Here is a 71,813-nt window from a genome sequence, read left to right as displayed (position 1 = left end):
TTGGGCCCTTATTCATGGCCTCCTTAAGTTGTTGAAAAGAGTCTTGTTGCTCCACATCCCATTGGAAAGAAACTCCTTTTCTTGTCAATAAGTTCATGCACTATCTCTATGAAATCATCACAAAAGTGATGATAATACTTGCTCTTTCCTAGAATTTTGCAAACACCAGTGACACTCTCAGGACTTGGCAATGCCATGATTGCTTGAACCTTGTCAGGATCCATTTGCAAGCCTTATTTAGACACAATAGCCCCAACAAGACTACTTTTGTTTGAGCCAAATGACACTTGCTAGGATTTAGACGCCATTTTGCTTCATCAATCCTAGCTAAGGCCATCTTTAACTTCTCCATGTGATCTATGCACCTAGAATAAATGTAAAAATCATCCAAAAACACCCTTATGAACTTTCCCAAGTAAGGCTCAAGCACTTGACTCATGAACCTTTGAAATGTAGTTGGTGCATTGGTCAACCCAAAAGGCATCACTCTGTAAGTAAAAACTCCCCAAGGTGTGATAAATGATGCTTTCTTTTGATCTTCCTCCCGAATATGAATTTGAAAGTACTCAGAATACCCATCACATACATAATACATCTCATTCCCTGCTACTTGGTCTAGTATTTCATCTTGGAATGGCAAAGGAAAATGATCCCTCTTAGTGCATGCATTGAAAGGACGAAAGTCCACACAAACCCGCCACTTATTTCCTTTCTTTGGTGTGACAACTACAAGAGATATCCATTTTGAATCATCAACACGAAAGATTAATCCCGCCTCAAGTAGTTGTGTTACCTCTTTCTTTGGTGCCTCAGCTTGGATCAACCCCAATCGCCTTAAGCATTGCACAACTGGCTTGTTTTCTGGCTTTAATTCAAAATTGACACGACCATATCTCTTATGCCATTTTGCAAATAGTGGCATCTATTGCAGTTGAGCTAACATGGCATGCTTATCTGGTACTGTAGCTAGCATTCTGTATAAGCATCCTTCCTTGACACCTTTTGCTACTAGCTAACATCTTTTGGATTTATCTCTGATAGTGCATTCATCACCGTCGAAGATGACTTTATAATTGTGTTCCGTCATTTGACCTACTAACAAAAGGTTCTTGCTGAGCTTCGGAACATAGAGCACATCTTTCACTAATCCTTTTATACCAGTGAAATTGTTCATAAGGATAACGCTTGTCCCTTGAACTGGATTTGGTGTATTGTCTGCTGTGTAGATGACATTTTTCTGACCTTCTAATGGTTTCATTTCTGTAAACCATTCTTGATGATTTGTCATGTGGGATGATGCACTGCTGTCGATGTACCAAGGATCCTATTCCACTTGGTTGACTTGATAACTGAAATCCTCTTTGGGATTGAAATCAATGTCTGAGTACACTATTGTATCAGTTTGATGCATTTCCTCGCTTGCAAGAAACATATTTTCATGTTCATTTACAAAATGACTATGACTAGAATGTCCATCACGATGATTTCCTCTGCCTCGGGAATTCCCTCGATTACTGCTGGATTGACCGCCTTGGTCATACTGCTTCTTGCGGCAATCTCTTTCATAGTGTCCAAACTTGTAACAGTAGTTGCACTAAATGTTTGACACATTGGTGGATGCATTCCCTCATCCTTGGAATCTTCCTCGATTGGAATGATTTCCTCTTTACTGATTCTAACGTTGTTGAGGATGATGTTGATGCTGACTTTGATTTTGTTGCTGATGATGACCACATTTCTGATATGATCTACCTTTGACTTTGCCTCTGCCTCTGCTTCTGTCTGAAGCTGTGAATGCCTGATCATTTGAATGACCTTTTCGAGCTTGAATAGCTCGAGTTTGAGTTCTTCACCAAGTAGAACTGACTGAAGTTCTTCCAGTGTCAGAATTTGCTGTTGGATGGCAATACTTTGGACTAGATTCTCGTATCCCTCTCCTAGTCCATGCAAAATGACTTGAACTATTTCTGTAGGGTTCATAGTCTCTCCTGTTGTTGCAAGTTGATGTTGTAGTCTTTTATGCGGAGTATATAAGCATGATCGGTTTCACTACTGTTGCAGAAATTCTGGTTGATCTGGTTTCTCAAGGTGAGAATCCTGAATGTGTTCTTGGACTCGTAGGGAGCTGCGAGCATATCCCATGCTTCTTTTGATGTCTTGACTGTGTTGAGCTGTCCTAGCATGACATCTTGCACATTCTGCTTGATCAGGTGATAGGCGTACTTGTCTTTCTTATCCCATTCTCCCTGAGCTCGGGCAATGGCAGGATCTGCTACTAGTGCGAAAACTGTTTGTGTAGATGTAGATCCCATTGCTGGTGCTGTGACAACAGATGGAGTAGAGCTACTGGTGGCTAGATTTTCCAATGGTCTAGGTATAGACCCATCGACATACTCCCATTTGTCCTAAAGTACAAGAATGGTCTCCATTCCGTATTTCCATGTACCATAATTGGAGTTGTCTAACTTAGCAGATGCCTCCAGATTGAGGTTGCTAGTCATAGACATGGTGTAAGAAATGTACTCAAAAGTGTCATGAAAATCTCTGTATGAATCAACTGCAAATATACTAACTATGCCAAGTGAAATCTCTGAACTGTCGGTGAAGATAGAACTGCTCGGTTTCACTACTATTGCAGAAATTCTGGTTGATCTGGTTTCTCAAGGTGAGAATCCTGAATGTGTTCTTGGACTCGTAGGGAGCTGCGAGCATATCCCATGCTTCTTTTGATGTCTTGACTGTGTTGAGCTGTCCTAGCATGACATCTTGCACATTCTGCTTGATCAGGTGATAGGCGTACTTGTCTTTCTTATCCCATTCTCCCTGAGCTCGGGCAATGGCAGGATCTGCTACTAGTGCGAAAACTGTTTGTGTAGATGTAGATCCAATTGCTGGTGCTGTGACAACAGATGGAGTAGAGCTACTGGTGGCTAGATTTTCCAATGGTCTAGGTATAGACCCATCGACATACTCCCATTTGTCCTAAAGTACAAGAATGGTCTCCATTCCGTATTTCCATGTACCATAATTGGAGTTGTCTAACTTAGCAGATGCCTCCAGATTGAGGTTGCTAGTCATAGACATGGTGTAAGAAATGTACTCAAAAGTGTCATGAAAATCTCTGTATGAATCAACTGCAAATATACTAACTATGCCAAGTGAAATCTCTGAACTGTCGGTGAAGATAGAACTGCAATATATAAAATCTGATCTGTATTTCAAGGCTTGTGGCAATGGTGTTGGGAATAGCCAAGAGGCTTCACAAGGCTGAAATGATGTGCACGATGCCGTGAGATAGCCGAATAGGCTTTACAATGGTGGCATGTGTGTGTGAAATCAAATGCTATCTGCCAACTGAAATAATCTACAATGCCTCTGAACTCTGAAGTCTACTCACTGAACTGATGAATGTAAAGTTTTAGGTAATGTAATGATGTGAAACTATATGTGAGCATATGGACTAACTTCAAGTAGGTACTAGTCGAGAATTTTGGGCATGGCTTAGATTGGCAAATTAGGGAAATTCAAAGCGTCCCCTCTATGGCGATCTAGTCTACTCTAATCTAGATCTATACCAACCGTCGATCAATGAAAGAACAGCAAATAATTCCTTTTCTTTTGTTCTTTTTAAGTGCTGGGTCAGATGCGTCAAATGTGCGTGAAGGAAGTGGTTTTGACGGTGAGGCTCAAATGTGAGTGTAACTTGCACCGAAATGTGCACATGATGTGATGAGCGCGTAGAGCACAAAAAAATGAGTGACTTTCCTTTTTGGAGCGCCCTCAAATTCTTCTTGGATCAAGAGATACAACTTGATCTAAGTGGAGGGACAAAAGGAGTGCAAATGTGCTCAATGATAATGTGTCACTGTGAGTCGCATGCAATGATGATGTGGCACTGTGCTTAAGAGGTGTGCCTGTGAAGCCTGTGCTGAGGTGGTAGAAGTGGTCACATGAAGTGCCTATGGAGCACTGTGAGTGCCTGGAGAGGTCAGTGCTGACTGGACAACTGAGGTGGCACTACTGAGGTGGCATAGATGATGATGTCAGCAAGGTGAAATGGCAATGATGTGGTTGATGAGCGAGGTGATGATGTGGTAGATAAGGTCTGCCATGTGGCACAAATGGGTAAGATTGCCATGTGGTATAAATTTGGCCACTGACCAAACCTAACCCAAGGAAACTTAATCGTACCAATGTATCCAAGGTTAGATTAACCTAACTGTAGTTAATTGTGATTTGTCACGTGTTGACTTCTAAGCCAATCTTGACCACTAACCACTTAACCCAGGATAAGGCCAACCCTACCTGCCACGTGGCTTTTCCACGTGTGAGAAGAGCTTGGCTATGGTTGCAGAGGTAGGCTCTCTGGAGAAGGGCGACGGAATCGATGAAACATAGAGTGTGGGCATCGATGATGGCTGTGTGTTGAAGGAGGCGGCGTTGTTTGCTGGCTTTGGAGTGTCAGGTGGCGAGAGAGCTAGAGCTTTGGAGCTTTGGAGATGTTCTGTGAATCGGCTCACCGTTCCACGTTCGCTATAGCTTTGACCACTTCGAGTGCGTCCAAGGAGCCACCCAAGTTTTTTTTTTTTCGGATCTTGCCAAAGTTTGTTGCTAGAACAGAGGGTGTCTAGTACTCTAGCTGAAGCTCATCGTTGGAGCTTTGGAGAACTTACTTATAGAGCCGCACAATGAGCCACGTTGTGGAAGAGCCAGTTTACATGCGGGTGATGTTATGCTAGTGCAGAGCAAAGTGGAGCGGCTACTATGGCGCTGTGTGCCAGGTGTGTTGAGTTGCAGGGGCTAGAAATTTGACAGGCTAAAGGCGTCGCTGAATGAGCCGTGCATGGGCCGTAGTATTCTTGTTGAGTCACCTCAGCCATTCGACTACCATCAACTCAACACAGCAGTAGTATTGTTGTTGAGTCACCGCAGAGGAAGGAGTTCGTTGCTGCTATCGGCGGACAGTCGTAAGGCTGGAGATGCTTGCTCGTTGGCACTATTGTTGTTGAAGGTTGGGCTAGCGAGGGAGCCCATATGCATAGTGGTCTCCAGCAGCCGTTTGGAGTGTCGAATGGAGCTCGTCTGTCACTTAGCTATGCATACTCGTTGGTCGAGAGAGCCGCAGAGACTTTGTCTTGGCTCGTCCTCAGGAGCTCTTGGTCAAGAGCCAAGCTTTGGAGTCGAGTCATTGTAGAGGTCATCTGTGAGTCCCATCTTTGGACTAGCCGAGTCAAGGGCTTTACTTGAAGGTCACAGGTCGTCTTTGTCGCAGATCGATGTGGATAGTTGAAGCTGTCTATTGGCATTGAAGAAGATCCAGTTGACAAACGTCATAGAAGCCTCTTTGCTTTAGTGTTGCACTCCCTATCTCTCTCACAAAACCTTTGAAGACACTCCCTATCGCAATGCAATAGATCCAAAGTCTCTCTTTCTTAAAGAAAATTTCACAAGAGCAATGGAAATGGATAGAAATTCTCCACTCAACGGAAGTGAAGATCACTCAAAAAGAACTCTCTCTCAATCTCTCTCACTCTCTCAAGGATCACAATGCCTCAGTGGAAGGCAAGGGAGCTCTGATACCATGACAAAATATGAAGAGGGGAGAGGAGAAGAGTGGAGTTGAGGAGAGAGGGCACAGTTAGAGAGCACACCACAAATGACTAACTATATACTAGATTTAGTTGAAAAAATAGAATATATACAAACCCATTTAGGGTTAGGGTTAGGGGTCTAACCCTTTCCTTTATAGCACTCTATAAGGTTAGTGCTATGCACATATGATCACATGATGGTGCTATGCACACATGATCACATGATGTTGAGTGTGAACTCTCAACACCATTTACACAAGAGAGAGAATTGCAAATCCTGAAGTAGTGACACTCAAACTTCCAATTGTTTTTTTCCCTCTTGCAAGGATCTAGAAAAAATCCAACACTTGGCAAGATTATAATTGCAAGAGAGACAAGAACCAACACTAATGACATCAACGAAAACGTCCAACAAAACACCTTTAGGGAAAAAACACTATGGAAAAACGAAACAAAATTATGGATGCATAAAGCAACCAAGAAATGACAATCTTTTGCTAAGGCATCAATGATTGAGGAGGAAAAGTCTTTGCATGAGATGTCAGCTGAATTTTGGAGATAAAGTGATCTAGGATGATATTATGGAAGATATTTATAGAGTCTAAAGTCTAGATTGTGTGTTGAGCTAAGAAGTTGGTTGCATAGAATTTGGTATGAGCTAAACAACCAAAATGGTGACGAACCCTACAATTGTTATGTAATATGACACCAATAACAAGACGAATTGTAGGGTTAAAGGTAACATTTTGTTGAATGTATCTATGAACTTGCCCTTGATTTGGTATTGCATTAGATATCTGTATATTCGTCACTTGCATGAGGCTTGACTTTCCTTTTTGTCTTTTGCCTACTGTTTTGCAATGAAAGAGCATGGCATTTTTACTTAATTTGGGACGCTCTACCCACCTGTTGCTTTTGCCCTAAAAATTCAAAATCACATGAAAACACCCTAGATTACCATGAGAACTATATGCATCCAAAGAAAATAACTCTCCAGAATCATTGAACACAACACAAACTCAATCAACGACACAGAGCAGCACAATAGTACTTACCTACGCCAACCAAGCAAAATTTGCCATGGATCTACTATATACACCTTAATCTTTGTTTCATTCCATGTCTCGGGAGGCCACAGTTGGCCTTCTTGTAGAAGGGTACATTACCCTCATCAAGAGCATATTGTATATCTTTGTACAGCTTGTTGGGGCTATCTTGCCCTATCTACTTCTAAAATTCATCACGAATGGACCAGTAATTTATGTTTTGCACTGCATTAAAAAAACAAAACGAAGGTAGAATGACTCCCAAGACAACCAAGAACTCCCAGGAGAACCAAGACCTCTTTCTCAACATAAGACCAACTAAAGAGAACTATAGGCTCTATCTGGCAAATGTCCATGCAGCCAATAGGACTAAAATGATGATTAGTAAACCAGGTGCCATAGCAACCTGATCCCCAACACTCCAAGCGTGAAAACAACATAATCATTTGAAAATAGCTTAGATATTTCCTTATTCGTTTCGAGGCTTTGATGATAGACTCTAGCTTGCCAAAGCTATTGCTGTCAAGAAGCTCACACCAAGGCTTTTGATGTGCCTAGACACTCCTACAAAGGGCCTTAGCACATGGATGGGGCTAGCATGGGTTTAGGATGGGAATATTTTTATCATCATTACTCCCATCCTACACCAAGTGGTCTAGGATGGATTTAGAATGGGAGTAGCCACCTTTTTACCCATCTTGGACCATGGCCTCTAGACCCTGGCAGCCAAAATGGGTTCCCCTTTTTTAGGGATTCAAAAACATGGAAGGATAACATGTGTCCTTGTCCCCACAAGGTCCCCACCTCTTAAACACATGAAATGATGCCATGTGTCCTCTTCCTCCTAAACCCATCCCTAGTTCTTTTTTTGTTAGCACATGGTGGGATGGGAATAGGATAGAAATATGCATGGGACCACTTGGGACCACCTTTTCCCATTCCCATCCTATTTCTTCCCATGTGCTCAGCCCCAAAGAGGACATGTGCACCATAGGGATGGGTACGATTCTAGACATATGTTAGAGGCTCTTGCCCAGCCATCGTCTCTCTCTCGCTCTTTTGTTTCAAGTTACAACAGAACACTTCCGATCTGGGTGTAGACATCTTTTAAGAATTCTCACATAGCATCTAGCAGAGTAGAGACTCATAAAGTGTCTACGGTAGAAAGTTGGAAACCATTCCAAAAAAAGTAGCCTGAACTCTCGCACAAACCCCAAAACACAAGATGCAATACCGACCCAACAGAGTAAAGAAGATCATATACCGAAAAGCTCTTTTTTGCATGACAACGCTTGCGATTTATATGACGACTAAAAAGCTCATATCTCCAACTGGCATCTTATTGCAGGATAATGATAGTCAAGCAAGGTCAAGCAAGGAAAGGCAAGAACGAGCTTGAAAATTAAACATTGGAAACTTGCACAACAATGTAGGAGATAATGGTTGAGAGAGATGCTTTTAAGAAGAGAAAATAGGAAAAGATAAAGGAAGCGGATGTGTGTTGATGATGAATCATTTACGATAACACCTAAGCGTAGAGTTGAAATTAGAGCTTGTTTTAAAAAGCAATCCTTAAATAATTAGTAGTTTTAGAGTACTCCACTGAGAACCACTTCCCTGGCTACCACATGTCCAAAAACCTGAATTCCAAGGAAAACTAAATTGTTGCTATAGCCCTCCCCTTTTAGAGGCAATGCTAACAATCACCATTAGATCTTTATGAAGATCAGCTTTACAATTCTAAAACGTGGTTAACAAGGACTCACAAAACGGAAACTTGGGTCTAGACAATCAAAAATTTTGGAAGGATCGTTAGTGTAGTACTCAATGAGCATAAAGATCATGGAGGACCAAAATATAAGGAAACCCATAAAGCGAGAGAGAGAGCACTCAAATCAATATATTCCAATGATCAAATATACTATTCCATAGCCTCAAGGGCTTATATCCAATCCTCAATCAACATCTATTGTTGTAATCTCCCTCTTCCAATCATATTATTTTCTACTTCATACCACTCACCATCACTCTAATGCTCCATGGCACCAAAATTCTCAACACCCCCCTTGGTTGCCAACACGGCTATTGCAAGGTGGTTGGATGCAAGATTACAAATTTCGTCTTCACTCTTCCTTTCTCTTCCTATGTGTTCAAGCAACTTTGGCCTTGTAGCTGTGAAATATACAATAGTCTTTCTTCTTTCCTTAGGTGATCCTTAGTTTGGCCTTGTAGGTGTGAAATATACAATAGTCTTTCTTCTTTCCTTATGTGATCCTTAGCACTTAAATATTTGCTGGCTTGTAGAAAATCTAGAATATAAATATGTTGTGCTCAAAGTAAAGAGCTTGATTTGTTGATCAGTTTTCTTTTTTACACTACTAAAAAATTCTTCACAAATCAAAAGTTATGCTCATTTGAATTTTGAGTCAAACTTTGTCAAAGGATGAGATGCAACGAAAAGTGCTTGATGTGTGCTGATTGCGCATGTTGAGATGTCACTATTGATGTGGCAGATGAACGTGTCTGCTAGCAAAATCACTCACGTCCCAGTTGCTTTCTTTTGTTTTAGGCGGCTTGCTGGTGCATTGAAGCTCTCTCTGTCAATGATGTAGTCGGTCTTGCGCTTGTTGCTGAAGGCTTCGCCCTGTTGCTAGGGGCTCTGCTTGGTCGACTCTTTGTATCCTTCACACTTGCAAGTGTATGTTATTCGCCAGAGCATCATTGGCGTTGCTTTGCAATTTGCTGTTGTGTTTGTTGTCTAGACCTTTGTGCCCTTGTTGCTTTGGTCGTCTGATTTGAGTCGGATATTGCTTCATTGAGCTAGTCCGACAACCAAGTCCCGAGTGCCTTATATTCTCGCGATTATGTTTGGCTTGGTCGGTGCTGCACTATGCTTGTGTCGATTAGAGTAGCTGATTGCTTTTCTGGTTGGTTTTTCTTAAAGTCAGGCATTTTTCTTCCTTTCGACACGGGTTGCTCCTTGTGACCTATCTGCTTACAAGAACATTCTTCCCCAGTCTGAGCTGGGCTTCTCAATGAAGCTTTTCAAATTTTCTTGTATACAAAATTTTCTAGCGCACGAAAGCACAGCCTCTTTCTTCAGGCTCAATTCTTCACGAGCTCACAAATCTCTTCACGAGCTCACAAGTCTCAGAAGTGTGAGAAACTTCCTCTCTCCACAATATGCCTTCTGAGGCCGTATGCTCAATATGAGCTTTCACCAGCAGCAGAATATTACAGCAACCAGAACTAAAAACAGTAACCATACCAATAATTTGCAGCGCATCATCTTTGCGATAGCAATCTTTCTTCCATTGCAGTCCTTCCTTCGCAGCAGCAAATTTCTTTGCAGAAACCTTTCTTCATCCCTAAGCAACAACTCTACTTTGTCGCAGCTTTTGTTCCGCAGTAGCAGCAGTACTGCACTCTCTTTCAAGCACTCCTCTCTTTGCACCTGCAATCTAGACATAGTGGATGCATAGTTACTGCGGAACGGCGTTCCACCTTCCTAGAACGCCGGAATGCCGGTCCAGAGCTGCACGCGTTTCCGGAACGGGCGAAATGGGAGCAGAACGTGCGAAACAATCGGAACGTTCCAGAACGTTTCGGAACGTGCCGGAACGTAGGCCATTAAGAGTGGAGGCACGGATCGTGTGCGAGCCCATTTGTTAGGGGTTAGAGGCAAAGGCATTTCTGTTTGCCCTACAGTGTCAGGAGCAGATATCATACGATTGCAGGCACTTGCAGATAGACTTGATGCAGTAGGGAGTCGGCCCTCTGTTCTTGATCCTCGAGGTACATCATCATCAGCTGCACCTACAGGCGCGGCATCTTCAGCAAGTGCATCTACCCCATTATTTGGGGCTGCTCCACAGCCATCCGTGCATGGAACAAATGCGCCCCAGACCCAAGCTTCACGAGGTCCAGTGCAGGCTAGTCTTGTGGCATCATGGCACCCTGGGAGGAGGGCACAAGTAGATGCAGCAGTGGCATGGTTTTTTTATGCTGCAGATGTTCCTTTGGTAAAGGCCCGCAACCTATACTTTGCAGATATGGTGAAGGAGATTGCTTCTTTCGAATCTGGCTATGCTCCACCCTCATCCAAGGCATTGCACACTACACTTCTAGCCACAGAGAGGACGGCCATAGAGGATGCCTTGGGACAGGATGTATGGCGTAGATGTGGCGTTACTATCATGGGTGATGGTTGGAGTGACGGTAGGAGCCGCTCCATTCAGGGTATCCTTGCATACTCGAGAGGATGTAGCTTTTTTATTAAAGCTATTGACAATTCAGAGGCGGGTAAAACTACAGAGAGATTGGCAAATATTTGGAGTGAAGCCATTGATTATGTGGGTCCCAATAATGTCATCCAATTTGTTTCTGATGGAGAGAACTCAAACAAGGCAACAGGGAGGATCATTGAGGATAGGTACCCACATATTTGCTTCACTCCTTGCATGTCACATGGGCTCAACAATCTCCTCAAAGATATTGGTAAGATGCAATGGGTGGAGCCTTTTATTGAAATGGGCAATCACATTGTTTCATTTATCACTCGCCACCACTACATTTTGACTGTATTTCGACAGACATCCCCAAAGGATCTCTTAAAGTATTCAAAAACACGCTTTGCATATAATTTCATTATGCTAAAGATATCCAGTGCATGGTGGTGGGAGGATTATGGGGCAGATACACCATTGCTGCAAAGATTGGCCATTCGAGTGCTTAGCCAAGGTGCTAGCTCCTCGCCTTGTGAGCGCTTATGGGGCAGTTTTGGGAACATTGCAAGCAAGAAGAGGAACAGGCTTGGTGTCCAAAAGGCAAATGACCTTGTATTTGTGAATGCGAACTTGCATTTGCTTAACAAGTTCAAGGCTGAGTACTCCAGAGCCATTTATTGGATTTTCCCTTGATCTTGATGACAATGATGGTGAGGATCAACTAGAGGGAGAGGATGATGTGGAGCAGCATGAGGATGAGTAGAGAGGGACAGCCTGGACAGGAGGATGAGATCCCACTTGCTGATGTCTAGTCTTTAACTCATCAGTTACCTTGGCCCTTGAGGCTAGTTTTGTACTTGTCATACTTGATACCTTTGTCATATGTACATTGTACTCAGCAGCCAGCTTTTTGTATTTTCAGCTATTATATATCCTCATGCAATGTACTTTCTTTTCAGTTTCAATTTGGAGTCTAGACTCTGGAGTCTTTAAATTTTTAATGTTTAAGACTTTAAAGTTTAATCTTGGATATTTTAAATGTTGTCATTTTATGTCATATTCTGACATGTCATATGACGTGGCGTTCCCTGACGTTCCCGATCTGCTCCCGTTCCCGTTCCCGCTCCTGTTCTAGCATGAGTGGATGACCTGCAGCTCTCATACCATGTCAAAATCTTGGGAAGGATCGCCACTGATCTTAGTCTAACACCGCACCATATAAGAAAAGCCATGAAGGGAGAGACACAACGTGCTTTGGCCAAGATTCACCTCACATGAACATTCTGCACATCTGAAAGTGCCGTGCCACACATGCACAGACATTAAATCATACGCACGCTTAAACTTGACCTGCAACAATTCTCTTCTATATCTTCTATAGCACCCCCAATTGTGTCCACTACAGAATATTCCATACTAATTGTGTGATTTGCTCCCTCAATCCTCTTTGCCTTCATTTCCCCCTCTTATAAGAGAACTTTGCTCTTTATACGTAACTGAATGACGCACTAAAAATAAAAACCCATGCCTCTACATTTTTTGTTCAATGTATGAAATCCCCATAACTTGCATCTAACTCTGCATCGCAAGTATTCATACAATAGCCACTGCAGTTCTTGACATTGGTAGCAGTAAATCTCAGACCAATGATAAAAACATGTCATTTGTTACAACATACCGTAAACGTATTAACACCAGATACTTCTTAGTATGTGTAGAAATCTTGTAATAATGAGTAAAGTCAGCAAGTTCTCTTGTTTCACAATGTAACCTGTGTAATCTGATCAATTTGACATCTATCAAAGGTGTCAATAATGACTCGAGGACCCTTATCCTCTTAAGCTACAAAATCTCAGAAGTTCATACAATGGCAGCTGCTGCTTTACCAGAAAGGAACCACAGTGAGATGTTCTCAATAAGTCATTGCTATACAAGTCCACTCCTTCAGCATGCACAGACGAGCTCCTCAAGACGGAAAAAGCAACCACATATGGTTGCCCTGAGGCCTTGTTTGAGGTTTCACAAGGTGCTTCAAACATCTATATCATGAACAAAAGAGGCTGAATGGACCAAAGAGGCTGAATCTGTGAATCCACTATATCAAGGACATAAAAATGTTGAATACAATCCTGCATCCACAACCAACTGGAGGAATACTCAAATTAGCCTACATCTGATGTGCACCAAGGTAAGGCAGCAGATCACAGTTCATGAGGACAAACCTTACATAAGCAGACCGTAGTGTTAAGCTTCATCTTGAAGGTGATGCTGAAGATCATTTTGGCTATCCAGTGGCATGTACTGTGCCATGATAGCCCTTATTTCTGAGTCCATGTATGACTGTCACAAAACAGTTCAAGCAAAAAGTCAAGACAATTAACTGTCACTGGATACATACCAGCTATGCCATAGCAACTGTAGATGTCCCCAGCATTTAGCGCACGCACCCACATGCACCCACACACACTTACCCGTAACCTGTACTTGTAAACAACATAGGCTCCAACACCAGCAGCAAATAACCCAATAAGAATTATCATAGCCACCAAAAAACTAACCCTGGAATTTGCAGATTTTTTACCTGCTCACACAGATTTAAAAATATCAATATTTAACAAAAAAATTGCATTTAGGAACTTGGATACACTTACAATATTACAACTGTCCAGCTTGCTATATCAAAATCCCTAAGAGAAGTCTGAGACAATAAGACCCACTTATGCAAGTATCATGCTCCCTGATGTATAAATGATCTCCTTGACACTTGCAGTCATAGCTGCCCCATGTATTTGAGCAGCTACACTCTGGGCACTGGCAAGCAAGCTTATCTTTGCATTCATCAATATCTGGCCATCACAAAGACAAAAAAAATGTGAAACTAATCAACATCTGCACTTCATAGTTTACTCCCTAACAACGAAAAAAATAATTCAACTATCTAAATGGCCCATCAGAGTCATGATAACTTTCCTGCCTTCCACATTTAAATTTTGGATCAAAAGATCACCAATCCAAAAGAGCCTACATCTTGCCAATCCATACATGGTGATTTGGATGGTGAAAGATCTTAAGGGCCAATGAATATGACAAAAGACGACCCAATGAATATGACTAGATACCCAAAGCTATGGGAATGAACTGCTCCTACTAGAAATTAGCTTGAGTCAGCCATGGAGATGAGCCCCAATAAGGTAAGAAAGGGCTTCACAAGATAGCCAAAAGTGTGGCCCAACATGTCCCCACAAGTGGATGGGTGCAAGGTAAAACCCAATCATGACTTACAACACCACACGAGTACAGTGACTTGGACCAGAACTGTATTAGTGTTCCAGATTGGATCCAGTTGTTGATGAACGATTCGGAGAAGTTCCTGGAGATACCTGAGGTGAGGGATAAGGACCAGATAAAGAAGACATCCTTGACTTGTTCCTGAGAAATTCTGCAAATGAGCTGATGGAGCGGTTCTTTGACACCAAATGAGGCAACTTCAGTGACTTGACACCTGCAAAGGCATGTGGGTATAGATGGATCAGTAGGGGGAGGGGATGAGGCTGCCATGTGGGCAGCAGATCAGACTCCTCCTTCCTGTTATTGTGTTGGAAAGGTCACCTCCCGGTCTATAAGCCCCCAAATGAGGAGAGTGCGGGGGAGGGAGACCTAGGGCATATGCCAAGAGAAGAGAGAATAAAGGACAAGGGTAGCTGGCTGCTAGGGAGGATCTGCAGGAGCATAAGGCGAAGCAGAGGGCAGAAGTAGGGACCCAAGCGAAGAGGCAATGAGCTGATCCTCACATCAGCATGGCGTATGGATCTGTACGGCGGCTGGAGCAAGGCCTGCATGGCTGGATCAGATCCAGGACAGAGGCCGACACATGGCAGGGTCTGTGGGCAGGTGTACGATCTGAACAGGGCCTCCAAATGGAGCAATTAGGGCAGACCACGGGCTGGCAGGAGGGCAGCGGTGCAGGCCATCCTAAGAGGCCATGTGGTGCAGCAAAGGGAGGGGCTGCAAGTGGGCAACACCCTGCCCTTTATAGATGTCACCACAATGTAAATATCCTAAGTCAAAGTACAGTTGATCATTCATTTGATCATAATTTATGTGTTAATTATGGTCAAAGAGTTCTTTTAATGGTCAAAGAATTGACTACGGTCAAAAGAAAGGGCTTCAGCCTCAAAAGCCAAGGGGTACTCAGTTTTCAAAGACTTATAAAGCTGAGTTTCGCAGAGATCGGTAATGCTTTAAGTGTGGGAAAGAGGGGCATGTGGCTGCCCAATGCCCAGAAAAGCCTTCAACTTCGAAGGGAAAAGAGGCAGAGAAGCCACGGGGACTGCAAAAGCCAATGGCAGGAGGAATTCCTGACATACTTGGTCATGTTTCAAACCCAGAAGAACGAGAATTGCTGCTATCATGGGGCAAAGTAGAGACCAGCAAGCACTAATTTTATTTGATCCAGAGGCTACTGATAATTTCATATCAGAGGACCTAGCCCTGAGGCTAGGAATAAAGACGGAGAAGTTGGGCAGGGCTTTGGATGCCGATCAGATGTTCTGTGGAAACCCTATGCCAATCACTCGCTTGATAGGGAAGCTCCGTCTTCATATACAGAGTTATGTGGATCATGAAGACATCTTCATTTCTCCACTGAAACATCGTGTAGTCTTGGGTATGCCTTGGTTTCATCGCAAGGCAGTGAAGTTGACTCTTCCTGAAAGAGTGCTGGAGTTTGTATAGAGGGGCAAAGAATATAGTGTGGTTGCTAGGAATAGAGAGGAAACTATTCCCATTGTATCAAATAGTTCTGTTGGAAAACAAATAAAGTCTGCAGTTTCGCTTACATGATTTTTGTAAAAGAGAGAGATGTGGAAATATTTGCTGAAACAAGTGAGGCACACCAGAATAAATTTGAGTTTATTGAAAATTTTAAAGATTGTTTTTCTAACGCTTTGCCAGGGGAGCTACCCCCTGAGAGACCTGAGGATCATGGCATAGAACTCATTCTTGGAAGCGAGCCACCCAATAGGCCCCCATATAGAGTTAGTGCAACTCAGCGAGAAGAGATTATGACTCAAGTGCAGGACTTGTTGTCCAAGGGGTTGATTCAGCTCAGTTCTTCTCCTTTTTGTTCCCCTGTACTGCTAGTACAAAAGAAAGATGGCTCATTCTGTATGTGCGTCGATTACCGCACACTTAACAAAATGACCATCAAGAATAGATTCCCTATTCCGCGGATTGATGATGTGCTGGATCAATTCAATGGAGCTTCAATTCAGCAAGATAGACTTAAAGACTGGCTACCACCAAGTGAGGATACAGCCTCAGGATGTGCACAAGACAGCGTTCCGCACTACTTTTGGGTTGTATGAATACCTGGTGATGCCTTTTGGATTGACCAATGCCCCAGCTACCTTCAATAGGATGATGGATCGTATCTTCCGACCCTACAGACAGTTCACTGGTACCTTCTTCGATGACATAATTGTCTTTTCTCAGTCCAAAGAAGAGCACAAGGAACATCTTGCTATGCTGTTTCAAGAGCTGAGAAATCATCAGCTCTATGCAAACAGCAAGAAAAGTGAAATTTTCCTGGAAGATATCCATTATCTGGGGCATATAATATCCAAGAATGGGAAAAAGATGGATTCAACAAAGATCCGTGCCATTTAGGAATGGCTAGAGCTGAAAAATGTGCATGAAGTTTGAAGTTTCCTAGGCCTGTGTTCTTACTACAGAAGGTTTATCAGGCATTTTGCGGATATAGCCGCTCCACTCCACGATCTTACTAAGAAAAATGCAGCTTTCAGATGGGGAATTCCTCAAAAGACAACCTTCACCACACTCAAGGAGAGGCTCACTACAAAGCCAATCTTACTCGTTCCAGATTTGTATCAACCATTTGATGTGGATTGCGATGCTTGTGGGGAATGTGTTGGGGCTGCATTGCATCAGAATGGTCATGTAGTGGCTTATGAGAGTAGGAGACTCTGGGATGCAGAAAGATATCTGGGAATCTATAAGAAAGAGTTATTGGCTGTAATTCATGCCATCCATACATGGAAGCACTATCTTTTGGGTGCAGATTTTACTGTTAAAACAATTCACCAAAGTCTGAGATACTTTTTGACTCAGACCAAGCTTTCCGAGAAGCATATGAAATGGGCAAACATGCTGTCAATGTATCATTTTCAGATTGTCCATACCCCAAGAATTCGGAACAGAGTGGCAGATGCCTCGTCCCGAAGACCCCAGGTCAATAACGTGACTATTGCCTATCATCAGGACCTGGAAGGCATGAGGGAACAATATGCTAATGATGCAGACTTTGGCGAGATTTTACAGCAAATGCAAGAGGGGCAGTCCACTAGTCACTATTCCCTCAAAGATGGGTATCTAATGAAAGATGACTGCCTATGCATCACCCACAAGATGAGGAAAAAGATTTTGGAGGAAAGCCATGCACCTCCCTATGCTGGACATAGAGGGATTACAGCAAAGACTCTAGTACTAGAGAGGTATTTCTTTTGGCCAGGGATGCGAAAAGACATACATCAGTTTGTTACCGAATGCCTTACGAGTCAAAAAGTGAAGTATGATAGATGGAGGGCACCTGGCCTACTTATGCCTATTCCCGTGCCTCAGGCACCATGGGAAAGTATTACAATGGACTTTATTTTTGATTTGCCAAGATCAAAGTCAAGGAATGATGGGATTTGGACTATCATTGATAGATTCAGCAAGCAAGCTCATTTCATTCCGGTTCGCAAAACCATAAAGGCAGATCATATGGCTAAGCTTTTCATGGCACAAATCTTTAAGCATCATGGTATGCCTAAGTCCATTGTTAGTGACCAAGATCCCAGAATGACCAGTATATTCTGGAGAGATTTATTTAATAACATGGGGACGAATTTCAATTTTTCTTCTTCTTTCCATCCCCAAACAGATGGTCAAAGTGAAGTAGCAAATTCCATAGCATTGGATATGCTGAAATGCTACGTGGGTGACCAAGGTTCAGACTGGGAAAAGTACCTACCATTGGTAGAGTTTGCTTACAATAATATAGTACACAGCTCTACAGGGAAAGCCCCCTTTGAGGTCATTTATGGGAAGGTGATTCTACCACCTATCCTGAGGACCAAGGATGAGATATTTGCAGCTGATCAGTTTGTGAGAGACCTCCAGACAGCTTACAGCCAAGTCTCGACAGCAATCGAAAGGTCTCAAGAGAAACATAAAAGAGCTACAGATAAGCATAGGAGACAGTTAAATCTCAAGGAAGGGGATTGGGTACTTTTGAAGTTTGAAAAAGCTAGGCTCCGCAAGTTTAAAGGCAAACAGAAAGTGTATGCAAAGTTATCTCCCAGATACTATGGCCCTTTCAAGGTTACAGAAAGAATAAATGAGGTTGCATATAGGTTATCATTGCCAAAGCATTGGAGGATTTACAATGCATTCCATGTGAGTCTTCTAAAGAAATTCTAGGGGCCAGAACCTATAGAGCCAGTATCAGAGGATCCACCAGAAGTGGATGAGCTGGAGGAGGTCCTTCAGCCAGAGCAAATTGTGTACCATACTATACGCAAAGGCTCTCAGGGCAAGGATTTTTACAGGTATCTTGTAAAATTCAAGAATTATACGGCATTAGATGCCAAGTGGATGGACGAAGACATGTTATCCGATCATCCACAGCTTTTGGATGTTTACAAGGAAGCTTTTCAGTTGAGGTCAACTGAATAGAAGCCGAGGGGATGTCACCACAATGTAAATATCCTAAGTCAAAGTACAGCTGACCATTTATTTGATCATAATTAAAGAGTTTTATATGTATTAATTATGGTCAAAGAATTCTTTTAATGGTCAAAGAATTGACTACGGTCAAAGATACTTGACTCTGGTCAAGTAAACCTAACTTCGGTCGGGGAGACTTGGTTTATTATCAAGAGGGTTAACTACGGTTAACTAGAGAACTACACAGCTGACTACAGTCATGACTACAGTCAGAGAGTGTTGACTTCGATCAACAAGACTTGGCATGCGCCAAGAGGGTTAACCACGGTTAACCAAGATGTGCCAACTTCGGTTGAAGAGTTGTGCCAACTTCGGTTGGAGAGACTTGACTATAATTAAGGCGCCTCGACCCTTGGTCAAAGCCCCTTAATTATGATCAAGAGCATTGACTTCGGTCAACGAGATAATTTATTTATTTATTTATTTGTTATGTGTGCACATGTATTCAGTGGGGACGCCCAACGTGACTAGAACTAGTCCACAATGTGTTGTTTGCATGCAAAGCGCTAACAATTAATGGGTGCCATGGTGGTGCGCTTTACTTAATTGTTGCAGGTACTAGGAAGAGTTATTCTCCTAAGTGCTACGGGAGCCTAATCGAAGTCTAGGAGGCGGTTCGCGTGACCAAGTGCTTCGAAGACTCCAGAGTTGCCCTTAGTGGCATGTAATTAGGAAAGTAGTGTAGAAATTGACAAGTGGCTTGTTGCCAAGAAGCGGAGCCTAAGAGCTCATGTAATTATTCATTCATCCACGTTTTGGATTTTCATGTATGAACAGCTCTATGCTGAACTATGTACTTCATCTTCTCTCAAGTAATAAAATCCTTCGGGGGGGTCCAGCCCAACTGTTGTCCTGGGCCCTAGTGTCTCTGTTGAGAGAGGGAGAGAGGGAAAGAAATGAGAGTGTCTCTGCTGTATTTTACGACTGAGGTTACAATAGAGGGAAAGCAGGCTGGTCGGCTGGCCAACCAGGTCGGTCAGCACAATGCCCAATAAGGGCAGCCCACAGCCCCATATATGGGAAGCTGTGAGGTTGGTCGGAGGGCCTGCTGGGTCGGCCAGCAGGGCATCAGGTCGGTGCACATAAGGGGGCTACCAGCCCCTATAAAAGGGCCTCCTTTGGGGGCATTCAATCATCCAGCAAGCCAGCAGTTTGGGGAGCAGCAGGAGCAGCAGAAGCCTCACCCTCATCTTAGAGGCAGAGGAGTCCCAGAGGTGCTGCAGAAAGCTCATCTGGGGCTGGAACCTAGGCTTTCTTCTAGGGCGCAGCAAGGTGCTGAGGTCTTTGGACAGAGAGTCTAACCAGCAGATAGTAGAAGATCCTTTTGGTAAGATCAAAGGACCACATCTTGGTGGGACTCTGGATCTATCCTTTGGATTGTGTCCATAGTTTTGGACGGAAATATATTCTTTTGGTGGATTCTATCTCTAGCATCTATGCACAATACATCTATATGTGAAGCACATGAAGTTAAGAAGTTTGTGATTTCACACACTGTCGGAGCTCTTAGGCTATTCTATCAGTATTCCGCGGTGTGTATCCTCTGTTGGTTGATTTCTAACATGGTATCAGAGCCCAAGTAGGAGGCTCACAAGTGTGGGAGCTTGAAGGCACGGACCTTGCTAAAGGACGACCTTGATTCAGAGGCTCTAGGGAATCGACTTCCACAACTGGAGAATTGTGTAAATGCAAGGAGGGTGACTCACATTCAGTCAAGTGTGTACAAAGTTCTTGTCTACAGATGGTTGAGTTTGCTTTTCGATCTTGATGTGTGGTTTAGCAGCAGAGATGTCGATTTCAAAAGCAAAAGCCTCTTCAGCCCCATCTCTCCTTCCTCCTTGTCCAATCGAGTTCCTTCTTTCACCATCCCTAACTTTGGAGAGTCCGGGAGACTGGGTGGGACTAACTATCGTATCTGGAAGGTGAGGATCCCGAGTCAGTGGCTCGAAAACTGTGGAAGCTGACAACGAGAGCGAAGGTGAAGCCAGAGGATATGATGGACAAAAAGGGGAGGATACTTATACTAGTAGATGGAGAGGAACTCGAAGCATGGGAGGATAGAGATGCCCATGCCGGCAAACTCAGCGATTCCTCACATCCAAATGATTGACATGTCAGTAGAGGATGAGGAGATTTGGTACATGACCTCTTGGCAAAGCTCAAGGTGGTGAGGGTACTTAGAAGGCTACCACAAAGTTTCAAGAGCTTCGTTACGACTACTGCTCAAGGGAGAAGCTCTACAATAAAGACAACAATGACAAGGCTTGCTAGCAAAGGATAGGGCAAGCCTAATGGTGGCAAGTGCAAGAAGGATGATTCTGGAGATGAAAAGGACACTTCCAAGAAGAGGAAGCACAAGACGAAATGCTTCTATTGAGACGAGCCAGGCCATTTTGCAAAGGATTGCAGAAAGAAGAAGACCGATCAAAAAAACAAGGAGTCCAACTGCAGATACAAAAGCCAAAGCTAATGTGGTAATCGAAGAACAATTCTTGGTGACATCTCCATGTGTTACTGAGGTCAAAAATGCCAACCTAGAAGTCACAGTGAAGATGTCCGACATTGAGATGTGGGCCAATGGGGAGTCCGAGACCTTTGTGAAGGTGAAGGACAGCATGGAGTGCTTGGACTCTTCCAAGTGCGTGGCTGTTGATACCGACACGTAAAAAGGACCCAAGCCCTGGGACTACTCATTCACTCATTGTGCCTCACAGCAGGCTGCCTTGGAGAGAAACAGGGAGGCCAGCAACCACTGTTAGTGAGCCTCATATTGCGAACTAGCCATGAGCAGCACAGGGGGACACGCTACAGGCAGCAGTCCAGCCTGCAGGTCATCTACAGGGTGAAGAGCAGTACACTGCAGAGTCAGGGGAATCAAGGATCAGGAGCAAATAGTGCTTATTGGCTGTCCCCCGGAGCAGCAAGGTGGTTTGTTTGCAGGATATCATTACACAGCCCACTCAAACTCTAGGAGAACAAATAGGCTAATGAAGATTGAAAGGTGCCAAAAGAGATAGATGACAGTTTTGGGTGGTCAGAGGTCCACAGCTAGGCAGAAACCTATCTGCTAGATGGTGACACACTGAGCACATTCTTTTGTATCAGGTTTTGTCCATTTGCTTGGACCATTCTATAATGCATGACCTACTGTTAAGGACCGAGGTTTTTAACCTGAATAAGCCTCCTCTGGCATGACTCCATCTTCATACTTCTTGCCGTCTCAATAATGACTCAAACACCAAGAATTCCTTGCCAACATAATCCCTACCTCTGCCAGTGCAGAGAGTCTCGAGTCAGTGCCTGCTTTCCCACTCTATCTGTACTAGCTACTTCTTCAACTTCCCAAAGGCATTGGACTTCTCCTTCAAGAAATATTAGCCACATCTTTCAACTATTGCCATTTATAAACATAAGAAAATACAGACAGCTCCCAAAGGATCCCGTGGACATGTGCCCAGACAAGTCAGAGTGAACTGGTTCCAAAGGTACAGTGCTCTGTTTCTAGCTTTGTGGAAAGGGCTCTCCATGTTGCTTGCTCTCAAGGCAAGCCGTGCAAAGAGAATAATGTGGGTGAAGCTTGGGAAGTCCAATCACCATATTCTTCTGATGTGTTTCTGTCAACGCGGCAAGGGAGGAGAGGGGGAGAGCTGTTCTGAAAGAGGTGAGGGGGAGGGCTATTTATAGGGGAGGTCTGGCACCTGATCTGAGACCTGCCAGGTTTGCTGGCCGACCAGACACCCAACCAGTAGGAGAGGCTAACTGAGGGGGAGAACTGTTCTGAAAGAGGTGAGAAGGAGGGCTATTTATAGGGGAGGTCTGGCACCTGATCTGAGACCTGCCAGGTCTGCTGGCTGACCAGACAGCCAACCAGTATGGTTGGCTGGCTGACCTGACTGGTCTCCAGCCCCCTTAGCAGGATCTTTTCCAGACCATGGAGGGCTGCTTCTGTGCTCCTGCACTTTCTGCTGCACCAATAAAAGGGCCAACAGCCCTTTCAAAACAATACAAAAGAGATTCCCTCCCCCCGAGGAGCCTGCGCATAATCAGGGCATAATACCACCTAAAACTACATCCCTGGGCAGGCCTAACATTCCCTAATGGGGCTCACAGGCAGGCGCTGCCCCTAATATTTCAACATTCAAATTTCATACCATCCCCTAGAAAGAGGTGACGTCAAACATCTGGTAGTTGTGCCAAGACGCGGCCCTTAAATCACCCAAACAACCTTGGTGTTCATGCTTTCAAACAGTCAGCCGTGTACCCAGAGCTACCAGACCAGTCTAGCTAGCCACTAGCAAAACAATTTTGTATTTACAGGTGGGAAAGCTAAGCTCCACAGGCATAGCATGGAAAACCAGCAACTGCATACTGTTGGAAAGGTCACCTCCCCATCTGTAAGCCCCCAAATGAGGAGAGAGTGGGGGAGGGAGACCTAGGGCAGGATGTGCCCAAGAGAGAAGAAAGAGAGGGGGCTGCCACATGGGCAGCACCTCACAGGATTGGTAGTGGGCAGGTGAAGGGCCTGCAACAGACCCTGATGATGGCGCAGTACAGGTGGGTCAGGAAAGCAGGAAGTATGGATCTGTACGGGCCGCTGCAGGGCAGTGTACGGAAGAGGTACGGCCAGGACAAGGCGCCGGCAAAGGGCAGCAGCAAGGCGCAGTATAGTGGGGGTCTTTGGGCAGGTCTATGGCTTGCAAGCAGGGCTGGCAGGTGGCAGGACAGCAGCAGCAAAGGGGCTGGACCCTGCATGGAACAAAGGGCCAGCAAAGGGCCCTTATATAGGGCTGGTTGGGCTGAGCCAGCCAGGTCGGTTGGGCCAGCCAACCTGGTCTGTCCAGTCGGCCCAGTCAGGGCAGACTGGTCGGTATTTTTGCCAGGCCTTAGGGCCTATAAAAGGAGAGGCTTGTGGCCTCATTTCACATCCAGCAACTGCAGCTTCTAGCAGAGCAGAAAGGAGCAGCAGAGCACAACCCTTGGGGCCTACATCCAGAAGCTGAAGGAGTACCAGTGTTGCTGCAGACTTAGCTCAGTGTGAGGCTGAGACCTTGGCTGTCTTCTAGGGCAGCAAGGAGCTGAGGTCAAAGGACGGAAAGTCTACAGAAGCTCCAGGTGGAGCACGCGGGCTCGAGTCTAGAGATAGCCAGCACATAGGAGAAGGACTGTGTGGTAAGATCAGAGGACCACATCATTGGTGGGACTCTGGATCTGTCTCTTTTGTAAGTTGTGGACGGAAATATATATTTTGGTAGTTTCTCTATCTGGTTGGTTTATTGTCTATTGATGGGTCTGCACATCTATTGAATGCACATAAGTAAAGAAGTTTGTGATTCCACACCCACACCGCACACTGTGTGAGCTCCTGGGCATTACTATAAGTCTTCCGCTGCGTGTACCCTCTGTTGGGTATTTTCTAACAAGGTATCAGAGCCCAAGTAGGAGGCTCACAGGTGTGGGAGCCTGAAGGCACGGACCTTGCTGAAGGACGACCCTGATTCAGAAGCTCTTGGGAATCGGCTTCCACGACTGGAGGATTGTGCCCTTTGCGAGAAGAAGGGTGACTCAGGTTCAGTCAAGTGCGTTCCGAAATCTGGTCTACTGAAATTGAGTTTGGTTGACTTTGCTGTGTGGTATAAACAGCAAAGATGTCGACCTCTACAGCCTCTTCAACCCCTGCTTTCCCTTCCTCCTCCCCCAGTTTTCTCTCTTTCACTATCCCTAACTTTGGAGAGTCTGGGAACTTGGACGGGACTAATTACCCGATCTGGAAAGTGAAGATCCGGAGTCATTTAGTGGCTCGGAAGTTGTGGAAGCTGACCACGGGAGTGGAGTCGAAGCCAGAGGACATGGTGGACAGGAATGGGGAGATACTCATGGCACTAGACAGAGAGGAGCTTGAAGCTTGGGAAGACAGAGATGCCCATGCCCTAGCAATAATCATAGGGACTACGGCAGACTCCGTTCTTCCACATATCCAACTGGCCGAGACGTCAATAGAGGCATGGGCCACCCTGAAGGATCTATACGAGACAGACAACACCTCCCGGATTGTGCTTCTTCAGCATCAACTTTACAATCTTGATATGGAAGAAGGAGATACGGTACATAGCCATTTGACGAAGGTCAAGGTGGTGAGGGATCAGCTCGCAGCAGTTGGTCAGAAGACAGACTCATGCCACTTGGCCATGATGGTACTGAGGAAACTGCCTCGGAGTTTCAAGAGCTTTGTTACGACTTTGACAGCAGGACAGAGGACCAAACCTCTGATGTTTGAGGAGTTGGGTCCATTATTGCTACAAGAGGAAGCTCGGAAGAAACTCTACAACGAGGACAAAGACGACAAGGCGATGCAGGCGAAGGATTCCGTTAGCAAAGGAAAGGGCAAGCCTAATGGTGGCAAGTCCAAGAAAGACGACTCTGACGACGAGGGGACTTTGAAGAGGAAGCATAAGAAGAAGTGTTTCTACTGTGATACGCCAGGACATTTTGCAAAGAACTGCAGAAAAAAAAAGGCGGATCTAAAAAACAAAAAGGAGTCTGACTCAGATTCAGAGGGAGAGGCCAAAGCAAATGTAGTAATCAAGGAGTTGTTCCTGATGACATCATCGAGTGTTACCGAGGTCGGATATGTTGATCCAGAAATCACAGTGAGGATGTCTGACATAGAGATGTGGGTCAATGAGAAGTCAAATGCCTTTGTGAAGGTGAAGGACAGCATGGAGCACTTGGTACCTTCCAGGTGTGTGGCTTTTGACACTGACACGAGGGTGGATTCCATGGAAGGCCCTGGGGTCTCATGGTCAGATGGATGCTGGAGTCCAGAAGGGGACAGTACAGGATTACACAGGCGCTTGCTGGGTGCCTCAATGGGAGTTTGCTTTCAAAGCGAACATTCAGGCAGTACAACAGTCTAGTATGTATTTCTGCATTTGAGCCTTTATAGCATGCTGTGGAGAGACTCTGCTCTTCATTTATCTCAGCTGATACGAGATTGGAAGGAATTTGCCTTCTTCGAAGGCAGAAGGGGAAGTATTGGTGCTTCTTCAAATCTCGGACGCAGATTGCTAGAAGGTGATGGACAAAGAGTACTGAAGCCAGAAGAGTACCTGCTTGAGAACTCAGCCAGAGTTCATGGTCCAGGTTATCTGGAAATATTCATTGGTTGCAGACCTTCCAAAGGAAGGACGGGTTGAAACAGACCCTCAGAGCATGGTGTCTCGAAGACTCCAGGTTGTTCACTCATTATGAGGGGGACGACTCGAAGATTGTGACAGCTGGATTGCTCGAAGGCGAGAACGTGACTGAAGGAGGTGGTACCAAGAGGTGCTACCAAATATGGACCTGTGTACCAAGATGGTGTGCGGAAGCCGAACCGGACCTGGTGGAGCAGGAGCCACTGGATTAAAAGCTAGGAAAAGATTTTGACACCGAAAGGTTCCAGAGAACTACGACCAGGGAATTACTGGAGCATCGTCATCAACGTGTTGGCATTGGGCCGAGATGTGTCGGTGAGAGGGGGTGTTGGAAAGGTCACCTCCCCATCTGTAAGCCCCCAAATGAGGAGAGTGTGGGGGTGGGAGACCTAGGGCAGGATGTGCCCAAGAGAGAAGAAAGAGAGGGGGCTGCCACATGGGCAGCACCTCACAGGATTGGTAGTGGGCAGGTGAAGGGCCTGCAACAGACCCTGATGATGGCACGGTACAGGTGGGTCAGGAAAGCAGGAAGTCCGGATCTGTACGGGCTGCTGCAGGGCAGTGTACGGAAGAGGTACGGCCAGGACAAGGCGCCAGCAAAGGGCAGCAGCAAGGCGCAATATAGTGGGGGTCTTTGGGCAGGTCTATGGCTTGCAAGCAGGGCTGGCAGGTGGCAGGACAGCAGCATCAATGGGGCTGGACCCTGCATGGAACAAAGGGCCAGCAAAGGGCCCTTATATAGGGCTGGTTGGGCTGAGCCAACCAGGTCGGTTGGGCCAGCCAACCTGGTCTGTCCAGTCGGCCCAGTCAGGGCAGACTGGTCGGTATTTTTGCCAGGCCTTAGGGCCTATAAAAGGAGAGGCTTGTGGCCTCATTTCACATCCAGCAACTGCAGCTTCTAGCAGAGCAGAAAGGAGCAGCAGAGCACAACCCTTGGGGCCTACATCCAGAAGCTGAAGGATTACCAGTGTTGCTGCAGACTTAGCTCAGTGTGAGGCTGAGACCTTGGCTGTCTTCTAGGGCAGCAAGGAGCTGAGGTCAAAGGACGGAAAGTCTACAGAAGCTCCACGTGGAGCACGCGGGCTCGAGTCTAGAGATAGCCAGCAGATAGGAGAAGGACCTTGTGGTAAGATCAAAGGACCACATCATTGGTGGGACTCTGGATCTATCTCTTTTGTATTGTGTCCATAGTTATATATTTTGGTGGTTTCTCTATCTGGTTGGTTTAATGTCTATTGATGGGTCTGCACATCTATTGAATGCACATAAGTAAAGAAGTTTGTGATTCCACACCCACACCGCACACTGTGTGAGCTCCTGGGCATTACTATAAGTCTTCCGCTGCGTGTACCCTCTGTTGGGTATTTTCTAACACATAGGCATGGCACAGTTCAGCTGTGCACCTCTGGCAGTGCGTTGTGGGGTGGGAGCTAATAATAGATGATCCTCAGTTTTGGACTGCTGATCCTGTGCCAAGATAAGGGAAGAAACCAATTCCGAATTTACATGCCCCTTAGTCAAATGCATGGGACCTATTAGACATCTGCTGATGGCCCTGAGGCACTTGGCAGGACAGGTTGTGCATGAAATAACCAAGAAAATACAGATCAGGCCCTTCGCATGTGATGACAATCCCACATTCCTCCTATTCTCAAATAGCTCAAGTGAATGCACTTCTCTGCAGCAAGGAAAGCTTCACTTGCAACACACTGCAAATCCCTTCTGTTCATAAGCAACCCCTCCAAGACTTCTCTGTCCATTCTCCTCTCCTTGTGTGTGCAATTTCTGAGTCTGTTAGTCTCATCCTACTAGCAAGGTATCTGTTGAAGGTCTTATGTCCTCCTCGAACAGCAGTTAAAATCTTGAATGAAAGCATGACGATGATATAGGATCCCGCAGCACATCTAAAATCATCCTTCAGGCTGCCTAACTAATCACCCATCCACCCTGCCTAGGATGCATGCCTTGGAGTTGATGCAGTAGCCTACAAAAGCAGTAACACCAGGCATCAGGGGTTCACGAGAACAAGCAGGCCTTAAATGAAGTAATCAGGATCAGTCTTCGCGAGTGTCAGAACACTTAGTAGACAACCAGAACTAGCTGACCAGTCTAGGATTCATAAGGTGACACAGGCTAGTCCACATTGTGAAGTCAGGAACAAAGCGACACTGCAGCCGGAAAAGTGTAGGAGCTGCTCAAATACTTATTTGTGGGGAGCTTAAAATACATAGTTCTTGGTTTTGAACTGCCAAGATGAAGGGGCAAATTGGTTCCTACGTCTAGTCATGGGCTACAGAACGATGGAACAGGGCAATCACATGTTCTAGTGAGCCATCCATGGATGTGTTTGGTATGTAGAAGTGTAGCATTGAAAGGCAATACAAAGCGTGCCACAACCAACTCATACTCCGACACCCTGCGGTTCAGTAACCTCCTTGCTTCCATTGATAAAGCTCTGTTTTGTCAACAAACCAATTACGCAGAGGTAATGTAAGAACAATCGCAAAATATGAGTAACAGAGGGAGACCTAGCCTTGAACTAGAAACTATTCAGAATTAAGGTCAAAACAATCACAGAATCTGAGGACACGAGAGAAATGTATCCCTGCGCGAGAAACTCTATCCTTGATTGTCCTTGAGAAAACAATCAATCGTAATTGCTATGTTTCCTTTTCCTGTTTTTTAAAGTATCAAGCTAGCACCTTGAAATAGAGAATAACCAAGTGCAGTACAGTCCCTTTTTTTTTTAGGAGTTTACTCTAGAATTGCCACAAACCCTTTGCCTTGTTCTCTCAATTATGGATGTGTAATGTCCAGGCAACGTGATAAGTCCAACTAACCACCTATGAAGGTAGGTACACATTTCATTGTTGCATCTCATCTTGAGATTACTATTGCATTTAATTTTCATTCTAGAATTAGTCACTTGCGTCCACCTAGTTGCAATTTTCAAGGAGTGAATACAAGGACGAATTTGCATGCTTGTTGATAATCAAGTTCGCACCAAGGAGCTTGGAAATAGGTTAATGCCTACCAATGATTTGCTTCACAATAATGAGTAAGTGATTGGCTGTTTCCCTAGTCTTACTTTAGCAAAGTTTATGTTTTTTGCAATAGAAGGGTACATGAACAGTTGCAGATGTGGGCATATTTGAAAAAATCCACAACTCCTTAGATAACCTTCCAAGATCAATCCCTCGTGATGTCGACATGAGGAAGCATGAAGGAGATGCTTATTATGACATAAAGAAATCAGTGACAGGGGGGGTGGAATATGTTCCTGTCATAATGTTTGTGACGGGATGAAATTTATTCAAGACTACCTTCACACAGGCACACTTGAATTATGCTAGGACTTCCAGAAGACATCCATGAGTCATGGCATGTCTTACGTACTTCGAGACAATTACTTTAAAAAAGTACCTTCACAACTATGGACACCATCACCCTTGAACCCTGATGGGCATTCGCATTTCGCCTGTGTATCCTGCACAACAAAAATCGGCAATCCGTGGTGTTAAACCTCAACTATAGAGTATCTGACAATTGAGAAGGATAGCTTGAGAAACATCAGGGCCTTACCAAGCAAGCAGAGTATGTCTTTCCATCTCTTGTGTCTTGCCAACAACCTCCATTCTGAATCTTACACCGCCCCTGCCCAACAGCTGCATGCACAAAAAACAATGCAACCTTTAGTTTATCAGCTCATCAACGGCAGCTCCACGTTTTGATGACTAGCTTCATGCTCCACTTTCACAAAAACCCTCTAAAAGATAAGCACATGCATCAGATTCAACCACCAAAGAAAACCTCACCGTGATTTGTATATTAGATCAATCAATGCTAGCTTTAAATTTCACACCTACCCGTCTGTGAGCCCCCATATGAGGAGAGCATTGGGGGGGTTTGAGAGACTGCCACATGGGCAGCATCATGGCTGCCAAGTGGGCAAGGATCAGACAGAGAAAAGAGGAATACCTGGAACATTCTGGGAGCATAGATCAGCACAGTGGGTGAGGCAACTGGTAGAGGCAATTCCAGGGGCAGATCTGGGGCTGAGTGGATCTCGAGAGGAAGGCAAGAAGACTGCAACAGAAGGCGCATCTGTACGGATCAGGTGGCAGGGATATCAGGCCCTGGATCTGGCCTGGCAGGAGGCGGTTCATGAGCAGTAACAAGGCGAGGTATCCCACGGCACAGGCACACACATGGCGAGGTTTTTGGTGGGGATCGTGGGCACGGCACGATGATGGCCTGCAACAGGCCCAGGAAGATGGCGGGGAGTGCAGCAGCCGCGTTGGCCAGTACAAGAACCAGTTGGGCTTTGGAGCCAGCCAACCAGGTCAGGGTTAGAGCAGACCTAGGGGCTGGTCCCCTTCATTGAAATGTAGGCCAAAATGACCGGTTTTGTGAGCCCCACAGGTTGATGAGGGGCAGAGATACAGTCGGCCAGGGGGGTCGGTACAAACCCCCTGCTGGTCAGTTATATTTTGAGGGGCATCCTTGCCCTATAAAAGAGAGGCCCCAAGGCCTCATATCACATCCAGCAGTGCAGCCTACACAAAACAGAAGGAGCAGCAGAAGACCTCTTCTTGGGCCTACATTCAGGAGGTGAAGGAGAATCAGAGGAGCTGCAGACTTAGCTCATCATTGGCTGAAGCTAGGCTGTCTTCCAAGGCAGTAAGGTCCTGAGATCTGGATAGAGAGTCTACATAAGCTCAGTGGAGCACGCGGGCTCAGAGATCTAGAGGTGCTAGGCATTTAGCAGGAGAACCTTTTGATATTGTATCTATATAAACTGTTGCTTCTATATTTGTCTGTGAGCACAGTCTATTTGCTAGTCTGCATATACACATGAATGTTGCAAAGTACACACACTTGATGAAGCATTGATTCCATAGTGAAACACGTCTGTGTGCAATTCTTGGGCTAAACTATCAGTCTTCCGCTGCTGCAGGATACCCTCTAGTGGGACTTTGGTTTTCTAACACTGGCCGATAGGCTGGCTTTGTATACTAAATTAGTTATTGGTAAAATAATATTCCTTTGTAAGACTAGAATATGTCCAATCAAACAAATTCAGATTTTTTGTTGTTCTAAAGACCAAAAATCTACACAGAAAATAAAAGAGAAAACAAAAGAGAAGAAAAAAGGCAAACAATAACTTTTATGAAAAACAAAAGGAAGACATACTTAGCAAGCAAAGCAACACTTATGTCGTCATCAGTGCCCAAGCATATGCAGCTATATTGGGTTTCTACAACCTGCAAAGTATCTTGGGCAAACCCAGTGCTTACTAAAATACGTCAAATAAACAAAAGAGAAAGAAAACAAGAAATATAGAAGAAAGGAAGAAGGTGACTTAGCAAAAATAAACAAGCAAGTCAAGAAACAAAAAGTTCCAAAAAACAGGAATAATATATATATATATATATATATATATCTCTGTGCATTTCTGCATTCTGCATTGGTGTGGATGCTCCTTCAGTAGCTCCACCCCCACAGCTTGTTTGTCCCAGGTTGCTCATAGTCTCATAGACCCATTGGTCTTCCGAAGACTTTAATAAACTCTCTCTCTCTCTCTCTCTCTCTCTCTCTCTCTCTCTCTCTCCTGCTCGCTACCCCTCCGCCTTGCCCTTCCACCCCTCCGCCCTGCTCCGCTCCTGCTCGCTGTCCCTCCACCCCGCCAGCCACTCAGCACACCCCATCAGCCCCTCAGCTCACCCCGCCACCCCCTCAGCCCACCCTGCCAGCCCTCAGCCACCTCCCCCAGCCCTCAGCTCACCCCACCAACCCTCAGTCACCTTCTTCAGCCCTCAGCTCACCCCACCACTCCCTAGCGCCACCCCATCAACCTAACGCCTAAGCCCCTAGCCTCCTAGCCGGCTGCGCAGGAGCCATACTGTGCGCCACAAAGCCTTACAGAGGCTGCTGGGTGCTGTGCCTCCACATCGACCTACTTGGTTGTCCAAGAATATCTGGCTGCCCCAAGAAACTGCAGAGAGAAAGAGGCATTAGAGGTATTCTACAGAGAGAAAGAGACTTGACAGTCAACCTTGGGAAAACTAAGGTTATGATTTTCAACCCCTCACGCGCAATGATTCGCCGACTTAGTTTCACTCATCGTGGCGAGCCAGTGGAGATAGTGCAGTCGTAGACATATTTGGGAGCAGTCTTCACAGGACCCATCTTCACAATGACCCATGCAACCCAAGCACGACTCACACGAGGGCATAGTGCTTTGGCTAGACTAGAGCGACAGTGCTTCCGGGCGCACTTCCAGGATCCATAGACGAAAGGCTGGCTTTTTGACACTGGTGCGACCGATTGCCATGTATGCAGCACCCTTCTGGAGATGTGATCTTCCGAGAACAGATTGGAGGAGCCTCGAGCGGCTACAGGTGACGATGGGGTCCAAGATGATATGATGTAAGCCCTCACTCCCACATGAGATAGTACAAGCAAAGTTCGCCATGACATCTCTCTCGGTTGATGCCATCTTTCAAACACTGACCATCCACAGAGTCAGGGACTTACCTCACTGGAGACTTCCAAGGTTGGCCCTAGAGTCATCCAGAGAGCTAGCAGAGAGCGCGGCAAACACATGGTATGCACGCATATCCACATGGCTTGCCAGGCACGGTATCCATATGGACAAGCTTCCCCCCTTTCAGTACAGCATGGATGTGCCTCTTGAGTCGATCTCACGAGATGAGGTCAACCATATCATACGTTAGACCTCCTCCAGCTTCATACATCCCGAACTTGGGGGGAGGACCAAGACCCAGTTCTACCGCGACCACTTCTTGAGAGTATCAGAGGAGGGATTCATCATCAAACCTTAGTATCTCGAGGATAGAGGAGTCTCCCATGCACTGAGGATTGCCATTGGTCAAGCGCAGGTCTCGTCCCATCAGCTGAGGATCGAAGCAAAGAGAGCAACTGGTAAACTCAGAGAGCAGCAGGTATGCACGTTATCACGACTGATCCATTTCCATGACCGAGTCTGTATCGGGCTTTATCTGATGGAGATGAGTCGGCACAAGGAGACACTACTGTGACAGATCAAAGAGCAAAAGGGGATGGCCAGACCACCACAAGACATAGAGGATGACCAGGCGGAGCAACGCGTCACACACTTCTATACATTTGAGTCAACCCCAGGACACACTGGAGTGGAGGAGGAGCTAGCCGACATGAGAGCAGTCTGGATTAGCAGCCGACACGGTACCACCGAGAGAGGGACGCAGAGACCACATGCGCAACAAAGAGTCCCAAGAGTACACTCTATTGAGGTCCCACCTATCATAGCTTTCCTTAAGGGGGACCGACAAAGACGAGAGGTCACTCTGGACATACTCGACAGACACAGATACGAGACACCCACCAGAGAGCCATCATTGTACCAAGCTTCGGTTTTTTATTCTATTCTGAGTCCCATTACCTGATACTAGATAGATTGCTCTGGTCCACTATGCAATTGCAGTTGTGGTTGACTATTTCTATTCATGATTATGATTTTGTTAGCATAGATTAGTACTCAGCAAGGGCCCTAGCGTGCCCTTTGCTTTGCTTCAGCCCATTGAGGCTTGTATGAGTTCGTTTTTCTGTGTACTTTGTCCCATAGGCCCGCGAGGCCTCCCGTGGACGTTAATACATCTTTCCTTCATTCTCTCTCTCTCTCTCTCATTTTTTAAAATATAAAAAGCTAAATGGACCCTTAGCACTTATGTATCAATTCCTTGAGGAAGTCTAAGACCTAAGAAAACACAAGAATCCCCTCTTGAAGTGCAGTTCAATTCCCAAGAGTCAGGAGGATAGATTCCTTCTCCAAAAGTACAAGCATCTTTGTACATAAAGCCTTAAAAGTCAAGAACATCTGGTACAAATAAACCATCTGGTGTTTGTTACAGTGAAAGAAAATCTTGGTGGTGACCTTTGGTCTGGCCAGAGGGGCTCTATGGCAGCACCCTCGACTCCCACAGCCGTTAAGGTTCTTCTTTCCCCAGCTGACAAGCAGCAAGTACAGCAGGCAGTCCAATCCCTCCAAGACAAGGCACTTGTGGGCCGAATTGTGGGCCTCACGCCTACACATAGACAGGTGCGAGAGTGGATCCAGGCGAGCTTGACATTAGAGGGCGACCACATCCAGGAGGTCACCATCTATGGACGAGGCGTTTTCCTCATCCAGTTGAGCTCCCCTAACACCGCCTCGACGCTTGTGGAGCAGAGCCCCATTCTCCTTGGCCCGCACCTTGTCTACCTCTTTCCTTGGTATCATGGGTTCACCGTGGAGGACATGGATACGACACACCATGTTCCACAGTTTCCGATTACACTCTGCTTCCTAGGGCTCCCCAAGGAGTATCGAGCCATCCTCCCTTCCATTGGCTGGGCATTTGGCACAGTGCTCGAGTCCCCGCCAGAGATGGCCGCCTCCGTTCTAGCAGATGATGGAGTCCCTAGGATCAGACTGGTGGTGGAGAGCCCGGAGTCCCTCCCAGAGCTGATCCTTCTCGAGACCCTAGAAGGGGACACACTTCGCCAAAAGGGTGGGGATCTCTGGGTTACCAGGCCAATGTCTTCGATGCAAACAGATGAGTCACCTCGCCAGAGATTGCCCCCATGGCCTCCCTCGTGCGCCTCCCCCCCCTCCTCCACAAAGTAGGTAGAGTCAGCAGGCCCGAGTTCAACGCCCTCTCAGGCAAGAGCAGCACGAGTCTCAGACCCCATGGGCTACCCCCTCAGAAGGGAACTGGACACAAGTTAAAAAGAAAAAGAAACCAGGCAAGCAAGCGCGCAAACGCCCCAGACAAAGGACCAACCGCAAGGAGAGGGACAAGGTTGACCGAGAGGCCTCGAAAGAGAAACAGCAGGAGCCACCTCCCCCAGTAGTAGAGGCCACTGTCCATCCACCCAATCCTCCAACTTCGAAAGTTCAACCTCCGCAGCCACCCTTGCAACAACAGAGAGCCCCAGGAGCTCCAGATGCGGCGATGGCGGAAGCCGCAAACGCTAGCCATGTAACACCAGCCCAAGAAATTTCATTCAATCAAGGGTGGGTCCCCCCCTCTCCTAAATTGGTCTCCAGTCGTTAAATAGTAGGGTTATACTCGGAATGATTGGATACAGATAATCCATTGACCTGTTTTATTAATGCCAGTCCCACATAAAATATCATGACCACCAACAATTCTTCTTGACTGCAATGACAATACAGCCATTGGCTTGCAGTGGTCATAGGATGGTCTTTCCTATTAGGGAATGCCTTGGGGTCATGAGTGAATGGTTTGATACAAACACATACCACATGGATGAACACTTTGGAACCTCTAAAAGCACTTCAAGAGATAAATAAGATTCTATAAGAAAATCATTTATTCTTAGAGGAGATATTGAGCATGAGAAGATTCAACGTCCTTAGTCACAATTTGAGTTCTATTACCCAACATCCAAGGATTAAACACTTGTTCCACATGTTGCAGCTAAAGCAACTTTCAAACTCAAAAAGCTCAGGCACATTCATCAAACACTCGACTAGCAGGAAGCAATTACCAAATGCTTGGGAACCCTATTTTTTATTGCAAAGTACCACAAACTCACCCACCCAATCAGACATTAAAATAGATGAATTTGCAACTCAAAAGGACAAACAATTGTGTGTGCTCAGATTTGTGATGACCAATCTGCGAGATGTCAGGCAGTTGCCAGCCTGGTGGCAGCCATGTGATAGTCTGGCTGGCTCACACAATCTTCGAGCCTTTGCTTTAAAATCTAATCTTCCAAGCCTCTCACATATGCATCGAATCCAAAGAGCAATTATATGTAACAACAAACCAGCCAGACACCATGAGATTATCGTACCTTTGCAAGAAGCGTAACCATCACCTTGAAATTGGACACCTTGGACCAACGGACATTCACAGACTCTGCCTCGGAAGGTGTCCTAATGCAAATAAAACAGAAAAAAGGCATGATAAGCATGATTTTGAATTAAATACACAACTACCAATAAAAGACCTTATCACATGTAAGGAAACCAATACTTTGCAAGCAGTGATATTTGCCACTTTATCCTGCCAACAACCACCATTGTTTGTCAGGCACTCATTTGTCTCCATATCTGCAATTGCAGCAGTGTTAAAGTCTAAAATATTTTCCCCGCAGCATGCTGTTCCTTTTATCAATCATCCAATCCTAGAATCTTTCAAACTTGCTCAAAACAGACTGTATTGAGTCACACCATCACTCAGGCAGACTGGTGGCTCAGTGGTTTCTTGAAATCCTGAACATATTGCCTTCAGCACAGCTCCTTTGTCCAGCTTTCCTGCATCATTCCAAGACCTGTCAGCATATTTGCAAGACAAAAAACAATTGACATAAGCACAGAACATGACTCCCAAGTTATACAAGGCATCTCCTGTTGTGTAGCTCTTTAATAGTTTCAGTAAGGGATGTCCCAAAATACTTGTCTTCCAGGACAAATGTGCAAAGCCCAAAGATAAAATTACCAGAGCGTTTCAACTTTCTTACAAGTACAGAATCTTCATACCACTAAAATGGAACCTAGCCAGAAGTTATGCGAATCCCAGACGCTACCTTCATTCAACTAAGATAATGCAATGGACAAAGAGCAATGGGGCTTCTCGAACTGACATCACCACAAAGTACACCAACAAAACAAAACTGTAATAACTTAAACTGTATCCCTCTGCTGGGAACACAGCATGCAGAAACTAATGTCCACTATGGAGAAGTGCCTTGTCCATGAGATATACAATAGATTCAGTCATGAACCAAGTTCACTATCACCCATAGCAACAACCAACATGAAAGAAGCGTTAAAAGCAGCACTATAGTTTCTTTGAAACTAAATTCATTGTATATCAGCTTGCTTTCATGAAAGTCACAAAGCTTCAAACAACATTCTACAAATAATGATGGAATCGTTGGGTGCCACATACCTCTATATTGTCTATTATTCACAATGACAGTGGGTAGAATAGTTACATCGCCCCGTGAGCCTTGTCCGACCTGTTTAAAATACATGAAGCTTTAATCAGATAAAGCACGTAAGTTAAAAAACGCCATAAAAGTCGCTAGAAATATACCTGCGCTTCCTGTTCACCCTTCAAGACGGGGTTATCGGCATCCACATCTGGGTTGCCCATGCAGTCTTGGATCTTCTGTACGTCCAAATCTACACATCCAATCGATTTATATCATATGATGCTTCCGAGTAAATTCCGTGAATCAGCATAGCTACATACGTCTACACATTCAATCGATTTATGTCGTATGATTCTTCCGAGTAAATTCCACGAATCAGCATAGCTACCAGAACTAATCAATGGACTGGCCTGAAATCGGCCACAGCAAAACACACCTAAAGACTCGATCACTTGTTCGGCACACTCCTGATTGTATTTATTATCCTTCATGGGGCACCTGATATGGAAATCGGTGACATAGTCCCACCAAACCCAAGACGTGTTTAATTGATTAGCCACTCGGTGCACGCAAAGCTGTCTCAGATTTTCTAAGACAACATCCTTCCCATCGTATCCCTGGCTGAAATCTTGCTCCGGATCTGGGGCGCAATATCTGCCCTTATTTATGCACTGAGATTTGCACTGTTTACTCGCAATGAACGCCTCCGGGCAATACCAGGTGATGTAGTGCGGAGTAAACAAAGTATAACCGCCCTTTTCCAGAAGCTGCGCAGCTCCCTTAAAGTATTTCACGAATTCCATCTGCGCATCACATTTGGAGCCACACTCATCGTTACTATTCGTCCAGATTTCATACTCTACTCTAGCGTCCGGATGCGGAAGAGCTTCTCGCCAGTCCAAATTAATGTTAACCATTTTAGCGTCATCGACGGCTTTCTTCAAACTATCACCAAACTCTTTTTGAATCAACGCAGAAGGGATTGTAATGTTGTTCAAGTACTGAAGTGCTCCTTCATCTTCCCCAGGCGAATCCATGGTGATTAACGATTCCACCCTGTCGTCGACCACCAGAACAGCTGCGGCTCCGGCTTTCTGAGCGTTCCAAACTTTCAAAGCGAAGTAGCAATCTGTTTGCAAGCGCCAACCTATGAGAACACGATCGCGGGCAGAAAAAGTTGCAAACGCCTAGCTTCGAATCTCAAAACAAAGAAACCCTACCCCCACGAACGACCATGACGAAAATGGGCATGCCGCCGGGGCTGGACCTAAACATGTCGGGTGAGCCAAAATCCTTGCATCCATTGGAATTATCTTTGGGGACGGAGACGGTGCCGGCGAGGGTACCACCGTACTGGGGGACACCAAAGTTACCGATAGCGCTATCGTAGGTGCCTTTGAGGGAATCAGGGGAGGTGACGGAGAGGCTATTTTTCTCGACAACAAAGCGAGCGGAGGAAAGAAAGGGGGAGAGGAGGAGGAGGAGGAGCAGGAGGGGGAGGGAATGCCATTGCTGGGGGAGGGCGAAGGCCATAGCCAGCCAGAGCTTGAGAATTCACAGAAAAGAAAAATAAGAAGATGAAGAAGACGATGAAGAAGTAGTAGTAGTATCCAAAGAGAATGCCACGTTGTCCAACTTGAGAAGCACTCAAACTCATTCTCTTCACTTAACCTCACCTCACCCTGGTTTCCTCCTGACTGAGAATTTTGACTACAATGCGTGCGTTTTGTTTGCGTGAGATCAGGTGAGCCTTGCCAACCGGATTGTCGTCTCTGGAGTAGCCCTGCTTCACCTTTGCATCTAGACATTTGACTCCCTGCTTCTCTTCTACATCCAGACATAAACCATCTTCTAAGGCCTATTTGTAAACTTTCTCACATTGTTCATACAATTGGCCCATCATCCAGTGTGTAATGCATCGTCGACGATACATTTGGCAAGGATGCATAGAGTGGGAGGTTCAACTTGGTACTCACTTTGAATAGGGCACATAATAAAGCAAAGTCAACGTCAATGGGTGACAAGGGTTGAAAACTCATTGTGTCCTCTTAAGTATGGTAAATTGTGGTGGGAGGTAAGCCATTTGAATAAGGCAAGCATCTATGGTAATTCTTTATAGCTATCAACAACAAGGCATATTTTTAAATTGTTCACATTTTTATCATGCCCAAACAAACGCACCTTTTCACGAGGCAATTCAATGAGGGTATGGATAGATGAGACTAAGGAAGAAGATGCCAGGGGGGGAAAGCATTTTCAAACAATTTGAAAGCCAAGTACATGTCCACTGGATTTCGACCTAAGATGGATTTTTGTTAAAGAATGATTGTCCCGGGAGTGAAGTCCTTCCATCGGAGTTTGGCCAAGGTATGATGTAGATATATACTTCTTCAAGTGTCCCAACATCTTCTATACCTATTTAAAACCCAATGGATATATTTACTAATGGAAGAATCAATGTCCCAACATCTTCTATACCTATTTAAAACCCAATGGATATATTTACTAATGGAAGTATCAATGACTTCTTGCGTCCAAGGGTTTTAGTTCCCATACTTTTGTAGTTAATTTTAGTTGATTTAGAGGGGGAAAGCTTCCATATATGGAATTAAGAAACATGTTGTAGTGGTACAACCACTACTTCCCATGCTTTCACTTTATGCAAGAGAAGAGAAGACAATGCTGAACATGATGGGATTATCCCCTTTAGAATATCCACGAGCCCTTGCTAGAGCTATATGGTATCCTTTGTGGCTAATATGCCCTAAGCATGAGCCTAATAGAGACCAACATGTATATCATGCTACCTAAGAAAAGATCATGATACATACACTCTCCAACTACCATCGCTTCAAAGTGTAGCAATATTGGATACCAACACTCTTCAATTACCGTGTCTTCAAAGTGTAGTGACAAAATTCACATAAGGTTGATAATTCAAAACAAGAAGCCTTATGTTGAAAATGTCTATTGAAATAGTATATGCACATATTCTATTATTTTACAATTGTGAAAGCTTTCAAGATGGAGTCCTTTTCAAAAACATCCCTGAAGGGAGGCAATTTTATTTTTTGTAAAAGCTTTTCAAGATGGTGTTTGTAAAAGCTTTTCAAAAGCATCACTGAAGTGAGGCAAATTTTATTTTTGTCCTTGAATATAGCAATTCAAATTGTCTTATGTTTGTTCTATTTTTGTCCCCACCCCCCAGACAAAGAAGGCCCTGATGTTGTCTTGTGAATTTCCCATTTGCGTTCATTGTATTCATTGTCCCAACCAATACTATCACTTGTCGATGGCACCTTTTAAATAATCTATGAAGAGGCTTGGTCTCAAATATGGTGCACCTTTTAAATATCTTGAAGAGGCTTGGTCTCAAACATGGTGGATGCCAACATGTTAACTTTTCAATGTTATTTGTGATTTGGCAAAAAGAGAGTGACTTGCTACTTGTGCAAGAAGCTTGGCAAGATCCACTTAAGATCAATACTTGATTGTGCTTAGCAAGTCAAAGTCTTGCGGATGAATTTCGGGGTCTACTAGAACATTGATTGAGATTATTTCCTTTGTCTCTTACACGGCACATCTTCTTTCTATGTGTATATGCATTCATTAAATAAGTTTATTTTAAACATTACATTAATTATAGTTCCTTATTATTGATCCAAATGGAATTTGCAAAGCCAAGGATTGAGCAATTGAGATCACTCCATCGAGATCTTCATCACCTATGTTTGACACATACATGAGTGGAAGCTTTTAAAGTGTTCACACCATGTCACATAGAGAAATTATGAACAATTTTCATAGACTACAAATTCTTTAGCATGCAAAAGGTTGGCAACCTAATTTATATCGAACAAGTGCACAAAGGTTTGCATTCAAAAAGAGATTTCATAATATTGTGAACCACATCAAAACCTTCTTTGACCAATGAGACGTGTGGCAGATAATAACCTATATACTTTATTACTGATAGGCTGATTGCACTTTTTGCCTCTTAAGCACCAAGCCTAGTCTTCCTCTTAACCACCAAGCCTAGCCTTCCTCTTCCAAAAATTCATTGTTAGCTAGAACTAAAAGCTTTTCACCATCATATACCAATCACTCTCTCAAATGTGTCTTAAAACTTAATTGTAGATAAGACAAACTTAATCGTAGATTCGCTTCTAATACATATACACATACACATGTTTCCATGCACACCCCCTTGCACAATGAGAAGTTGACTAGGATGCAAGACCAATGACCGAAGAATTTTGGAAACTTACTAACTCTCATTTACAAAGGACACCTTGAATCACATATAATCTACCATTTTAGCTTTTTATTTTCCATGTTGGCACTTATGCGCATCTTACGACTAGATCATAAAAATTGCCACCTTTTAGGTCTTCATGAATAAATTTTTTTCTCATGTGCCTTTTAGGCATTCGATACATCTCTCTCTCTCTCTCTCTCTCTCTCTCTCTCTCTCTCTCTTTGGATCTATTGTTGCGCTTTGGAACACCTACACACATCAACTAGTTATTGAATGCCCACAACATCTCCCTCCCTCCCTCCCCCCCCCTCTCTCTCTCTCTCTCTCCCTCCCTCTCCCGCTCCCTCCGTCCCTCCCCCCCTCCTCTCTCTCTCTCTCTCTCTCTCTGTCTCTCTCTCTCTCTCTCTCCACTCTTTGTAGTTGCTACATTTCTCTCCACTGTGCATTTTTTTTCAAGAGAAAGGGATATGTGTGCATGTGTGTGTCGGAGTGGTACACGCATGGGCGTGTGTGTGCATTTGTCCTATCAACTACCCTATTGAATCAATTCTCAATGTACTAGTAAACCAAATATAACCATATACCATTGCCCTTGACCCCGCATAAGTAAGAATAATCCACTACTATGCCGCCCCTTTGACAAAGTCTCAAAGTGGGAGTTAATTTACATACTCACATTCATGTTAGTAAATTGCAAAAGTACAACAATACTCATGACTAGTCTCCAATAGAAATTCCAATCCTATTTATCAATGTTGGAGATAATCCACCGTAGAGTACTCCTTGAAGTTGCCAAAAACGTATCTTCAAGCCTTAGATTTTTCAATGCGAACCCGATGGAGAGGTATGCTCACTCACCTAGCACCATCACAACCAAATGAAAGTTAAAACAATTCATTTAATCTACGGGAGTCCTAGGCTTCAATTCTAGCGCACAGTTGTTATCCGTGTCACTCAATCTAGATTAGCACAGTCAAATCTTGGCATTCTACTATTCAACAGTAATCCGAGGTTGGCAATTAAAGAGTTTAAAAAATGCTCATAAAATGTTAATGAAATCTAAGTAATAAGTAGGAATCTCAAGTAAATCATAAATTTGGGAGTTCTAACCAAGTCCAAGGGAATTCCCAAGGTTGAAAAATCCAAATACACCCTCCCTTTCCTTGATCTCCTATTGGCATTTTCTAGTTATCAATATCACAATTAAATTTATGCACATATCAAAGTGAGAGAAGATTCTTGAGAGGGTCAAAATTAAAGGACAACCTCCATGCTATATGTCCTTTTCATCATTCCGCACTTAAAATCATGCTATATTGTTGACTTCTCTTGATAAAATCCCAAATAAATTCCCATAAGGTAAAGAAATTCACTCTGAAAAGGAACCATGAAAAGGGCTTAAACTATGTATTATACATGACTTAAAACCCACTTTTAAGCATTTGCCATAAAGGTTTAACATAAGCCCTATAAGTCCAAGAGCCCAACAATCCTTGCTAACTGTTACAGGTCCAAGGTTTCAGGCTATTAAAATTTTTTGGAGACCCCCTAAAAGGCTGGTAAGACCTGCATTGAAACATCTAAGTACTAATCAGCCCCCAAGGAAAAGACATACAAATATGAAGTATAAAGTGTAATGTTGGCAATCAAAGTATAAAGTGTAAGCCAAGTCCATCCTAAGAGTAAAATATTACCCATGGAAAATTGCCTCAGTTAGGCACCTTCGCAGTGTCTAGTTGTCAAGTCATCAAGGAGAGGTTGGGCCTCTTCTAGAAAGATTATATGAGAGAATAAAATGAGTGAAGATGAAATTTTATAACGTTTGGAAGCAAGACAGGACACAGATCTCCATGATCTGTATTTTCACGAAGGCTCGTCACTTTGAGGCCATAAGTTAAAGAATACCAGTGGCCAAAATGTATCCTGGAATAGATTACATGCCCCCACATGAAAACTAATATGGGAAGAGAAATCACAAGCACTTGAAGGCTTCATTCTCTGCGGGTCCTTTCGCATTTCTTTGAGTAGGAATTGGTACTTTATAAAAACAAAATGAGATGGTGAAGACCGTGAAAAGTCCAGTTGTCCCCTCACTTGAACACAAACCATGAAAAGACTAGTTACTATCTGAGTTTTCATGAGGGGAAATATAGCTGAAGAATGTAGCTGAAGTGGTAATGACAAATGTAGCTGAAGTGGTAATGACCTAGTAGTTCATAGATGATCGTCATTCTACCATTGACAAGCAGACTAATAGCCCACAGATAATTGATAACATGCAACTGGTAGCTGGGTTGCAACTCCAAATAGGCTTGGTGAGAAGCGGGACACGAAGGGCAATGTTGGCACAGACAATCTAATCATGAACCGAGAGCCAGTAGTCGATGAAACATGGCAGCAAATGACGGGGGAGCATGCGTCTATGCTCATTTCAAACTGTGAAGGATCGACCCCATAACTATGAAGGCATGAGAAGTTTGTTGATCATCTCACTATAGATTTCGTGAGAGGGGTTTCTACAAAGTCTGGTGATAGAGGATCGTGGCTCAATGTGAAGGCAGCAAAGTAAAATACACAGTCGAGGTTCTAATATGAAGTTCTACCTCGTGGGTAATCGGAGGAATGCATCAAAACTTCCTATAATAAATAGGGCCTTGCTTGTCCCAGGCACTGCTAGTAAGGATAGACGATTCTCACCATAGGATGGACGGGCATGGCAGCTCCCATGCTTATGAATCACATAGAGTTTTAGGAGTATCTCTTATATAAGGGACTATTGAAGTGAAAGCTCACCAGCAGTATAGTATAAGGGCATTCTAGTGTTTCTATAGCATAGTTTTGCTGAGACTATTCTCATGTGACGAGTATATCTACATAGTCGTGAGCCTTGTAGGGTGGAGTTTCTAGGTCAAAGGTATCTATGTGCATAGTCACCCGAAGCAAAAGCATGATAACCATGCTTCTCTGTAGACAAGAAAAGCCCATGCTTCTTTGTAGACAAGACGATTAGTTTCGTTTCATGTGTTTAGAAACCTATGTCGCCAAGTGTGGGTGGGGGCTTCCTTATGCATCCCCTCAACATAAGATTGCATATGCACACCTTTAGTAGAGTGTTGTGTTGCTAGGATGCAGCATAGAGAAGCTAACTTCTCCCGCCTACTCATAGTACGATGTCGCTGTTGCAACCAGTGTCGCAATGATTAGCAGAGCTGTTTATAACGTCCTTGTTTCCTATCTCCTACTAAAGTTCAATTGTTGGCTTCGTTCATGAGCAATCATGTGTGTTACGTGCTTGTGAGGGTGAGCTACGACATAGATATGAGCTCCATGAGCTATACAGGAGCTGCATGGTGCACTTTTTTATCTCCGTCAGTTGTATAGGAGCCAAATGCCAAGATTGTAGACTATGGTGAAACATCCTAGAGTGGGGTGGGTCACTTTGCGAGCATTATTACTAGAAGAGGATCCCTGGAGCATGCTTTTCCATGGATGGTAGCCATGGGAAATCATTTTGTATGTGGTAAAATTTCCACCACACTTAGGTGCTTGTAAATGGGCTATAAGTTTGTATTTATGACTGCCAGCACTGGGATGGCCTTCTTCTACTTGCAGTCCTTTTGCCTCGATCATAGGAAAAGCTATTCACCCTCTCTCTCCTTTATTGGATGTGCTAGTTTCTCCTAGTTATTCATCCCCCTTTCTTAAAACTGCACATTACTCCTTCACCAAAGTCCATCACCTCTAATCTCCTCCTATAGTACACAATAATGTGGGCAGTTGTTGTACAAGTATCCTCTGCCATACATTTCCATATCTACCCACAATTGTTCCCTCTATATTTATTGAGAATCATTTTCATAATCTTAGGGAATCCCACTCTATATCTAGATATAAATATCCTCCAGTACTAGGGTGGGATTTAGAGGACATATCCTTTTTTAAAAATTGACTAAGTGGATGAATAAGTGGATGGACCTAGTGGATTACTAAGTGGATAGACCCAGGAGGGCTTTCAAAAATAATTCCATTAGTTTCTTTAAGTAATCCAAGGAGTAAATAGAAAATCTCCCAAGCTCCAAGTAGTGCTCCAAACCATTTCAAGGAATGTATACAAAGAGTCTATCACACTTCCGGTCTCAAACATTTCCTTTGTTGAGGCCAATAGTAAGGATGAGACCAGAGCACCAAGCATCTTTGCACTATCTGCCCCTTTTATAGGGTACCGGACTTCTCCAAAGATTGAAGTAGATGCTCTCGAATAGTGTCTTGGTAAATCTCTCCGTTAGAGCCAAGAGATACCATACTCCTTGCATTCAGTAGGTCTCTTTTTTGGCCAAAGTAATATGAAAAGCTTTAGTGTGATCACCTATTTCGATGGGCCATCTATATGTTAACAAGTCATAGCAAGCATCACTTTTATTGAAGAGGGGAGTCTACATACCTGCCACCATCCAACAAGAAAACGTGGTGAGAACCACAGCGTGAGCTTAGTTGGGAAGACAAGTGTCATAAACACCCCTCCCTTGTTATCGGGGTCACAATAAAAATTACCACTTAACTACACACTTATAAAGCTACAATGAATAAGAAGGGGGGGTTATTTGTATAGAAGCAAGATAGATTAGGTAAAAATAGATGAAAAATTATACAAAATTTTGAAAGAACAAAATGGGGGAAAGGGGAAAAGTTAACTGTGAATTTGTGCAAATAAATTTAATGTGGAGGGAGAATTTTAAAGCAAAGGCACAATGTTAAAGAATAATGGATTAAAGTGTCTTTGTAAGGGGAGAAAGGAATTTAAGAGGGAAAAAAGAACTAAATATAAGTAAAAAGGAGTATTATTCTAAGAAGAATGATTTTTAAGAATATCAAAGGAATTTAAAGAAAGAAATTAAGAAGTTTAAAGATGAAAATTTTAGAATTTTAAAGAAAGAAGTTAAAAGGACGAAAAGAATTTTAAAGAAAGAAGAAAGAATTTTTAAAAAGAAATTAAATTAAAAACTAAGGAGCAAAAGAAGGGGGGAAAAGGCATGTTAAATGTTCAACAAAGAGAGAAAAAAGTTGAGGGATTTCGAAGAGTTGAAAAATGTAAAGAAAAAGGGGGAGATATTAAACCTTTAGAATATGTAAAGGGGTATTTTAAGATTTTAAAAGGGGGTTTAAACCTTTGAAAATTTTAAAGAAGAAAAGGGGGGGGGGGGGGGGGCGCACGTGTAACAAATGTAGAGTACTTGTGAGTCAAAGGAGGGTAGCACGGAGGTCAGAGAATTGTGGGCAGCAGTATGTGGGGGGGGATTTTCCGAACGGCACAAGCATGGAGTAGTTGTGAATAGTAGGAAGGTGTAGATCGGCTTGAGGTAGAGGCGCAGACGGGGGAGAAGGGGAACACCCCAGGGAAGAGGTACTCACGGAGCTTGGGTCAGAGGCACTAACGAGATAGAGGTAAGACAAAGAGGGGGTGAGATGGAAGGGTAGTAGGGGGGTTTTAAATACAGTGGAGGAGGTCGAGAATGCTAGTCAGTTAGGTTATGAGGTAGTCGAATGGTCAAGGGGGAGGGGGATGAAAGGGTTTAAGAGGGGTAGTTAGGCAGAGAAGAGGGGTTTGGTTGGGCTAGGTAGTTAGGGGAAGAAGGTGGGTTAGAAAAAAATCAAAGTGAAATATGGAAAAATAGAATAAGGGAAATTAGACAAAAAAAAGAGGGGATTTAGAGAAAGAAATTGGGGGCAGTTGGGAGAAAGGGGGAGGGCGAGGGGAGGGCAGGAGGGGTTAGAGAAAATTAGGAAATTTTAGGGGAAAAAAGGGACATAATTTGGAGAGAAGGAGAAGAATAGATAAAAAAATTAAGGGGAATTAGCATAAAATTAGAGAAAAATAGCGGAGGAATACAAAAGTAATAAAATTAAAAGTAAAAAATTGGAGAACAAAATTAGTGGGAATTAGGAGAAATAGGGGAAAGAAAGGGAAGAAAGAGGGAAGAAATTAGGGAATAGTAGAAAAAAATATAGGGGGAAGGGGAAAAAATGTTAGGCGGGGGGATGGGAAAAAATTATGAAAACAAAGGGGGGAAGTTGGGAAAGGAAGGGGAATTTAGGAGAAAGAGAGGGGGGAGGGGTTAGAGAGAGTGGGGGAAAATTTTTAGACAGAGAGAGAGGGAGTGAGAGGGGGGGGAGAGGCAGTTTAAAAGGGTTATTTTCTAAGGGGTAAAAAGGAAAGAGATGTAATACACATGGAAAAAAGTGAAAAAAAGGTGTGTGTGTGTGTGTGTGTGTAAATAGGATACAACACACTAGGTGAGACAATAGGTCATCACCTAGCGTGATGACCTACTGTCTACCCGAAGATGATTAGAAGTATTGAGAAGTGCCAATTTAAGGAATGGAAGAGTTTTAAATGTAAAGTCAAGGAAGGAGAGGGAGCTGGTCAATTAAGAGGATTGTTTGGGATAGAAGAGTTTTATTTAATTTTAATTAAAAAGGTGAAAAACTAAAAGGTAAATGGATTAAAACAGTATAGCTCAAGTGAGCTATGAAGTGTCTCAAGAGGCAGTTTCATAAACACCCCTCCCTTGTTATCAGGGTCAAGATAAAAATTGCCACAAAGCTACAATGAATAAGAAGAGGGGGTTTTATTTGTAAAGAAGCAAGACAGATTGGGTGAAAATAGATGAAAATTTATATAAAAATTTGGAAAGAAAAAAAAGGGGGAAAGGGGGAAAGTTGTGCAAATAAATTTAATGTGGAGGGAGAATTTTAAAGCAAAGGAACAATGATAAAGAACAATGGATTAAAGTGTCTTTGTAAGGGGAGAAAGGAATATAAGTAAAGCAGAGTATTGCTCTAAGAAGAATGCTTTTTAAGAATATCAAAGGAATTTAAAGAAAGACTTTTAAGAATATCAAAGAATTTAAGAAGTTTAAAGAAGGAAATTTTAGAATTTTAAAGAAAGAAGTTAAAAGGAAGAAAAGAATTTTAAAGAAAGAAGAAAGAATTTGAAAAAAGAAATTAAATTAAAAACTAAGGAAAAAAAGAAGGGGGGTAAAAGGCATGTTAAATGTTTAACAAAGAGATAAAAAAGTCGAGGGATTTTGAAGAGTTGAAAAATATAAAGAAAAAGGGGAGAGATTAAAGCTCTAGAAAATGTAAAGGCAAGGGGTATTTTAAGATTTTAAAAGGGAAGTTTAAACCTTTGAAAAAATTAAAGAAGAAGAGGGAGGGGGGGGGGGGGGGGGCACATGTAATAAATGTAGAGTACCTGTGAGTCAAAGGAAAGTAGCATGGAGGTCAGAGAATTGTGGGCGGCAATTTGTGCCGGGGGGGGGGGGGGATTTTCCAACGGCGCAGGCATGGAGTCGTTGTGAATAGCAGGAAGGTGTAGATGGGCTCGAGGCAGAGGCACAGAAGGGGGAGAAGGGGAAACCGTGGGGCAAAGGAACTGATGACGGACCTGGATCAGAAGCGCTGCCCACAAAACCCTATTGGGGGCGTTGCCCGCAGACCCCCAGGATGCAATGGAGGGCATACCTCAGACTTGAGTTGCCTTGATCGACCAAGTATTTAAAGCCTATCCTCTCTTAATTAAATGTTTTGTGTGCTTGGGAACCTCTATTTCCCACTTGATAATCAAAACCATTCTTCCCACAACTACTAATGAAACCTATCATGAATCTTACTCCCTTAACCCTAGAAAATAGAGACACATTCTCTTGTTGCCTTTTTTCTTGAAGTTTTGAATTCACCAAAACCTCAATTGTTTCCTTCACCTTTGATCTTATGAAACCATCCATTACCTTTTAATCTTATGAAACCATCCTTCACCTTTGATCTTATAAAACCATCCATTACCTTTTGGAATTCTTCCAAGGCAACCCCTGGACTTCTCTCTTTTTAGCCGTGTGACTCCACAACTTACAAATGATGTTCTAGATTGCAAAGCTTATCCTTTAGCTCTAGTGTTTCCTTGGACAGCTGTAAGACTTGCTCCTACAAGAGCATAAACTAGTCTACCTTTAGAGCATTAGACACTACATTAACTAATGTAGGTAATGAAGGTTTTTGGCTTTTTGTTTGCACCCTTGGTGCTATTTTGGAAGTCTCCACTTTGGCTAGTTTCTTGATGTTACACTAAAGAAATGGGAAATGGAATGAAATGCAGACCTTAACAAAGACGCAAGCTCTACTTTGAGGTGGAATAAGGTAGGAGAATTAAACTTCACTTAAATTAGAAGCTTCCAACTCCACATCAAAACAACCAACACCAACCAATATCACAAATATGACTCATGCTAGAGCTATCTTTAGCAATCCTGCACTTTTGCAATTCAATTAATTGAGCTCTACAACTTTTAGACATTTCCACCATGGTTGTAAGGATAAAACTATGTAAAGTAATAGATTACTGGTAATAGCTAGGGCTAGGTCCCCTAGTTCATATAGACATGATGGAATGACAAATGTGAGCTTTGAAGTTTGTACAGACTCAAGCTATATTGTTATTAGTAGCACACACATGAATAGAGAGGCAAAAACACTGGATAAATCAAGCTAGATACTACCAGTAGCAATATGTACAAGAATCAAGTGGTCGAATTGTTGGTGGCATGGTGTTGCTTTGTGGTTGTTGAAAGACACCTATGTTAATCGAGTCCCAATTTTTGTAACCTATGCCCCAAGGTGGGTGATCGTGGTGAATCCAGCTAGGAGCAGGAAGGGTTGGAGAAGAGGAGGTGTCTCAAGGGTAGAGAGAGAGAGAGAGAGAGAGAGAGAGAGAGTTTATAAAGCTTCAAAAGATGGTTTATGAGACTGAAAGAACCTGATACAATGAGATGAAAGGGTGAAGCCTCTAAGCAGGCAACAACACCCATGATGAGTACAAAATTGCCATAATCATAAATAAAGCAATACACAAGAAATCTCTGAGCTCATGGAGGAGATGGGAGTTGGCAATTCTGTGATGATCATCTAGAAGCTGGTAAAGGGGTTAATCTAAGAGGGGGTCGATGATGCATGAAGCTATATAGCACTAGCAGCTCAAGGGCCCCTCAAGAGTAGAGAGAGAGAGAGAGAGAGAGAGAGAGAGAGAGAGGGGCAGAAGAAGAGGATCTATTAATGTCTGCAAAAGACCGCACGCAACTATTAGACAAAGTATACCAAAAAGTGACTTACTACATCTAGGTACCTAGAGAGTCGAGGGAGGGCACAAGGCTAGCTCCTCTCAAGTTATTATATGGCATAGTTAGAATCTAATACTATCATAGGATGGCCTTTGTAACATCAGTTTAAGACTGAGAGTCTTTGGGTTTGGATTTGAAGTCTCTGATCAGTGCTTGCCCATCTTGATAAACCGCCCATTTGCCTGCCTTCCATGCTTCCTATACTTTGGTAAGTTCATTGCTTCTTTGTTTGAGCTGGATCGGAGCTCCTTAGATATTCAAATCTTTGTACCGTCAGTCTATGCGTTTGTCAGAGGATCATATCTCTGCCTACCTTCCCTCTTAAATAGACATTTGCTTCTTAAAACATATGATTATGCCATCAATGTCTTTCTCCTCATCATCATGAAGGCAACCATTTTTTAATCCCCCAATATGCAAGATTGTCTTATTCCATGCTCTCACTTCTTGCTCTTTTACTTCCATATAGAGATATGCTCTATTGAGTTTGTTGTTGCAATAAACAACCACTTCCTGCTTGATTGAGCCCACTTGATTTGAATCAGCAACCATTTCTTGCTCGATTGAGCTCACTTGATTTGAAACCATATCCTTAACTGTGGAGACAAGTGTTGGTGCCGGTGGAGATGCATTGCATTTTGTATGACCTCTATAATAATTTCTTGCTTTCTGTTGCTCTCCATATCCTGCACTTTCCTCCCAAGAGCTGCAAGTTGAAGTTTGATCTCTCTGATTTCTTGTTGCAAATAATAGATTTACTCCTATAGGTGTGAGATGATCCTTCGTTTGAATGTCTTTGCATAGGGGGTGGGTGTTGATAGGGTTACAATGACTGAGTATAAGGGTTTGTGTATAGGTGGAGAGAGAGAGAGAGAGAGAGAGAGAGAGAGAGAGTACAAGTCGAGAGAGAGAGAGAGAGAGAGAGGGTCTATGAGAGTGAAGAAAACCAAATAAATAAAAGCTAAGGAGTGGAGATGCCAAAGTGGGCATCCACACCCAAGGTCTCGTAAGGGCGAGACTGCCATGGTGTGCTCTCTGGATCCGTCATCTTGGGGCATTGTCCCTATTCTTCCTCTCTCACCAAGCTAAATTTTCCAACCATCAGAGTGTTAGAACCTCTGTATGCTATCTAGGGAACCAAATTCATTGGTTAGTTGAGGATAGCGGATATGATCTTGACAATTAACAATAGCTCTAGTCAAGGTTGGCATCCTAAAGAAAGGAAGTTAGCATAGGATGTTATTGGTCCTCAATCGAGTAAGTCCATGTAGGCCATGGTCTCCTCCTCTATAGTCTTCAAACGTAGCACATTGTCTGGTGAGTGCCACCCATCACTATGGTTGTCAGTCTTCCAAAGTCAAACAATAAGGAGGAAATATTATTGTCATCATGTGTGTGTCAACATAAGGGCGAGACTATCATGATGTGCTCTCTGGATCTTGACTGTGCCTTGTCCCGTGTGGCCCCTGGTCTAGATCTCCCAGGTGGAAGAAGTTTGTGATCTTCTTTTGGATGGACTCCGACAAGTCCTCTAGTGGTGAATATGGACAATCCGCCCTTAAGCCACCAAATAAGGAGAACTTAAGGGCTTGATACCCCAAGATGTATAGGGGTAGTAGATGTATTAGTAGGGGGATGGGATGAGGCTACCATCCAACTAGAATAGAGAGAGTTTACTTGTGATGAGAGAGTGTAGCAAACAAAATCACCTTTTGGTAGCTTACCTTGGCGGCTATTTGTTGAAGGTGTTGGTACATGTTATTGGCATTTTTTTGTACTTAATATCTACCTCAATATATATTCTATTTTTGCTATACATATAGGTTCTCTTCCAAACTCTTTTCTTGTTGAGCATGTAGAAGAACAAAGGGAAGGTGGTTGCTCAAGGTCAATCCTCCAAATCTCAGGGGGGGGGTTCTTGTGCAGCATGGAGGATTGACCTTGAGCAAGCATCTTCCCTTTGTTCTTCTACATCCTCTTAGGCTGAAGAGCTTCGATGTCTATGTTGGTAGGCCTCAAGTAAAAGGGTTGCCATGCACCATTGATCAACATGGGCCAAGAAATCTAAGACTAGTCCAAATCTATTTCTAAATAGATAGTGGTGCCATCCATGTATGTCATTGTATGCAATGAAATGGGCTTGAATAGAGAAGATCAAAAGTTGGGCCGAATTCCACACTTCTAGCTCACCCATTCAAGTTCTTATAGTTACAAGGTTTCCAAGTGAAGTGTGTCACAGAGGTCCAAAAGGATAATGATCTACTTTTGGAAAGAAGACCATTGATGGCATGGGATTGGTTCCATGGAATCTCCCTTTCTATTATCAAGTGGTGTGGCCTGTTTCTCCTTCCTCTTCTCTCGGGATGAGAATGTGTGCAACATGATTGTTAAAAAACGTGGGAGGTCCTCATGGTCTCCTTCGAATAGGCTTGGCCGAAAACCAAGGCCAAAATGAACAAAGCAGCCACCAAAAATCTGTGTGTGTATGTCATAGGGGGCTAGGAACCACCTCAATCTCTAGTATCACAATTTTTCCAAGGCTTAGGTCCACTGCGATGCCTTCTTCTCTGCATGCAATCTACCCTCAAAACTATCTTGCAGATCTAAAGGCTTTAGCATTGTTAATTAACGTAAGCTGCACATTGCATGTCAATCATGTACATAGTAAAGGTTACACTGAAATCTGAAATAGAGAGGCATTTCTCCCAATCTGACATTCAAAAATAACTCTTACAACTCACTGACTGAAATGTAACAATCGCTAAAAGGAAACCTTACATGAATATCTTTTGTTATATACATGCATTGCTGCGGTGAATCAAGACCTAGATAACCTTGGACAAAATGACTTCTAAGAGCTTTTAAGTACATGATATAGCCATGGTCTGCAATCTGCATTTCATAAATCCGTCTCTTTCTGAGAACTTCATTAGCCTCACAACTTCGTCAAAGTGTAATTTTATGGACATAATGTAGAGTCCATTTCAACGATGTAAGAGACAGAAGAGCATCCCCCAAGCTAGAACTGCAGATCAGCGAGTTTGCTGCCCCCAATTTGCCATTTGTTCTCAATTGGAATTCTGAAAATACTCCAAATAAGAGTGGAGTTTGGACTATATTTCGACGAAGCTCAGACCCTTGACATTTCAGCGCATCTCACTTTCAGCTTGCGAACATAAGAAGCTTTAATCGAGCTTTAATCCCATAATGGGAGCTTGAGTCACATTTGCTTTACGTTTGCTTCTGGTGCTGCGAAAGAGAGAGCAAACGAGATATGCCTTCTGTCCACAATCGGTGATCAGCCTCATTTCTACACTCTAGTTCTGTAACTCCATGATCTGTCCTTATGCCAAAATATCGCCTTTCCTCTCCATTGTCAAGAATATCCCTCCCAGGCCAGGCAGGAATGTCATCATAAACATCCAAGACTATACCTGTTTACAGAACATAACTTTAGGCAGTAGAAAAGGTGTCTCCCATAACAGGCAGGAATGTGATTAAAAAGGATTTTTTCAATCAATGACTGTTAAAAAATCAAATGTGTGAAAACAAAGACTCTCTCTCTCTCTCTCTCTCTCTCTCTCTCTCTCACACACACACACACGCACGCACGTGCGCGCCTGCACACAAGCACAAGCACATTACAAAACATGGAAGGTGGGTCCTAGACCAGTCACTGAAAGCCATAGAGGGCTTCGGAACAAGCTCTAGTAGGGAAAGAGAGAAAGAGATGCCAGCTTGCTATTTTACCCCTTCACAATGCCTCATCTATAAAGCTATTTGGAGCATTTCTGCATTTCAGAAATGACATTCAAGATTCTTCTTGAGAGCATACAATTATTCTAGCTGGAGATTCGAGTGCTATGCAAGCTCACCCTTCTCATACCTTGGCCAGTATTTGGGCTGATACCATTCACACTCTGATGGCCAGTTGGGCGAGCATGCAAGGGTCCTCCAGGGCAGCCTCTTCCAGGAGAGTTATATTCCATTCGGAATGGAGGGGCTCCTCTTTTTTCTCAGAGACTACATCAGGGTTGAGGTGGCATTTTCAGCCTCAACCTTAGCAAAAACTCAACCTGAGCTGGGGGGAAACTTACTCTTCTAGAGTGTTTTTTCTCATGTCCAGCATGATGTATTTCCGCATTGAGCTTGCTCTCGCGGGTTTTTTTCATACTTAATAGAAGTCTCTTTCATGAAAAAAAAAAATGCCATGCAAGCTTAAAACAAGCACTCATGGGCCAGGACTCACAATAATACCAAGCAAAAGATCCAGATTGGATGAAAGAGAATAACAAAGATGATGAAGAAGTATTTGCTCATACCCTGTGACTCTTGGAACTTACATATGAGCATAACCATTAATCTTTTCAACCTGGAGAACCTCAGATACATAACCCCAAAAAGATCCGAATACCCCATAATCAACTCACACAAAAGCCATTATAAGAAAACTGATCGTTGGAGATGGGATCAAACCACAGGATGATATCACTCTCAATAGACGGCATACCAGACTCAATATAGGATGCCACCTTGTTGCAAAGAATCATACATGTGCAGATGTGTTAGAGAGTTTCGACAACATCTGATTGGAAAGTTACAGCCATGAAGAGATGAGCAAACAAATGACAGAAGTCATACACACGACAAGAATTAAGGGTAGATCCATAAGAAAACCATGCAATAGCTGGTACAATCTAGAAGGGCATGGAAATCAGCTGGCAGACGAAGAGAAGTCACTGAAAAAGAGATTATGAAAGAATGGGCCACGCAAGGTTCACCTTGTTAACTTAAGCCCAGCGCAAAGAAGCCATTAGCAAGTTATAAGGAGCTCAATATAACACCAAGAAGTTGATTAAAAAACTTCATGCAAAGAATATTAGTACGAGACATGGGAAGGCATGGCAAAATCTGTCAGAAAGAAATGTCAAGTTGTAGAAGGTAACACATCAATGTCAGTAAGAGGGATCAACAAATGAGAGAGCACCATGCCTACGAACGAGCATGCCGTGGACTGGTGGCAGGCCAACCACTTGGCAATCATGGACATGTTTCAGAGACAAAAACTGGCACCCCTCCCCCAACTCATTTCAGCAGTTCTATATTTATGATCACCAACATGCTTCACAGACATAGATTGACACCTCCCCAACTCATTCCAAGGATTTTACATTCTCTGATCCTCAACATACATAGGGAGATGCACTTAGATGCAGATCGAATGAACACACCTATCATCATTGGGTACCCAAATAACCTTATATATACCCAAATAATCTTATCTATACTTTTGACTTGAGGTTTGCCAAATGTAAGTCCATCCTCTTTTCTTGCACTACAAACTTTTGCAACCTGCAGCTGACTAGCAAGAAAATAAATTCAAAATCATTATTGAAAAAATGATCACTGACCCTCCCTTTACCAGTAGAACAAAAGCTTAACCTTGATCATGTGGCAATCTATTCTTGTGCCGTTTCAACAAGCCATGAACAATCCTCCCTGTGCCCTTCTCGCATCTATCATATAACTTAAAGAGAAGTGCATCTCACAATATTGTTACTTTTAAAACAGCCTCCAACAACGTGCATTGGAGGAAACAAACTTGGCAGACCACATAACTCATCTACATTGATGTACAGCTAGCAGACGTCCATATGTCCTTATTACAATTTCTGTTATACACATTCTTTAATTTGAAAATTTAGCATATAGTTTCAGCCCTACAATAGTGATGTCAACATAATCTATACAACACATGGAATCCAGCTCTACGAACAAGCAATGCAGAGCATCAACCTCATTTTTACACACCTTTGCTTAAGACCAAGCTTTTCCATCAAATCATTCTTTGGCCAAACCCCACAAGTTGTTACAACAATAAATAGGTGGAATTACTCTAAATGATCCTGGGACAAGAAAACAGTCAAAGAGATGCTGATAGAAAGGGACATAGTCTGCCATTGAATTAATCTCATTCAAAACCTATCAGCAAAAAAACATGTGCATACATTTTCGGCAATGCAAGCATAGTGAAGATGGCCAGTACACATGTTACAAAAGCTTAATTATTACTAATAATACAGACAACCACATGCAACAGGATCTCAGAACTACATTGAGAACTTCCATACAAAATCAGTACATTCCACACTTACGTTTTTTGGTTTTAGTAATGGAGCCACCCATGTATTTGCTCTGTGACTTTACAATGACCTGGATAACATAAGAGAACAAATGGTGTTAATGAAACACGTAGGACTTCCAACAAAAGTTACTGAAGAAGAGTTACCTAAGGAATATAGCTACCTGAGAATGCTTGTTGAGATAAACAAAGAGTGTCCTCCAATGCAATTCCCCTGTTCGATTGTCAAAAAAATGTCCATTTATTTAGCACCCGTTCGTCCTGCAACCTCTGCAGTATCAAAACTGTCAGATTCTTACCCTTCCTTGTACGCTTGAGAAATTCACATCCTTTCCTTAGAGAATCCTGATTGCAGCATTCTGCTTCACTGTCCTCTGATGCCAATTCTCCACTGAATCTTATCACAGTATTGCCACCTTTCTCATAAGGTATGACGGTGGCATGACTACGAGCATCCCTGAAGGTTCTAGCCTTTAGTGTGGCAGCCCCTCGCAAAGCTGTCATCACATTTACACAACTCAATCAATCAGGTGGTATTTGGGGGACGGAAAGCATGTTATTACTTTGTTTACTTTCTGCAAATGTTATTGCTTAAAATATGTCATTGCAATAGAACAAGAAGTGTAGCCACTAGAAAGGGGACTTGAACATTCAATTTGTGTCAAGTTTGCTGACCAGAAAAACCAGCGATAGCAGTTCTGGGGCAAATTGACAGTCAGAGCTTTGTGACTTTAAATGGCTGACTACTGAATTTAAAAGCATACCAGTGGCCGCAGCTGCAGTCAAAGTTGTGACATCACCAGATGTCTTCACACTGACAGCAGAGCTTACAACAGAGGACATTTGTTCACGATCAGCCCCCATGCTCTCTGCCACTTCTACACATTGAGCTGCCACAAGAGCCGCCGCAGAGGCAACTGCCATGCTTGTCTTCGTTTGACCATCGTCACTTGAAGTGGTAGCGGTTGCAGCTGCAATTGCAGCTATAGCTGCAGCAACACCAGCAACAGACACTGCCGCATGCACCTGCGCATTGTGTGCACGAGTCACCTCTTTCTTCTTTTCTTTCAAATCTTTCAACCATCTTTTCATGGACATTCCTCGCAGCGGAGTCCTCACCCCACTAAAGCTCCGACAGAACTGGCAATCACCCATCAATGCAAGGAATCAATTTTCAGAGGGAAAGAGGTGTGCGCCAGGGGAAGCAACATAGCCAAGGTCTCTGATGAAAAAAGAAGGGAATCAAATCCAAGCACAAGTATCATAGAAAGTGCCAGATGGCTCTCAAATGACAAAGCCACCATGACCCAAAGGTGCTTGCTATCAAATAAAGTCACCTAGGGTTTTCCATACACAAAATGATAGATCTAGTACCGAATGTAGACAACTTCTCAGTCACTGTTAAACAAGTCCACCTGGAACTTGCAGAAAACTTGGAAAGCTTTTGACGATATGACATTTGCAAACCCCACCTTGCATTGATTTCAAGGGCTTACAAAGGCAACCAGCAGGAAAAGCACAGATCATTCCAAACCAGTGGAAAACAGCATCGATTGATTACTCCATTGTCTAGCTCTCAAAGCAGAAATTGAAAGGTTGTGAACGAATCTAAAGCTTGCTAACAGAGTTTATTAGAATGAAGACAAGATCAAAACTCTTAACAATAGATAAAAGATGCTTTTGATCAGGTCACATGGTGATACAACAAACCTACATACTGACTACTTGGTGCAAACAAATACAGGCATTAGAACAATTACTCCAAAAAATCGCTGGAACAACTACTTCGGTTTTGATTACAACAGCAATTTCCAATCCACAATCAACTTGCAGTGCACACCAGCAGCAGCTCTTAAATGCATTGGCATTGCATGACAGCAAACCTTAAACCATAAAAAAATAATTTTGCAATAAATAGGGATAGTGCAAGAGGGCAGAAATGTTGTTTGACTGTCTATTCTATGGACGCTTCCCCGGGGACATGTGTACACATGTTTAACAAACAACCGTCTCTCATCTTCAGGCGACACCGAAAATGACAAAACATTTGCTCAGCAGAGCACGCCCAGATGCCTTGGACTGCGCAACGTTTAACAAACAACAGTATCTCATTTGCAGGCAATACCAAAAAAGGAGTACATTCGCTCAGCCGAAGAGTAAAAAATGCCGTTTGACTTCTACGTGCGTGCGCCATCCGGATCAATCATTTTGCAAGAAATGCACTTACAAAAAATGGCAAGGAAAGTTAAAAAGTCCATACCCTGTTGCTTGGAAGATGATGCTCAGCGGAGCCAAGTTCTCGATGAATCTTTTGTTGCAGCAACAGCCACGTCTGGACCCAAAGCATGTAGCATCAGTTCACCGATACCATAAAGCATACATTGGGGGCATTAGGTACGAAACTTTGAAAGGCCGTCACGATAAACTGATGTAAGCAGAAATCTGTGGCTTATTTGTACCGTAAGTTCGTCTGTTTGTTTGGGGGACAGAGGGGGGCTTGCTCCAACGGGATAATTTCCAACGAAGTTCAGAGGGCCGCTGCTGTGAGAATTTCTCCTAGATGTGAAAGGGGATATATCCTGTGAATGTAACGACAAAAAAATATATTTATCTCATCGGATCGACGAGCTCCAAAAGCACGGAAAAATCATGAATCCTCGTCAACAAAGTCAAGGTGACACCAGGCCCATTTGTGCGAGAGCTCGAAATTCCACAGACAAACGCAACGGTCAACCGCGACAGCTCGATCTTACCGACTGTACCATGATACGCTCCATAACAAGCTGAGCAGTCGTCGCCGAAGCGAATGTGAACGGCGCACTGACGAGAGCAGGCCCTTCCGCCACTTGTTTGTCACCCTCTGTTCTCCTTCGAGCATCGCACGGGTTCAGAGCCTTGGCCACCTCTAGGGCCGAAATGCTCCACGAGCGTGAAAGGAATTCCATGGGCTCTTGTGGCGTTTCTGGAGGAGGGTACGCCAGCGTAAGAGGTAAACACATGGGGACGTCCTCTTGGATGTTTTCTAAAGGCTGCGAAGAACTGCTCCGAGGGAAACCGACAGAGTCTGCGAACATAGATTCTTGAGTCGTGGAATTGAACATCCCCAAGGGACTGCTGCTTGCAGACTTCATCTCGAAGGTAGAGGGTATAGCAGGAAGCTGGAAAGCATGCGCGGGAGGTGGTGGAGCACAAGAAGAAATTTGACCGTTCGAGGCTATGGCTGGGGTGGGTAAGTGGCCATCGCAGTACTGCGCAAGACGGTGAAGGCCTAACGACGTGATTCGTGAAGAAGGCGCAGCTCAACTTCTGAAACACCTCTGCAGCGCGAGTTGCTGAAGGAGACGCGAAACTCCCGTCCACGAAACGAAGTCTACGAGAGAGAGAGAGAGAGAGAGAGACGAGCAAGATAGTAGGAGACAATGATATGCTTCGCAAATCCGTACGGTAGCTTTTGTCGTGGTGCGCTATGGAGTAGGCAGCGACCCCGTCATCTCAGGCTGGTGTCGCTGGACCTGAGATCGTGCTCTGGAATGATTCTCTGCCCGTTCTTGGGAACCGGAGGAGGAATTGAGCAGCGGCTGGTACGTGCAAATTGCGAGAGGCAGAAAGAAGCTGAGACGAAGAGAGGAGATGTGTTGCTGCGTGCATGCAGATCGGCGGCAAGGTATGGGGTGGGGAAATGGGAAAAGGAAGCAAGAAGAGGAAAGGGGGGACAGGAAGCCGCCGTGCACAGACAAATTGCTGGGAAGTCGAGAAAGAACTCAACGCAAAGATGAAAACTGAAGCTTTTACAGAGCTTTTCTGGTGCGTCGGCTCTTGCAAGGTGCCGATTGCCTGGCTCGTGAGTCCTGAGGGGGGGTCAGATCTCATTTTCTTCCGCAAGCTTTCATCCCACCTTTCCTTCCTCAACAGCTTCATTCCTCCATTTCTTCCCTCAACCGCGCCTGCCTCTTGGCCTTCCGTCGCCGGAACCTCGCATCCCCCCTCTACCAAACATCATCACCTTTCCAACCGCGACTTGCTCCTTTCACCTCAATTCAACTTTTGCAACACGCACGCTGCCTGCATGAGCATTCATCTCTCCGCTCTCCAATGCCCTCTCTTTTAGCTTGTTCCTTTACCTCTGGCCATCGGCTCGCTCATCATCCCCTCCACAGTTCCCACCAACGCCATCACCACGCACACAATATAATTCATTGTAATTCTTTACTAATAATAGTTATTAGTTCTCCCTTTCGGCCCTCAAATTTGAAGGTTGCAACACCCTTCAAAGGGCGGTTTACCCTTATAGAGACGGGTAAATTTCTTTAAGCCATTCAAAAGAATCGTGATTTTTGAAATTATCCTTCAACTCACAAGGAGGTAATTTTTTTAACATTCAAATGAAATTATCATGTTTAAGTTATCCTTAGGGCATTATTATTTTTATGTTTCAAAAGAAGGACTCACTTATTATAGGCCTTCGAAAGAAGAGCGAACATATTTTTGACCTTCAAAAGTTTAAAATTTAAAAATTATTAATAATATAAAATAAATAAAGAAATTAAAAATCATTGGCTCAAGCTGTCAAGTTGATGATTGCAGGAAGTTGTGGGTAGTTAATAGCTCCTTAAGCCGTGTTCAAACTTTTTGTGGGTAGTGGTTACTGGTACACTCTCTTTCTTGCTGTGAATTTTGAAGCGCCATCTTTTCCTTGTGCTTCCCCTATTTCTTGTACCTGGACCCTGACCAAGGTTGCTTAAGAGGCAATGGGCATCATTCTTTTTTCCACAAGAAGTGAAAGGAAGCCATGGATTGATTGAAGCGCCATGGATTGAGTGAACGTTTAATGGACTGCTCAATGCTATGCCCTCAAACTAGGGGGAAACGCATTCAATAGTGCAGAGCAGGGAGGTCTTTGACTGAGTCTTGTCCCTAGCTCAAAGGTTTGCACGAACTGAACTCTGTGGTCGTATGTTTGGAAACCATGGCTTCTATGCATCAGCTCTCTTTTGTGCCCTATTTGCTTCATCAACAGAGTCGCCTTACGCCCCGCGGGCTACAAATCTTCCCAAAAATCTGAGCAAGGCACAATCGGTTTCAACATTCGACTTCAGGGCTTGAGTCGATGCTTCAAAGCTCACATGGTTTGTTTTCTTTCCCCTAACAAACGCCCATGGCTCAGCAGCTTTGCTTTTGAGTTTCTTTTCTCGACAGTGATGGATAATAGGTATGACTAGAAAGGAAGTGATTGGCATTAGGTCTGCCTTGCCGACGACCATGATAATTTTTTCTAATCTCTGTGTGCATTCGGCAGGACTTGGGAATTACTGATCATTGTCATTTTCCTCAAAATATAACAGCGCCAAACTTCCAAGCAGATAAAACGGTGCTTGTGATGGGAGCAGGTGGTTTCTCTGGTTCGCAATATTCCTACGATGGATGCAAGGTATGCCCATTGGTCTTTCGAACTACAGCGAATGCTTTGAGACTTCAATCATTTAATGTTATTCGTTCTACATCAAAGGTCTCGTGTAGTTCGTGCATTTTCCCCGAATCCCATTCTTCTAAGTTTTAAGTCCACACACTGCTCTTTTCGCGCTCCGCAGTGCATGACTCTATAGCCCCTCAACAATTGCCCCCAGATTCTGGAACAGTCGAGCGCCAATGATGTTGTGCAGTGTGGGAGAAGGTAGCATGTCGGCCATACGGAAGGGTGAACGATAAAGATGGAGGGCGCATTGTAAAAGCAAAGGATATATTATAGTGGAGCCGCGAGCACATACTACATGCGGGACCTTTGAATGGAAAAGCAAAGAACGACAATCTGCAGACAATAAAAAATCCATGCAATGGCCAATTACAACCGCATATCCAAGAACGAATGCCATCTCAGGGTATGCCATATCCAAGAACGAATGAAGCGTGTGGACTTAACCTCAAAGATTGGATAGAGATGGGCATCACGGACCTTTGATTTTAGTCCAAAACCATTGCTGGATGATGTGTAAACCATGGCTAGCTGCTACGGATGATGGATCGCTATTCTGCAAGTCACAGAAGCTAGAGATTGAGCATGACCCCATTGGAATTTACAGTTCACAGTGCCATAGGTATTGATCGAACCGCCAATCCAGGCCTTGCCCACGGTATACTCAAATAGTCCATCGCTCGCTTTTACTTTTGCCTTTCATCTCGAACAAAAAATTTCCACAGAAAAGGGGGCTGTATTCATTGCAAAACGGCAGCCCAAAAGGAGGTCAACAACCAGGCTTGAGGGCCGGCTCCAGCTCAAACGTAGATATTTCATTGCAAAACAGCCATGTCAAGCTCACGCAGGGGAGAATCTTTAGGGAGATGAAGGGTTCATTCGACTAGTTTAGTTCATACTCTATGATCTATCAAGCTCACGCTGGAGGATCTTTTGAAGGGCTCATTCAATTTGTTCAGAGCATTAGTCTCTTTGAAATCTGCTCAATCAACTCTATGGCCTACTTTTAAGGTAAGATGCAGATGGGATTTTATGTATGTTGAGTGGAATGTTTGTCTTAGCAAACTTAATGTAATTATTGCTTCGATCCCTTCCAATTAATTCACTCTGATCAGAATTCGTTTTGCTATGGTGTAGGCAAGCACTATTGATGATTCCCTCATCTTTCTTTTTATTCACTTGAATTGCGACGCCCGTGCAAAAAGGCAAGTGGCTAAAATTTCCTGCAAATTAATGTTTGGATAGCATCGTCATGTCTCTCCATTTGCTTTGTAATATGCTGTCTGCACCTTGAATAATGTGATCCGCATGAGTAACCATAATGTAATGGCAATTCACGCACCCGTAGAAAGTGTGAACATTTTGTTGAATGTTACAGATTTGAGGAACATCTTGTGTGATTTTGAAGCTATCCAATTAGTGAGACTAGACTCCAAGAATAGCATTATTTAGCTACAGTTTTACTCTTTCTCACTGTTTTTACCAAGTGAGGCCTCTTTTCCATTACACATTAATTTATTGTTGTCAGCTTCTTTGTTATACAGTGATGATAATATCTATTTTGAGTATCATGTATGATGCAATAGTAATTGTGGATGCATGAATCATTAGGTAGATGGGAAGGCCCAAAAAAGATAAATGCCAACATCTATTGGAGCAAATGGGCATAGTTACACAAAGTGTACGAGTGCATGAGGAAGGCTTCGAAGATGGGGAAAGTACAACAGTAGATGGGGGTAGAAAGAGAGTTTATTTGTGCACCTTTGTTCCTACATGGAAGTTGTTGTATCCATGGTCATACTCAATGTTTGACGAGGAGGGGAGGGAGAGAGTTAAAGCTCTATTTGTACGGAAATGAGCATGAATAATCCATATGCAAAGCTTGGTAGTACAACAGTCCAAAAGCAAGCATTAGCTATCCATGATGCTTATGAGTCGCACAAGTAGGCAAAGCAACGCAAAGCTTTCATTGAAAAGGAGAAGATAATAAGCATTGAGAAGCATATTGAGTTACGAGTTGATAGTGAGAAATCAAGGATTATTAATATAATCCAAATCATGTATCACGCAACTCAAAAAGACATGTCCTTAGAAGCTTTTGCTTATGAGTGTAGGTTCCACATGTACATGAGGACTCAGAATATGCCCTTGTCTTGTGAGTATTCTACTTACATAAATCCAGCCATGGGAAAGGAGTTTCTTTCAGCCATTTATATGGTTTATTGGGAAAAGCTCAAAGAAGAAATTCATAAAAGCCCGGTGTACTCAATATTGGTAGATGAAAGTACAGACCGCAGATATGAAAAACATCTTATTTTGTACATTTCTTTCTTGATAAAAGGAGGAAATGGACCTGCTGTAACCAAATTTGTCAAGTTAGTGGGCGTAAAAGATGGAAAAGCTCATACCATGTATGAAGGATTAAAAATGTGTTGAAAGAATTGGAATTGCCTTTGAATAAAATGATAGCTATGGGGTCAGATGGGGCAGCAGTAATGCTTGGAGCAAATAGTGGCTTGATTGCAATGCTGCGAAGGGAAGTGCTACACCTTGTGGGCGTTCATTGCATAGCCCATAGAGAGGCCCTAGTTGTCAAAGATACATGTGTGTTTTGGTGAGTGTAAACTCGTGGGTCAGTTTGCAAATAAGGTACAAGAATGGGTGGGTGACTCATCCTTGCGAAGGGAAGAATTAAAGAAACTGATGGAGGAAATTTTCCCTAGATATTATGAATTATTGAGGATTCATGGAGTGAGATGGTTATCTCGAGGTGCTGTTATGAAAAGGTAATTTATTTAAAATCTACTTTTTATGTGAGCTCATGTATTTTTCTAGGTTGATTAAGTTATGACAGTTTTACTTCATGCAAGCTAGCTTATAATCAGTATTTTGTTTTTTTGAATTAGTTTGGTTAAGGTAATGCCAGTTCTGCTTGAATGTTGGAAGCAAAAATACCCAGCAATGTACAAGAGAGCAACGAACTTTTAGCTTCTATTTGTTGTTCACTTCTTAGCTGATGTGTTAAAAGAAGTCGATTTGCTGAATATAAAATTTCAAGCAGACAGTGTTGATATATCCATGATTGGGACAGAGATTGATGTGCTCTTAACTATCTTGAAGAATCGATATCTGCATGCCTCATTTGCTCAAGATTCCAAAAATTTTAATGGATTTCTAAAAGTAGTCCAAAATGGCATTTTATCTTACAAGAATAAGGATGGAGTAATGCAACATCATGTGTTACAGCATACATCTTTGCTTGATAATACCAGGCTGGTCAGTGTGGATGAGAATATTTGGTTTGCTCAAGCTTTCATTCGAAGACTTGTTTCTACCTTTGATGAACAGTTTCATGATCACCATTTGTTCAATGCGGCCAAATTGTTCTCACCAAAAAACTATCCCAAAGATCTTGATATTTAGGGACACACTGTCAGGCAATATCTTGATCAGCTTTGTATCAGGTTTGGAAATGGGAGTACACCACTTATCCAATCCAAGCATTATGAAGGTGAGTTGCAACGATTTATTCTTAGTATTGCTGAGGCATATCCTTCAAAGGGGTTGTTGGATGCATGGGAGCAATGTAGCTCAAAAATTGAGTGGTCACAAATGTTTCCTGCACTTAGAAAGTTTTGGCAGATTGTGGTGGTATTACCAGGAGAGAGGTTTCTCCAAGCAAAACAAAATTAAAAGTAATGATCGGTCTTGTTTGTCATTATAGACTTTGGATATGTTGATGTTTGTTTCACTTTCAGCTCCTCAACAGGTACAAGAAGTGGATTGGAACTTAATCTTTGATGTTTGGAAAGATATGAAGGCAAGGCGTCCCCAAGTTCTAGTTGAGGCACCATGAATAAAGGAATGACTTTATTGCAGCCTAGTATAGCACTTTTGTATGGTCTTGATATGACCTTTTGTTTATATTATAACCAATTTTGTACATTAGACTCTTTGTACATCTAACTTTTTATATACATGATGCATTTATTTTCACATGATGGTGATTTTCTGGACTAATTTGTTTAATGTTGAAATCCCCAAGTTCTAGCTGAGGCACTATGAAGAAAGGAATGCCTTTATTGTTTATATTATAACCAATTTTGTACATCAGAATCTTTGTACATCAAACTTTTTATATACATGATGTATTTATTTTCACATGATGGTGTTTTTGGACTTATTTGTTTAATGTTGAAATTTATTAGTTCACTCTTGGACTTATTTTCACATGATGGTGATTTTTTGGACTTTTTAGTTTAATGTTGTGAAGGGTGATAAACATATTACCATGTAAAAGAAAAGTAGTTCTCTTTTTGTCCTTCAAAGAAGAAGTGTGGTAAAAAAATTGAGTTTCAAAAGAAGGGATAAGTATTTTTTCACCCTTCTTTCCAGAAATGCTTGAAAGATTTTACCCTTCAAAATGAAAGGCTAAGGCACCCTTCAAATTTGAGGGCTGCTCCCTTTGCAAAATAGCCTCATTGACCTAGTTTCGCGTTCACACACATTCAAAGCCGCTTTTTCACGGTTGACCCCCTTCAATTATCGCCTCTTCGATACGAGTTCCAACTTGGCAAAGCCCAGTATTGATATGGCAACTCTAGATCGAGCACCCGCTCCTTTATGGAGTTTTAGCATGGTGAGCTCGAGGCCTGGGGTCGAAGGTAAGTCCCGCATGCCTTGGTCCATCAAGGTCCTAGTATCTTCTCCTCTCTCTAAGTTTCCACTTAAGACAGATAATCCACACTTGCAGTGGCACCGAATAAAAAAGGTGGGGGGAAAGAGTTCTCCATGAGATGCTTCATGTGTGTAAGTGCCTCACATAGCAAAGCCATCTCTCAAAACAAAACAAAGCCAAGCGGGGAACTTTTGCAAGGTTTTGAAATTCCTATCCATAATCCTAGCACAAGGTGGTGTAATAGGTTGACCACGTTTTGAAACTGTTGAGGGTTTTTGGCTTGCCTGAAAGGTAGCCTTAGTCATGAAACTCATCTTCAAAAGTGAAATTATGAATTTTGATTTTCAAAAATTCTTTCTCCATTACTTAGTCTAGCTCAGCTTTCTACCCTCATTTCCACACTGCACATCTCAAACAAGCCTTATAAATTATTTATGAGCATTCACCTTGTTTGCATTCGAGAGAAACCTTCCAATTTGTTGACTCAAAAATGTCTGAGATTTAGTGGACCTCATACACATGGCAAGAATGCTCTAATGACCCTATTTCAACTATGTTAAAGTTTCCATTCTCACAAAACCTTCAAAAGCTTCACCACATGAGAGGGAGGATTTAAAGCCATAAACTCCCCTTCTCACTCTTTTTGTTTTTTTGGAAAAAGACAATTTTGTATTAATAAACAAGGTGAATGATAATAAATCTCTTTCCATGGCCGAGATTGAAGCTTGTTGTTTCTCAAAGGACACAAGATTAGGGTCCCAAGACCTTGAATGAAGCACTTCTAATTGCGCAAAGAATCGAATTTACATCAACAAAAATGGGTGCAAAACTTCCGACCCTCCCTCCATTGTTGCCAACTCCATCTTATTCTTCCACACCAACACCAATGGACATAGATCATGCACAAAAAGCACATGGTATCTCATTTTCGTCCTAGAGCAAACCTACCGACTGATAAATCTAGATTACCTAATCACGATGCTCAAGGAAAACCAAGATGCTTTCATTGTAATAGATATGGCCACGTCAAAAAACATTGTCAATTACTTCACCCCATGCAAAATTCTAACACAGCCACAACCGATTCTTTAGTCTCGGGAAAAGATCAGTTGGAATCCTAAAGGGGGATCTGATTCTAGAAGCTGACAATCCTCCAAAGCCCATGATCTTTGTTGTCAAAGCCAAATATTGTTAGCAGTAGCAGCTGCCGTTACTAGTCCTTATTGATTCAAGAAGCTTGCTCACATCCTCACGAGTCCTTTATTGACCAAAAGAAAATGCAATAGAATCTAATTTTGCCACATGGATGCCCAGAACAAATATTATCTAACCAAGGCAGTAATTTCAAATTTGAAGTCATTCGAGTCGCTGAGAGGCTGAACATGAAGTAGCAATTTGCTAGTCCTCACCATCTAGACTGCAATGGGTTGACAGAGCGCTTAAATCGCACCATAAAGCTAATGCTGGCAATGTACATGAAACCGGAACATACAAATTGGGATACTTCTTTACCTTATATGGTCGCAACATAATACTGCTATTCACGACTCAACCAGATTAAGCCCATTCGAAGCTCTATATGGCAGACCAGAAGTCGGCATGGTAAATAAAGGTAAAATCAAGGTCAAAGAAGCACAACAGTGCGTTGATTTCCTTAAGGGTGCATTATCATTCATAAGGCAAAATGCTATAGAACATTTGAGGAGGGCTTAGAAGAGGCAGAGACTGTAGTACAACAAGCGACATACGAACGTCGTGTTCTCAAAAGGCGACCTGGTAATGGTTCATTACCCAATTTGAACAAAGGTTTGGCTCAGAAACTCCTGGCACAATGGGTAGGTCCTTACCAAGTGATCAAACTTGTGGGGCAAACAACTTATGCTCTAGAAAGATGCAGCGCTAATCGTCGCAAAACAAAGACTACACCACACATATCCCGAATAAGGCCCTATCATGCAGGGGTTGTTCTTTTCAAAGGGGGGGAAAGACGTGACAATCCTTTCCCCACGTCACCAGAACATCTGGCTACTTCATCATCTCTTCTTGCCTCGTCATCACAGGCTGAGTTATCATCCTTGCCCCGTTCATCGCTCATAGCTATTAAGACGGTTACTACCAATCTTCTTAATGTAATAGGTGCTCCCGGTCTAGACCTTGATTTAAGGCGACTGTTTGGAAGAAGGGAATAGACGTGATGAGTTCACTGTCGTCCATCTTCTTGTCCACTTAATCTCATAAATTAAAGCGGACTGGCCTCCTAGTACAATTGCCCATCTTCCTCATCTTCCTCTCCTTATCCAAGCAAATTCATTCACCCCCTTTTCTCCCCCCAATAGTCCCCATAGATTTCCCCTTTCAAATTAAAGTCTTCAGCAATTGACATTTCACGGATTCAACCAATGCGAAAAGTGAATGCTTCAACGAAGGAGTAAAGGGAACTACTGAACTAAAGATTGATTGGGTGAAGACCAAGGCGAAGTGGTGCAGCAACAGCTCTTATCCCCTACCCTCATCGTGTATCAGATGCCCAACCCCCCGTAGACAATGCTATGTGACAAGGCGAGGGGATGAAGGACCCCAGTGGTCAGAGTTAGCTTAGCCTGCGTAGAGAATACGGAATCACAGCCGAGTAACAAATGACTACCAACCTTCATCAATCCTTGTTGTTGATGCTTTGTGAAAATTGCTACTACTATGATTCTTCACTTGTATGATTGTGAGTGATCGAGTGTCTCTTACAATTTGTATGGCTCCTATATACGATAATTGATTCTCTAGTATTCTATGTTCAACCATAATCCAAATGATAGAGAATCTGTTACATAGATGAGATGTGATTCGATGAGGATGGAAGCACAAATACATAGAGGTAAGCCCAGATGAGAAAGGAAGAAGCTTTGAAGTGGTTGCTTGCTTTATATTTGTAGCCCCAAATCATTGAGTAGTGCAACTGACCAAAGACACATAATCTCTTTATTGTTAGAATATTGGAAGAGTGGTGGAGAATCAAAAGGAACTTGTAAGATTTTGTCATGAAAAAGACAAGATCATGTTGAATGCTCCTTGTGCTTAGTTGTTCCTACAAATGTACATGTTTTGAATTTTGATCAAGTCAATGGATCACCTATAGCTAAAATGCAATAGTTGGGCCTAAGAATAGAAGACTTCAAGTGTGATTTGATGAATGATTTTAAGATAGTTTTCAATTGGTTGCTATTGTTGGAAACGTTGTCTTGGATGGAGGAAAAAGTGGAAAGGAACAAAATCGAGAAAGCAAAAGGTAATTTCTTTACTTTTTGGAAAACGATTTCAAATTCCACATGTACCCAAGGGCCACAAGGCTCCTAAATTTGGAGCACCTCCTTATTTGGGGAGGCTTTGCCAACTTTTTGGCAGGTACGGGGCCCGGGTTGCCATGGTCCTACGTAGGACGGGAGCTGTATGATGGCCTGACTGTGCACGTGTCCGGTGCACCCTCAAATTTGTCCCTTTCACTCGTGCCTACTATAAAATTGGCCTTTATTAGCAGGTCACAAAATCCCAGTTCTGATTTGCGCATGCTAGGACTGTCTTATTATCTGCCGGTGACCTGTCTGTTTCAGCAATGATACCAACACGGAGCCTCGTGGGTGCCACACGCCCCGTGCCTCGGACGCTGCACTCTGGATAAGTCACTGTACTTCTTGTCTGCCTTGGTGGTGCTTACGTGTTTACACGTGGCCACGTTTGTAACGAGCCCTTGGGACTGTACACGCAGCGCCACGCTGGCGCGCAATCCCCTTTCGTCCCTTCAATGGATTTATAAGAGCGTGTTCACGCGCAGCCCGCGCACGTGGTTTGAAGAAGGATTTTGGTCTATAACCACCTTCCATTGTTGGATTATTATTTATCGGTTGCATTGCAACTACTTTATTTATATTGAACAACAACACCTCTCTCAAAATATGAAAAGCTCCCCCAAGGTGCACATCATCTCCCATGATGAATACCATGAAATTGTTCCACAGATGCAATGAACAAGGTTTCACGTACGATTGTCTATAGCTTTTGCTTTTCATTTCCTTATTTCCTATGAAGCTTCAATCAAGGCATGTGCTGTACAAATTGTGATCCTGGCCATCATCCCCCTCAGTACTGTGTTTTAATGGGCATTGCTTCAGCTTGTTGCTGATCGCCCCAACTATTGTCAAATGCTTTCAAGCTCATTTGGAGCCCAGTATTGCAAGAGCACACCTAGTGAAGAACACGGTCCAAGCAAGGCAACCATGAGATTTTGGCCATCCATATTATGTGTAAGGTGCAACACTTGGAGCTAGAAGCACAAACATGTGAGGTGGTATAAGCAATTGTAGAGTTGGAGAGCATAGTAAGGCAACACAAGAATTTTTTGTAGAGTCAAAAATAGTTAGACGGGTGATGGGAATGTAAATAGTAGGTCATAGAGGAAGCATGGAAATGCAATGTTGGGTGATGTGAGGGGAGATGGAGACAATGTTCCTTGCAATAGTCATCGACTCACTCAGCTTGGAACTACAACCGATGAGTCTTTTCTCAAATTGAAACTACTATTTTATAGTGACAACCTAAATGAACTAAACTAGCATTGGAGGCTTCTTCTCACAATGAATTTATAACTGTTGATGAGATCCAGTTTTAGTGGAGGTCCCAAGTGCATGCGATCACCATGCTGTTCCACCAAAGCTTGTTCTATCAAACTCAAACTAGCCTATGGATTTCTATCTAGTTAGCTAAAATCACCATTGCTTGAGAGCTAGTGCAAATCATCTCTATTTTTGGCTTTATTTTCTTGAGTGCATAGCCCAAACTGATGGGTTCTTATTGCTAAAGTGGCCCTTGTAGTGGCCACTACGTGGTGAACATGCTTAGAGTAGGATAGCGATTGTTGAGCTAGAAAAGGTATCCCATCTACTATAAAATTGAGCATAAAGTTGAAAAGCACATATACTCTCTAGAATTTTAACCATCAATACCTTGTCAAGACTATCTCATTTGAGTATTGAAATTAGAGGATGAGACTTTTTCATCCATTCATGTTGCTTGAATGTTTCCAACCTATATCAGGAGGAGCTGAATGAGCAAACATTGCCAAATCCATAAGATATGCAAAAGCATAAGAATGCATTTTTCCTATTTTTTGCTTTTTCCATTGTGGCTGCCTGTATAGGATGCAAGCAAAGCATTTGGGTATTTTTTGAGGAACAAATAATTTTATTTATGTGTGTGTGTGTGTGTGCACACGAGCATGCATGCATGCATGCATGTGTGTGTTTATGCAAGTGT

At 43.3% G+C, this 71,813-nt stretch overlaps 2 protein-coding genes across 5 annotated transcripts; both read right to left on the bottom strand.

Annotated features, from left to right (window-relative positions):
• Positions 1-12,545: 12,545 nt before the first annotated feature.
• LOC147880130 (vacuolar-sorting receptor 3-like) lies at positions 12,546-38,343 on the bottom strand. 3 transcript variants are annotated; one of them, XM_087371973.1, is made up of 13 exons: positions 38,015-38,343; positions 37,231-37,923; positions 36,956-37,044; positions 36,809-36,878; positions 36,088-36,171; positions 35,891-35,967; positions 35,709-35,790; positions 29,427-29,509; positions 29,268-29,331; positions 13,581-13,709; positions 13,335-13,444; positions 13,091-13,203; positions 12,546-13,008 (listed from the first exon to the last, which is right to left on the bottom strand). In XM_087371973.1, exons 1-12 carry the CDS (start codon positions 38,325-38,327, stop codon positions 13,108-13,110), a joined length of 1,890 nt encoding a protein of 629 aa, XP_087228099.1. In that variant the 5' UTR covers positions 38,328-38,343; the 3' UTR covers positions 12,546-13,008; positions 13,091-13,107. The 3 variants fall into 3 exon arrangements, with proteins under 3 accessions (XP_087228099.1, XP_087228097.1, XP_087228098.1); XM_087371971.1 differs by having other exon boundaries at positions 13,086-13,203; positions 38,015-38,342; XM_087371972.1 differs by having other exon boundaries at positions 12,546-12,902; positions 13,086-13,203; positions 38,015-38,342.
• Positions 38,344-52,930: 14,587 nt separating this feature from the next.
• On the bottom strand, positions 52,931-60,220 carry LOC147880129 (VAN3-binding protein-like). Of its 2 annotated transcripts, none has more exons than XM_087371496.1 (8): positions 59,118-60,220; positions 58,824-58,943; positions 58,625-58,696; positions 57,129-57,504; positions 56,664-56,861; positions 56,529-56,578; positions 56,378-56,435; positions 52,931-53,656 (listed from the first exon to the last, which is right to left on the bottom strand). In XM_087371496.1, exons 1-8 carry the CDS (start codon positions 59,493-59,495, stop codon positions 53,454-53,456), a joined length of 1,455 nt encoding a protein of 484 aa, XP_087227622.1. In that variant the 5' UTR covers positions 59,496-60,220; the 3' UTR covers positions 52,931-53,453. The 2 variants fall into 2 exon arrangements, with proteins under 2 accessions (XP_087227622.1, XP_087227624.1); XM_087371498.1 differs by having other exon boundaries at positions 59,127-60,220.
• Between the last annotated feature and the right edge of the window lie 11,593 nt (positions 60,221-71,813).

Source organism: Dipteris shenzhenensis, chromosome 33 (assembly GCF_047967505.1).
Source record: "Dipteris shenzhenensis isolate YYH24624 ecotype China chromosome 33, Dip_SZ_1.0, whole genome shotgun sequence".
In the NCBI taxonomy this organism is placed as follows: Eukaryota; Viridiplantae; Streptophyta; class Polypodiopsida; order Gleicheniales; family Dipteridaceae; genus Dipteris; species Dipteris shenzhenensis.
The sequence above is the reverse complement of the archived record's forward strand: the minus strand, read 5'-3'. Positions and strand labels throughout refer to the sequence as shown.

Coding starts and splice junctions, on each gene's coding strand:
- LOC147880130 (XM_087371973.1), bottom strand. CDS start 38,327: ATGGCCTTCGCCCTCCCCCAGCAATGGCATTCCCTCCCCCTCCTGCTC. Junction 36,172..36,808: donor GAATAATAGACAATATAGAG/GTATGTGGCACC, acceptor GGAATGATGCAG/GAAAGCTGGACAAAGGAGCT. Junction 35,968..36,087: donor ACCAGTCTGCCTGAGTGATG/GTGTGACTCAAT, acceptor CTGCAATTGCAG/ATATGGAGACAAATGAGTGC.
- LOC147880129 (XM_087371496.1), bottom strand. CDS start 59,495: ATGAAGTCTGCAAGCAGCAGTCCCTTGGGGATGTTCAATTCCACGACT. Junction 57,505..58,624: donor ATCATCTTCCAAGCAACAGG/GTATGGACTTTT, acceptor GGTGATTGCCAG/TTCTGTCGGAGCTTTAGTGG. Junction 56,579..56,663: donor TCTCAAGCGTACAAGGAAGG/GTAAGAATCTGA, acceptor ACAATCGAACAG/GGGAATTGCATTGGAGGACA.